This window comes from Ceratotherium simum, chromosome 13, assembly GCF_057802395.1.
Source record: "Ceratotherium simum simum isolate JZ-2026a chromosome 13, ASM5780239v1, whole genome shotgun sequence".
NCBI lineage: Eukaryota > Metazoa > Chordata > Mammalia > Perissodactyla > Rhinocerotidae > Ceratotherium > Ceratotherium simum.
In genome coordinates, this window is record NC_141912.1 from 11,186,460 (window position 1) to 11,243,610 (window position 57,151).

General features: G+C 38.8%; 1 protein-coding gene and 1 non-coding gene across 5 annotated transcripts; one reads left to right on the top strand and one right to left on the bottom strand.

Annotated features, from left to right (window-relative positions):
- The first annotated feature begins 6,504 nt into the window (after positions 1-6,504).
- LOC101404466 (52 kDa repressor of the inhibitor of the protein kinase-like) lies at positions 6,505-48,710 on the top strand. 4 transcript variants are annotated; one of them, XR_015553954.1, is made up of 4 exons: positions 6,505-6,630; positions 33,212-33,328; positions 35,503-35,655; positions 45,105-48,710. XR_015553954.1 is itself a non-coding variant. In XM_087438003.1 (3 exons), the coding sequence occupies exons 1-3, from the start codon at positions 6,521-6,523 to the stop codon at positions 45,214-45,216; spliced, it is 375 nt and encodes a 124-aa protein (XP_087294129.1). In that variant the 5' UTR covers positions 6,505-6,520; the 3' UTR covers positions 45,217-48,710. The 4 variants fall into 4 exon arrangements, 2 of the variants coding, with proteins under 2 accessions (XP_087294129.1, XP_087294128.1); XM_087438003.1 differs by lacking the exon at positions 33,212-33,328; XM_087438002.1 differs by lacking the exon at positions 33,212-33,328 and having other exon boundaries at positions 46,233-48,710.
- Positions 35,500-35,663, bottom strand: LOC147915369 (U1 spliceosomal RNA). The gene has a single exon (XR_015554189.1). It is a non-coding gene; the product is annotated as a U1 spliceosomal RNA (small nuclear RNA).
- Positions 48,711-57,151: the final 8,441 nt, after the last annotated feature.

Below are 57,151 nucleotides of genomic sequence, written 5' to 3' on the forward strand. Positions count from 1 at the left end.
AAGGAGGATGGAGGCAATGTTAAGAAGTTTGTTGGGTTATAGGAGATATTTTTTCTTTCTTAATTTTTCTATGTTGTTGTTTTACAATATTTTTGTAATTCCTTTACTCACTTTTATATTGGAGGATGAAGTTCATTTTTCAGAGCGATGTGAAGGGTTAGTCTTAGAAAAGAGTAGACATCTCTTCTAAAATAGGAAGAAAGATGCTAAGAATATCTACAGCTATAGATGATTATCGAAGCAGAGGGAAGGGAATTTAGGAAGCTCGTTCCAGATGGTCTTTGTGAAGCTTTTCCTGCCTTTCTAAGTGGAATTGATGATTCCTCCCCTGTGCTCTCTTGGCCCTGTACATCTGTCCTTTAATTCACCTACATGGTTCAACTGCCCTTATTTTTTTTCTTTTTTTTTTTTTTTTTTTAATTTTTTGTTTATTGCAGTAACATTGGTTTATAACATTGTAAAAATTTCAGGTGTACATCATTGTACTTCTATTTCTGCATGGACTACATCATGTTCACCACCAAAATACTAATTACAACCCATCACCACACACATGTACCGAATTATCCCTTTCACCCTCCTCCCTCCCCCCTTCCCCTCTGGTAACCACCAATCCAATCTCTGTCCCTATGTGTTTGTTTATTGTTGTTATTATCTACTACTTAATGAAGGAAATCATACGGTATTTGACCTTCTCCCTCTGACTTATTTCACTTTGCATTATACCCTCAATGTCCATCCATGTTGTCACAAATGGCTGGATTTCGTCGTTTCTTATGGCTGAGTAGTATTCCATTGTGTATATATACCACAGCTTCTTTATCCATTCGTCCCTTGATGGGCACTTAGGTTGCTTCAAGTCTTGGCTATCGTGAATAAGGCTGCAATGAACACAGGGGTGCATGTACCTTTGCAAATTGGTGTTTTCAAGTTCTTTGGATAAATACCCAACAGTGGAATAGCTGGATCATATGGTAGTTCTATCGTTGATTTTTTGAGGAATCTCCATACTGTTTTCCATAGTGGCTGCACCAGTTTGCACTCCCACCAGCAGTGTATGAGAGTTCCCTTCTCTCCACAACCTCTCCAACACATGTTGTTTCCTGTCTTGTTAATTATAGCCATTCTGACAGGCGTGAGGTGATATCTCATTGTAGTTTTGATTTGCATTTCCTGATAGTTAGTGATTTTGAACATCTTTTCATGTGTCTGTTGGCCATCTGTATATCTTCTTTGGAGAAATGTCTGTTCAGGTCTTTTGCCCATTTTTTAATTGGGTTGGTAGTTTTTGTTGTTGAGATGCATGAGTTCTTTATATATTTTGGAGATTAAGCCCTTATCAGATGTATGGTTTGCAAATATCTTCTCCCAATTGTTAGGTTGTCTTTTCGTTTTGTTGATGGTTTCCTTTGCTGTGCAGAAGCTTTTTAGTTTGATGTAGTCCCATTTGTTTATTTTTTCTATTGTTTCTCTTGCCTGGTCAGATGTGGTGTTTGAAAAGATGTTGCTAAGACTGATGTGGAAGAGCGTACTGCCTATGTTTTCTTCTAGAACTTTCACAGTTTCAGGTCTTACATTCAAGTCTTTAATCCATTTGGAGTTAATTTTTGTGTATGGTGTAAGGTAAGGGTCTACTTTCATTTTTGCATGTGCCTATCCAGTTTTCCCAACAGCATTTGTTGAAGAGCCTTTCTTTTCCCCATTGTATGTTCTTGGCTCCTTTGTCAAAGATTAGCTGTCCATAGATGTGTGGGTTTATTTCTGGGCTTTCGATTCTATTCCATTGATCTGTGTGTCTGTTTTTGTGCCAGTACCATGCTGTTTTGGTTACTATAGCTTTGTAGTATATTTTGAAATCAGGGAGTGTGATACCTCCAGCTTTGTTCTTTTTCTCAGGATTCCTTTATCTATTCGGGTCTTTTGTTGTTCCATATAAATTTTAGGATTCTTTGTTCTATTTCTGTGAAAAATGTTGTTGGAACTTTGATAGGGATTGCATTGAATCTATAGATGGCTTTAGGAAGTATGGACATCTTAACTATGTTAATTCTTCCAATCCAAGAGCACGGAATATCTTTCCATTTCTTTGTGTCCTCTTCAATTTCTTTCAGCAATGTTTTATAGTTTTCGGTGTACAGATCTTTCACCTCTTTGGTTAAGTTTATTCCTAGGTATTTTATTCTTTTTGTTGCAATTGTAAATGGGATGGTATTCTTAATTTCTCTTTCTGCTACTTCGTTGTTAGTGTACAGAAATGCAACTGATTTTTGTATGTTGATTTTGTATCCTGCAACTTTACCATAGTCGTTTATTACTTCTAAAAGTTTTCTGGTGGATTCTTTAGGGTTTTCTATATATAAAATCATGTCATCTGCAAATAGTGACAGTTTCACTTCTTCCTTTCCAATTTGGATCCCTTTTATTTCTTTCTCTTGCCTGATTGCTCTGGCTAGGACTTCCAATACTATGTTAAATAGGAGTGGTGACAGTGGGCATCCTTGTCTGGTTCCTGTTCTTAGAGGGATAGCTTTCAGTTTTTCACCATTGAGGATGATATTAGCTGTGGGTTTCTCATATATGGTCTTTATTATGTTGAGGTACTTTCCTTCTATACCCATTTTATTCAGAGTTTTTATCATAAATGGATGCTGGATCTTGTCAAATGCTTTCTCTGCATCTATTGAGATGATCATGTGATTTTTATTCTTCATTTTATTAATGTGGTGTATTACGTTGATTGATTTGCGAATGTTAAACCATCCCTGCATACCTGGAATAAATCCCACTTGATCATGGTGTATAATCTTTTTACCGTATTGTTGTATGCAATTTGCTAGTATTTTGTTGAGGATTTTTGCATCGATGTTCATCAGTGATATTGGCCTGTAATTTTCTTTTTTGTGTTGTCCTTGTCTGGTTTTGGTATCAGGGTAATGTCAGCTTCAGAGAATGAGTTAGGAGCTTCCCCCTCCTCAATTGTTTGGAAGAGTTTGAGAAGGATAGGTATTAACTCTTCTTTGAATGTTTGGTAGAATTCACCAGGAAGCCATCTGGTCCTGGACTTTTATTTTTGGGGAGGTTTTTGATTACTGTTTCGATCTCCTTACTGGTGATTGGTCTATTCAAATTCTCTACTTCTTCTTGATCCAGTTTTGGAAGGTTGTATGATTCTAAGAATTTATCCATTTCTTCCAGATTGTCGAATTGGTTGGCATATAGTTTTTCATAGTATTCTCTTATAATCTTTTGTATTTCTGAGGTGTCTGTTGTAACCTCTCCTCTTTCATTTCTGATTTTACTTATTTGTGCCTTCTCTCTTTTTTTCTTGGTGAGTCTAGCTAAAGGTTTGTCAATTTTGTTTATCTTTTCAAAGAACCAGCTCTTGGTTTTATTAATTTTTCTATTGTTTTTCTGTTCTCTATTTCATTTATTTCTGCTCTGTTTTTTATTATTTCCCTTCTTCTACTGATTTTGGGCTTTGTTTGTTCTTCTTTTTCCAGTTCCTTTAGGTGCATTGTTAGATTGTTTATTTGAGATTTTTCTTGTTTGTTGAGATAGGCCTGTATTGCTATAAACTTCCCTCTTAGAACCGCTTTTGCTGTATCCCATAAATTCTGGCATGTCGTATTTTCATTTTCATTTGTCTCCAGGTATTTTTTGATTTCTTCTTTGATTTCTTCGTTAACCCAATCGTTGTTCAGTAGCATTTTGTTTAATCTCCATGTATTTGTGGCTTTTCTGATTTTCTTCCTATAGTTGATTTCTAGTTTCATACCACTGTGGTCAGAAAAGATGGTTGGTATTATTTCAATCTTCTTAAATTTATGGAGACTTGTTTTGTGGCCTAATATGTGATCAATCCTGGAGAATGTTCCATGTGCATTTGAAAAGAACGTGTATTCTTCGGTTTTTGGATGGAATGCTCTGTATATATCTACTAGGTCCATCTGTTCTAGTGTGTCGTTTAAGGCCAATGTTTCCTTATTGATCTTCTGTTTGGATGATCTATCCGTTGGTGTAAGTGGAGTGTTAAAGTCCCTACTATTATTGTGTTACTGTCTATTTCTGTTTTTATGTCTGTTAATAATTGCTTTATATATTTAGGTGCACCTACATTGGAGTGCGTAGATATTTACAAGTGTTATATCCTCTTGTTGGATTGTTCCCTTGATCATTATGTAATGCCCTTCTTTGTCTCGTTTTACAGTTTTTGTTTTAAAGTCTATTTTGTCTGATATGAGTACTGCTACCCCTGCTTTCTTTTCATTGCCATTTGCGTGGAGTATCTTTTTCCATCCCTTCACTTTCAGTTTGTGAGTGTCTTTAGGTCTGAAGTGTGTCTCTTGTATGCAGCATATATATGGGTCTTGTTTTTTTATCCAGTCAGCCACCCTATGCCTTTTAATTGGAGCATTTAGTCCATTGACGTTTAAAGTAGCTATTGATAAGTATGTACTTACTGCCATTTTTTACTTTTTTTTTTTTTTTCCCTCAGTGTTTTAGTAGTCCTTCTCTGTTCCTTACTTCTTCTATACAGAATTGATGGTCACTTTAGTTTGACCTCTGTCTGAAAGCTGTACTCTTTAACTACCCTCCTCCCTCCTTTTGTTTTTGATATCATATCCAACTTCTTTTTTGTGCATTTGTATCCATTACGTTCTAATCGTGGAAATAGATAATTTTTCCTATTTGTGGTCTTCTCTTTTCCCCTTAAATCAGTCCCTTTAACATTTCTTGTAACACTGGTTTCTTGGTGACAAACTCTTTTAATTTTTGCTTGTCTGGGAAATTTTTGATCTCTCCTTCCATTTTGAACGATAACCTTGCTGCGTAGAGTATTCTTGGCTGTAAGTTTTTTCCTTTTAGCACTTTAAATATATCGTGCCATTCTCTTCTAGCCTGTAAGGTTTCTGCTGAGAAGTCAGCTGATAGCCTTATGGGGTTTCCTTTGTATGTAACTTGACATTCTCTTGTGGCTTTTAGGATTCTCTCTTTATCTTTAATTCTGGACATTTTGATTATGATGTGTCTTGGTGTGGGCCTCTTTGGGTTTATCTTGTTTGGGGCTCTCTGTGCCTCCTGTACCTGGATGTCTGTTTCCTTCCTTAGGTTAGGGAAGTTTTCATCTATTATTTCTTGAAATAGATTCTCTGCCCCCTTGTCTCGCTTCTTCTCCTTCCGGGACACCTATAACACGGATGTTAGTGCGCTTGATGTTGTCCCAGAGGTCCCTTAGACTGTCCTCACTCTTTTTAATTCTTTTCTCTTTTACCTGTTCACCTTGGGTAATTTCTTCTAGTCTTTCTTCCAGCTCACAGATCCGTTCTTCTGTATCCTCTACTCTGCTTTTGAGTCCCTCTAATGAATTTTTCATTTCCAGTATTGTATTCTTCATTTCTGATTGGTTCTTTTTATATCTTCCATTTCTTTGTTGACATTCTCACTGAGTTCATCTATTCTTCTCCCCAGATCAGTTAGCATCCTTAACACTCTTAGTTTGAACTCTCTGTCGGGTAGGTTGCTCATTTCTGTTTCACTTAGTTCCTTTTCTGGGGTTTTGTCCTGTTCCCTTACTTGGAATGTATTCTTTTGCCTCCTCATTTTGCCTCTTTCCCTGTGCTTGTGTCTATGTATTAGGTAGGTCAGCTACGTCTCCTGCTCTTGGATAGGTGACCGTATGTAAGTGATGGCTTAGGAGGCTTCCAGTGTGCTTCCCTCAGTTCTCAATGTTCCAGGGTGGCCCCTATGTGGGCTACGTGTGTGCTTCTATTGTGGCCTGTTAGCTCTCCCTATAGGCGCCCAGGGAGGCTGAGTTATGCTCCTGGCCAGCTGTTGTAATGCTCAGCTGCTTGTAGTTGTTGTGGGCCCTTCAGTCTCTTTATCAGGTGTGAGGAGCCCCAGCACAGTTGGCTGCAAGTTCTAATACCACATCTGTGTTGCAGTATTTCTTTTAAGTGAGTAGGCCCCCAGCGTGGCAGGTTGTTAGGCTCAGGGCCTTAGAATTGCTGTAAACCTCTAGCCTATTAGGTCTCTTGTCAGCTCTCTGAGGATTGCAGCTGGGTGGGGCTGGCCTCAGGCACAGGAGCACCCAATTGTTTCAGGCTTTGGAAGGTGGGGCAAACCTCCTATGTGGGTCTTTGAGAAGCACAAGTCTTCTGCAGCTGACAAGCCCTGCCGCCCACAGGTCCACACACACAGTCAACACAGTCCTGCCCCGTGTGAGCGCCCGACCTCCCCAAGCGGACCCAGTCTCTCCACGGCGGGAGCCCCACACACTCCGCCACCACCCCACACTCTCCACCCGCTCCTTGTGCACACCCTGCCCCGCTCAAGTCAGCTCAGTTGCCAGGCTGCAGAAAATCCAGTCACCAATCTATGCAGGCCCACACGTTGCCTGAGGGTTTGTTGTTAGGTGGGGCCAGTCTCTAGGGTGGGCTGCCTGCCCTGGCTGAGCTGGATTAAATCGGTGCTCTAGCGGGTGGAGCAGACCCTGGGCTAGCAGGTCTCAGGGAAAACTCCAATGGCGTCTGTGTCAGCACGCTCACACCAGGCCACAACAATGGCCGCCGCCAATGTCCCAGTCCCTGGAGAGGTCTCACCCCTCACCGAGATGCACTCAGGGCCTATTAGGTGAGTCTCTTGTCACCAAAGCAGTGTGCACCTTTCTTTCTGGTGATTTTAGGATGCTTTCTGGAACGGGTGAGTTTGTGCGCGGGCCCTTTAAGAGCCAGTTTTAGTTTCTTTGTGAACCGGGTTTTCTGGGGGTGCTACCCAATGCTTTAGTAGCAGCAAAGTCAGATATTATGCCGCTGGTCTCGATTGTGCTGGGTCCACACAATGCCCACAGCGGGGGCGCTCCCGGCTCAGGGCCCCGCGCCTCCAGGGAGGTTGCGTACCTGTGAGCTGCTCCCGGCGGCCATGAAGCTGGCGGCTTGTGAAGGCGGCGTTTTTCCTCTCCGGAAGGGAGTCTCTGCCTCTTCCACCCCAGTTAGGATTGTCCGTTGTTGCAGGAGTTCCTCTTATCCAGTTTTCAGCTCTGTCTCAGGGGTAATTTTTCCACGAGTAGTTGTAAATTGGCTGTGTCCATGGGAGGAGGTGAGTTCAGAGTCTGCCTACGCCGCCATCTTGACTCCCTCTCCTCTGCCCTTATTTGTTTTCATGTCGACCTCCCTGTACCCAGCTATGAGCCCATCCAGGGCAGAGGTCACGCCTTATTTGTCTTTATATTCCAAAAACTTAGCACAATTCCCACTTCATAGCAGGTGCTCGATAAATTCTTGTTGAAAATACAGACTTTTCTTGGAGAAAGAAGAAATTAGATCATCCTCTGAGAGTGAAAGGGTAAGGCTTGAGAAAATAATTTAAGTGTTGAGACAACTGTGGTGGAGAATGGGAAGGTGGCTGGCTAAGGATTCATATAAGGATAGTGGGGTAAAAATCTGCACTAGAGGAGACTGGGATGTTCTGTCACATTAGTTTAAGAGCAACATTAGCAGCAATAAGGTAATTGATACAGGCAGACCCTTATAGAAAAACATCCAAGTTGAAGCTTTCAAAGAGATGTGACAGTTACAAGCCCTCCCTCAGCCTAAGAGATATTCCTCAGTGTGTCAAAGAACGTGATGTATGTGCTGTGGCTGCTTCCCAGTCACCCGGCTCAGGAATAGTCAGAACTCTCCCTCTGCCAGGAGAAGGTCACGGTCCAAGATTACAGGTAAACCAAAGGTCGGAGACCTAGGGCTCTCAAGGATGCCAACTGGCTTCACCGTATCGGGTGATTTCTCACATTCCCTCAGCCAAGTCTCCTGTTTTGTAACAGTTCAGTCAAGGGTTTTACTGGAGTAGACAAGCATGAAATGAATTTTCCAGAGAAGTTTCCGAAGTGGGGGAAAGTTCATGGCTCAGAAGCACTGGTGGGTAATGAAATGAGACTGCGAGCTTCTGTTTTTCTTTATAAAGAGCATTTTCCAGGTTTTAAAATCTGAATCTAAAACTTGAGCTGCATTGTCGACGCTCAGCCCATCTTATTCTTTATCCCTCATGTTGCAAGTTTATTTTAGGCTGCTTCTAAGTTGCCCAAGTGGGTTATGCAGGTTTCACTCCGCACCGGGATTTCGCTTGCAACACGCACCTGCTTGCCTCTCTTTGCTCTTAAGATGCTGGTCTGTGATTCCTCTGCAGCCCAGGGTCGCAGCTCCCCAAGGGAACTCATGGAGAGCCAACTTAGTGAAGGGTGCTTGCCTTCACCAGCTGATAATCACTCATTATCAGTCTTTATTAGACTGTTGCTTATTATCAGGAACTCATCATTCATTTATCTAAAACCAAATTCTTAGATATAACGATGAAAAAACAAAACTAAAACAAACCTGGCAATCACTTTCTGCTTTTGGGGTTCCCTACTTAGCACTTGTCTTTGATATACAGACATGCACAAACCAATGTTAGGGGGACTTAGGGGGAAAAATGAAATAAAAGTAGAAATATAGCTTTATAAAACAAACAAATGAACCCACTTTGATTCATCGTAATCTACCACCCATCCAATCTGCTGGTTCTTAACCCTGGTTCCACAGTCTGACCTTGAGTAAGTTATTTAATAATCACTGATACTTGATTCTCTCTAAATTGGAATAGTAATACCTATTTGGAAGGGTCGTTTTGAGAATTAAGTAAAGTCATGTATGTAAAGGATAGAGCACACAACACTTGATAAATGTCTGTTTCTGCTCCCTTCAAACTGCCTCTTGGAATTGCTCTTTATCTCTACTACAATTACCACCATCAGAGTGCAGATCTTTAATTTATTACATTTTACATCTTTATTGCAGAAATGGCATCAGGGTGTGATGCCAAGCTTACCTCCTTGCAAGCCACCTTGCCTGATGCCATCAAGTGTTTCCCTTCCTAAAACATCACTTCCTTCATGTCACCCTTGCTTGTGGTTTCCAGTAGCTTCTTCCTGCTGACTCGCACTGCAGCCTGGAGTTCAAAACCCACAGCAGCTTCATTCCACTCATTTCTTATGACTACACTAAATGTTCCCTTGTTTCAGTCAGGGTACTCTTTGAAACTTTTTCATAGGGATAGGGAAGTCTAACCTATTTTTCCCAACTTTTTTTTGTTTTTGTGCATCTGTCTTTTCACATTCTTTCCTCAATGCTCACATCTTTCTCTCTCTATCAAAATCCAATGCAACCAACAAGATTTAGCTGAAGTCCAACCCCTTCCATAAAGTGATTCCCAACTTCTCCAGTCTGCTGACCTTTAGCCTCTCACTGAACTCTGATTTCCCTTGTAGGTCTCGTCATGGTTTTGTACTTTTCATGACTGAAACACAATGCAAAGTATGGAAACCCAGAGTAAATGGTAAATAAATACTGACCATTATTTTCATGATTGCACAGTCCAAGAGACTGAGTTCAAGCCATTAAACTAACTCAGGCATGGCACCTCTTCAACAACCTCTGCCTTCCTTTCTCTTGCCCTTCCTTCCTCCCTCTTTTTCTTCTTTCCTTCCAATAAAAAAGTATTTTACATTGAATCTTTCATCTTGATCTGTAAAGTTCTATATTTAATTTATCGTCTTTCCTAATACATTCTAGAGGTACTTCTTTTCTACTTTCTAGAGTGTTAATGTGATATCTTAACCTGACCTTCAGCTTTGCAGGCATTTCCTCAAGTCAGGATTTAGGATTGTTGAGTTGTATGTTTGAAGCAGCACACCTGTTCATTGCAACTTTGTTTTATTTTTTACTTTAGAATTACACACAAAAAATTTTAAATGGTACAGTGTGCCACAAAACACAGATGGTTTAGTATCCATTTATATTATGAGCTCATAGCATTACATCAGTGTTTTATAGACACAATTACACATTGTAGGATATTGTTGCAATAAATTCCGTATCAGCATCTTTATTTAGTAATTCTTGAGAAAAGAGTTAGCATCACATAGTCTTGGGACCAATGTATTTGAAATAAACAAAAATGTTAATTTTGTAGCATTTCTGGAATTTCAATGATTGAAAAGTTCATACAAGCAACAGCTTCCAAAGCTATGACCACATTCTAAATTCAGATAAAATAAAATTCACAAAAGGGACAGAAAATAGAAAAGATTAATTTTGTGTGTGTGTGTGTGAGGAAGATCAGCCCTGAGCTGACATCCACATCAATCCTCCTCTTTTTTCGCTGAGGAAGACTGGCCCTGGGCTAACATCTGTGCCCATCTTCCTCCACTTTATATAGGACACCGCCACAGCATGGCCTGACAAGCGGTGCATCGGTGCGCGCCCAGGATCCGAACCTGGGCTGCCAGGAATGGAGCACGCGCACTTAACCGCTACATCAGGGGGCCGGCCCCAGAAAAGATTAAATTTTGCTAGTGAAAGTCTGATTGTGCTTATAACTTAATTTTTGATAATTCACCATCAATAAGGGATATACTGCTTAAAGGCTAAGACTTAGAAGCTAAGATATCTCTCTAATCTGCTAAAAGTTCTACGTCCTCTTTGAATGCAAGTTGAAAATGAAACATGTTCCTTACTCTAATGGTCAGATACTTTAACAAGGAGTAGATTGGCAGGCAATCAGGGAGAAACAAATGGCTTAAATAATCTAAAAACTGATTCATTCATTCAATAAATACTTATTGTACATCTATTGTGTTCAGGATTATTCTAGACAGCAGTGATGCAGCTATTAACAAGACAGAGCAAGTCTCCACTCTCATGGAGCTCACATTCCTGTGGGAGAGGAAAAACAAATGAGAAAACAAACAAGCCTGTAATTACAACCTGTAGTAAGGACTTTAATGGGAATGAACTGGCATGGTGATGAGAGGGAGGACTTCCTTGGAACAGAGTCATTAGGGAGGTTTGAGCTAAGGGACTAACAGTAACTATAAATTAAGACCTGACAAATAATAAGGAACGAGTTATGCAAAGGGATAAAGGGAAAAGCATATACAGGAATCCTGAGGTGGAAAGCATCACGACATATTGGAGGAGCAAAAAGACAGCCAACACAGCTGAGATAGAAGAAATGAAGGAGAAAATGGTCTAAAGTGACAATGAGTTAGATAGGGACCAAGTCAACAGGACTCTTGTAAATTGGGAAAAAGCAGTGCATTTTATTCTAAGTGCTTTTGGAAAAGAAGTACCTGGATGATTTTAAGCATGGAAATGACATGATCTGATGTATATTTTTAAAACATGTCTCTGGTTGCTGTGTGGGTATGGATTGGGGAGTGGGGAGTGGAAGCAGGGAGACATTCGGAGCCAATTGCAGTCATCCAGGCAGGTGATGAGGGTGGTTTAGATTAGCATGATAGTGATGAAGATGGGGCGAGGTGGATGGATTTGAGGTATATTTTGAAGATAGAGCCACCAGACTCACTGATGGATTAGAAAAGAGAAATCAAGGCTTGAGCTCCTGGATGGGTATTGATGCCATTATGTAAGATTGGAAACCCTTAGATAATGGGAGAGGAACAGGTTTGAGGGTAGGAGAAAATTAACTTCATATTTGAGATACCTATTAGTGATCCACATGGAGATAATGAATGCAAAGTTGAATATCCAAGTCTGGAGCTCAGAGAGAGGTCAGGAATGAAAAGGAGAATCTGGGAGTCATGGCAGGTCATGACGTGTCAAGACTTAGCATAGGATTATTTCCCTAGGGAGACAACATAGGTAGGGAAGAGAGCCTCGAACTATGCCCTGGGGGCCCTCCAATGTATTAGAGATTAAGCTGAAAAGGAGAAGACGTAAAGAACTGCCAGAGAGGTATGAGGAAAACCAGGTAAATACAGACTAAAAGAAGTCGGAGTTCTAATAAAGGAAGCGGTCGGATGTGTTAAAAGATGCTGAAGGGTTGAGGAAGAAGAGGACCTTGAGAAGAGTCTTGGATTTGGCAACATGGAAGTTACTCGGGATGCAGACAAGAATATCTTAGAAAGAATCCTAGGGAGTGAACAAGCGGACCATAAATGCCTGTTAAAAATTTTGCTAGAAAAGGAAGGAGAGAAATAAGGCAGCAGTTGAAGGGGATGGGGGCCAAAGGAGGGTTTTTGTTTGGTTTTAAGATAAAGACAGTGCAGCGATTAGTATGCTGAAGGGAATGATCTAGTAGGCTGCAAGCCTGACGATGTAGGAAGGAGGGTACTTATGGAAGTGAAGCCATTGCTCAGTGAAGGAGTTGATTTGCTCCCCAAGTGAACGCAGGCACAATCACACCTAGGAAACGTCCAGGCTTGACGCTTGTATTCTAAGACACATCTTTTGACTCTGTAACCAAAATATGAAATCTGACTAAAACGGCTACAATTTGTTTTCTATAATTCCTTAAATTACAGAGCAGGGGTATGAAGAAAGGTCTTTAACACTCATATTCACAACCGCATAGCTTCAGTTTCTCTTCTCTTACTTATTATTTGTAGCAGCTGTTAATCAGACAAGAATCTAAAAGGTGCTAACGTGTTTTCAAATCTTAATCCAGCTTAAAGGTGGAAGCACATTCCCCAGACCTCAGATCTCCTCCCACCTTGGGAAATGTCTAAAAGTAAAAGAACTTTATTCTTTCACGTGAAATGGCCCTAAGTTTAGAGAATGACTAAATATGGACTTAGCTGAGGAAACAGAGAGACACACACAAAAGAAAAAGTCAATAAAATGCAGGGTAGAAGGGATAAATTTTTAGAACAATTACTGAAAAATTTCTGACAAATTAATAGTGTAATTTTACAACCATATTCCACCCCACAAATAAGAGCGAGACTTGGATCTGGGAAGGTCCCACTGAGCCATCAGGACAATCAATGACAGGAAATGTATTGCACGGGGCCTAAAGGGCATATAGGAAATTGTACATTTACGCTGCAGTATGGACCTGGTGAATATGAAAATAGGCACTCTAAGCATAATTAGGAAGTTCAAATGGATCAAAGGTTAGACACTGCTACAAAAAAAATAAGTGGTTAAATAGTCACACTGTTAAGTTTCCATTTCCATTTCTGATCTCTCTCCAGCCTTCCACCACCACCAGAATACCTCTGTTCTCAATCTTATGATCTGAACCCCATTTTCTAACCACCAAGTTCCCAAAGACCAATGCATGGGGTGAGGGTGGTAGGCTAGGTAGATCAGAATTTAAAGACAGCTTCAAATTTCTAATCTTGGGCAAGTAACTTCAGTTTAGCGGCTAGTAAAATAAAGCGGTTAATTAGATAACCTCTGGTTAACCAAATGGATAACCTTCTTATCCATTTGTTAAGATTTATCATCCTATGGTTCTTCAGTGGTGACCTTGTAGATGTCAAGTTCGTTGATTTAAAATGAACTATTGAATTCCATGTTAATGCATCATTGCATTTAATCAGGAAGTTTTACACATTTCAAATGAGAGCTTAAGATGAATATGTTGTTTCAACCGAAAAGTTCAATAATACTCAGGTAGGAAAGGGGGCAAATTCTAAGACCTACATATAATCGATTTTTAAACTAGATAACACATTTAAACTAGATAACACAACTTTAATATAAAATGAGTTTATTCCTTCTCTCTTAGCTTTTTTTTTCTTTGTCTATCTTTGTCATTCATATACAGATAGACATCACTTAAAAAGGAATAAAGGGAGCCAGCCCTGATGGCCTGGTGGTTAAAGTCCGGCGCGCTCCGCTTTGGAGGCCCAGGTTTGGTTCCCAGGCGCAGAACCACACCACTCATCTGTCAGTAGCCGTGCTGTGGCAGCCGTTCACATAGAAGTACTAGAAGAACTTACAACTATAGACACAACTATGTACTGGGGCTTTGGGTGGGGGAAGAAAAAGGAGGAAGATTAGTGTAGGGTGACTATTCCCCTGGGGAAAAAAAAAGGAATAAAGGAAGTAAAAAAGGAAGGAGGGATGGAGAAGGAAGGAAGGAAAAAAGAAGAGAAGGAGAGAGGGAAGACAGAGAGGGAGGGAGGAAGCCTTTTCTCAACAGTAACACAAAGCATATTAGTTCGCCCAGCAAGTTTGAAATCCCAAAAATTTTAGTCACCTTTAGCAAGATGCTCTCTTTGTAAAAACTATTAATCAGTATTCTGCATGTGGTTACCTGAGATGAAACTGATACTGATTGTCATCTTAGTTTCAAGGGTACTAAAAGTTTGCCTGGTCAACCACAGAGTAAGAAGCAGTAGCCAGGCCATGGGACCCTGAAGTGAGAGGCATCTGTATTAAATAGCTTAGCATGTTGGCACCTGAAAACTTCCTAGATTTAAGGGCCTTTCAGAATCAGTACTCCTTCCTCTTTGCTTCTAAAAGATTATCTTTCTCAGAGGCCAGGATAAAGTTCTAGCAACATCAACAAATATGTCACCTAAAAGTCTAGCTTCACAACTTATTATTTTGCTGGGTATATGGTATTCCAGTAACTACGGCTGTGTAATAAGTTACCCCAAAACTTAGTGGCATAAAGCAATCAGTTGTTATGCTCATGGATTCTGTTGGACAAGAAAGTGTCCAGAAAAAGTGGGGATAGCTTCTCTCTGCTCCATGGTGTCTGGACGTCAGTTGGAATAACCTGAAGGCTTGTTCATGCACCTTATCTGGAGGTTGATGCTGACTGATGGCCGTGAATTTAGCTGGAGTTGTTGGCTCAAACACCCACGTGTGGCCTCTCCCTGTGGCCTGAGTCCTGAAATGTGTTTTACAACATGGTGGCTAGGTTCCAAAGGTGAGTGTCCTGGGAGAGAGAGGGAGGGAAAGAGAGTGGGGTGAGGGAGGGGAAGGAGAGAGAAAACCACAGCAGAAGCTGTATGTCTTTTATGATCTTGTCTTGGAAGTCACTCATCTTTGCTTCCAGGGCATTCTTTTCATTAGTAGCCAGTCACTAAACTTTGTCCATATTCAAGGGAAGGGAACATAGACCCTCCTCTCAATGGAGAAGTGTCAGCATGAACATTATAAGCAGAGCATGTGGGATGGGATATATTTTTGTGGCTATCTTTGGAAAATACAATCTGCCAAATGTGGGTAAATCCATACCGTACTGCCTCCTTATCTACAGGGAATACATTCCAAGACCCCCAGTGGATGCCTAAAACCTCAGACAGTACCGAACCCTATATATACTATGTTTTTTCCTATACATACATACCTATGATGAAGTTTAATTTATAAATTAGGCATAGTAAGAGATGAACAACAATAACTAATAATAAAATAGAACAATTATAACACTATACTGTAATAAAGTTATGTGATTGTGATCTCTCTCTCTCTCAAAATGTCTTATTGTACTGTACTCATCCTTCTTGTGATGATGTGAGATGATACAATGCCTACGTGATGAGATGAAGTGATGTAAATGACGTAGGCATTGTGACGTAGTGTTAGGCTACTACTGACCTTCTGACGCTAAGTCAGAGAAAGCATCATGGGCTTCTGGGCTGTAGTTAACTGCAGGTAACTGAAACCGTGGAAAGCGAAACCGAGGGTAATGGGGAACTACTGTATTTAAACTAGTTGATGGACTCGTTCCAAGGTGCATCTAAATAGGTTTACTCTTTTTTCTGCCTCATGTGGTGAAAGATGTCTCATTTTTTCTGTTTCCCAGGGACAAAGGGACAGATTCTTGAGATCTGACAGAGCCTGAGCCTCGAGTTAGCACTTCACCTCTTACATTGGAATTTTCTATGTGAAGAATCTGCCCTGAAATTGTAGTAAACTTGAGCAGATTGTTTGACCATGAGGTTATACTGATTCAGAAAGACCAAGAAACCATGATGGAGATGAATGTTTTTGTCAAATGTTTAAAAAATATTTTTATTATTCTAGGATATTTGCACAGTTCTCAGTACCCTGGAAATCTGAGGAACAAATTATTGCTCAAACAAAACTAAATTTCAGAAGACAGCAAAGAATAGTGTCAAGGTTTAATTAATGCGATAATGTTATGGGTTGAATTGTGTCCCCCCAAAAAGTTACTTGAAGTCCTATCCCCGGTACCTCAGAATGTGACCTTATTTGGAAATAAAGGTGTTGCAGTTATAATTAGTTAAGATGAGGTCATACTGGAGTAGGGTGGCCCCAATTTGACTGGTGTCTTTATAAAGACACAAAAGGAATGTGGCCATGTGAAGATACAGACACGGGGGAACGTCACGTGTAGAGAGAGGCAGAGATCGGAGTGACGCATGTACAAGTCAACAAACACCTGGGGCTATCAGAGCTAAGAGGCAAGGAAGGATCCTCCCCTAAAGGCTTTGGGGGAAGCATGGCCCTGCCAACACCTTGATCTTAGACTTTCGGCCTCCAGAACTATGGGACAATAAATTCTGTTTTAAGCCACCCAGCTTGTGTACTTTGTTACAATGGCCCTAGAACACTAATACAGATAGAAAGTAAATCTCTGTTTCTTCTCACAATAAAAAAGATTAATATATTTCTAGCTCCCTTGGGGTCTGGACTTTTAAAAGATATTTCCTATATCTATGAGAGTTATGATATTGTCATTTAACGTTTGGCTTCCTACTTCTGGGCAGGCCTTTGTACGTTCTTCCATTGGAATGCATATTAAGGTCCTCCCAGCCACCTTATTTGCATTGCATTAGGGGAACCAATACCATTGGTTTTTCCTTCATGAAATCATCGGCAATCTTTCCAGCAGGAAGTAGTCCCTCTCTTCCCTAAACTTCCATAGCGCCCTATCTGTGCCTCACGTGGCACTTTTTACTTGTCCTCAAGTGTATATGGTTATTTATAGTAGTGACATCTTCCCTATCAGGTAAAACACTGGATGGAAGAGTTAAGGCTTTTAGATCTTAGTATTTCCCATTGCACTTAACACAGTGCCTTGTAGTTAGTAAATGTTGAATAGGTATTTAAATATTGGTTGAAAAGTTCCATGAGATTTTATGAGATGAAGGTGTCTGGCCCAGAGAAAAACTTACAAGTGTGTTTGGATTGGAAGGTACTATGCTGCTCTTTACTACCATAGTCATTGCTTTATGTGAACTCTGGGCACTGCCAACACTGCGCTCTATGTGAGGGGAGCCTGTAGACCTTTGTAATGATATGTCCCCTTTTCCTACTCAGGGCTTTCATTGCAACAGGGTTATATCTTTCGCTACACACTCTCAAAGTATGAGGCCCAAGAGCGTAGCATAACCGAATGATTAAAAGCATGGACTCTGGTGTCAGACACCCTGGGTTCTACAGTGCTCCACTCAGCTCTCCCTTCAAAAGAGCCTGCTACAGGGGACATGGTCCCAGCAGCTGCTCTGGATCCCCCGGAGCATTCCTGTCAGACCACACTTCCCTTAGACTCCTCCTAGCCAGTGACTGAGCAACATGGGAGTACTAAACGAGGCAATTTATGCCCCATGAAGTGTTCTTCTGACTTTGACCCAGGGACTCCCCATCCATTGGCCTGGTTGAGACTTTCTCAGATCTCAGTAGTCTGAGGCTTCTCCTTCACTGTCCTTCCTTCCTTCTCTCCTTTCACAGATATCACACCTACATCTCAATTAGCAGTCTTTCCCTGCTCCCTTCTCCTGCTTCTCCCCCCTTTATCCTTCATAGATGTTTCTCCCAATAAATCACATGCACATCTAATCTCACCTTGGTGTTTGCTTCTCAGAGGATCCAAATGGATACAAGTTCAAATCCTTGCTCTTTTGTTTATAACCTCAAGGTGTGACTTTGGGTAAATAATTAAATTCTTTTTTTTTTTTTTTTTTTTTGCTTCAGTTGCATCATTTGCAAAAATAGGGAAAGCATAGCACCTATTTTGTATGGCTATTGTGAGGATTAAATTAATTCCTCTGTGTAAAGCACTTAGAACAGTACCCATACAGCAAACACTGTGTAAGTGTGAGCTGTCGTGAATTCCTCAGTGCCTGACGCTGAATAGGCATTTGATCAATGTTGGATGAATGGTAAATCCCTGTTAGAAGCAAACACTATTACCATTTCAATTATCAATGGAAAGTATTTCTGACTCTGTGTTGTGTGAATAACATTAATCTCCACGCCCCTTGATTGGTATTGCTACATTCTTAGTCTCCAGACTGACCTGTGGAACAGCATTCTGAAACTATTCTCAGATAATTTCCTGAGTTCCTAAGCATTCCAATATCATTAAAAAAAAAAAACCGCTCAAAGAAATTATGTTAAAGTCAAATCCTTTGTTTCTTCCTATATCCACTGGTTCTTCCTTACTCTTTGGTGAAAAAGAAGAATTACTCTTGTCCTGTTTATGACAGTTAGGAAAAATATGTCTCCACTCATTCTCTTTTTCTCCAGACTAAACATTCCCAGGGCTCCTAATGCTTTCTTTTTGATCTTCATTTCCAAACTATTTATCACTTGTGCTCTCTTTCCCTGAACGTTCTCCAGAGTTCCAAACAGTTGAGCCACACATTGAAGAAACTTCTCCAAAGAAGTTTAAGTAATTGCAAATAGAAGCAACAAGAACTTTGCCTGTCTTCCCCGAAAGGCCTGTGATTAACAAAATCCAAGGAAGATAGTTTCTTCCTTTAATTTATAACTTCACTTTATTGGGGAGAAAGCAGTAGATTAATAAGAAATTAAGTGAAGGGACCTGTTTTTGCATCTGGATATAGTTAATAGAGTCTCTATTTTTAATTGGGACAAAATGCATTTGTTTATCATTGTTAAACAGCTAATTTGAAAGGCCTAATATTGATTAATTCACATATCGTTTGCTGGCAACCACATAACTAAGAAACTTTTTCAGGGGCCAGAACTTAAATTAAAATGTACTCTAAAGGTTTATTTAAAAAAAACACAAAACTACTTAAAACTAGTATTTTGTTCCATAATGCACCCTTTTTGGCAGTTAAACTATTTTATAGTGCCAACATAAAAGCCTTGATTAGAATGTTTTGTTTGGGATCCTGTTTTTAAGTGAGCACTACCTTTTGTATTACTTACTGGTCCTTATGAATCAGGCCTGTTTTTATTTCTTCTCCATTTGCTGAAAGTGAATGTAACGGTTTCCTCAGCCACCGGAGTTCTGATCTGGAGCATTCACAAGAAGAACAATCACAAATAGTCCGTGTGGACTGGATCGGTAGTCCCAGCTGTGTATGCTGGTGTTTGTGACAGGCAGTCTAGGTCACAAGCCCCCAGGTTCACAGCACAGTGCTTGGCACTGTGTCAATCACGCCAATCAGTAGAAACAAGTAGGGAAGCTTGAATTTCACCTACAGAATGGTGGAGAAAACGATGAGTTTTCTGAGATAGGCCAAAATAGCTCCAGGCATCCCTCTTTTCTTTTTGACATCAGGATTATCCAGGGATACTTCCCAACAGACTAAGCTCAGTTAGCCATGCTTCATTCAGATTCAAAAGCTTTGCCTTATCTCTAAATAAAATAAATGAGAGACAGGCACTCAAAGAGGGAAATCAGAGATTTCGAACACCCTGGGATATGACAACAACAAGAGTGTAGCAGGGGACAAGAAGGCTACACGACAATGAGTCTTAAGTCTCCCTAAAACTGGGAGCTTTGCTTTTAACAGAGCTGTGCTTTTAAAAGCCTGACATCTGAAACCAACAGAGGATTGAGAGAGAAAATTAGTTGGGCCTTCTGAGGCCCTGGTGTTAAGAAAAAACTAAAGGTACACATGCTCAGAAAAAAACAACAGAAACTAAAATTAAAATAAAATTTAATTACAAGTCACTTAAACTCCCCCACAATGAATCCCGCAGCTGTCCCAGACTTCTCTCATCAAGGGAGTTTCTGGAAGACAATCAACAAATCAGAGATGTAAACACCAAGGAAAGAATAAGATTTCCTTAAGTTTAGGCCCATTAGTTCAACATGGTTTCACATATTTAAAAATCATGTTGAAGTCATTTTGGAATGTTTACAACCAATCATTTTTCCCAGTTAGGAGCAAGGTAGGAATGGGGATAAGAATGCAAAACAACAAAAAGTCATCAACAAGGTAGCCCAAGAGTCATAGGATTTTATAAGAAGCTGTTAAATCAGAGAATCGTTTTCCCATCCATTCCTTTCATATGATGGAATGTGAACGACTCTGTGTCATTGCTCTTCCCTCATCCTTCTCTCTCCTTTCTGAAAACCCACACAAGTCAAAGTCAAGGGTGTGGTAGGTGTGAAGTGCCTCTGGGCTGAGAATGAGGATCCCTGGGGTCTGGACCTAGCGCTCATACAAGCTTCGTGACTCTGGACCTCAGATTTTTCAGGAACAAAGTAAAAGAGTTAGACTAGATTGTTTCTGTATTAATTTGCTAGGGCTGCCATAACAAAGTACCACAGACTGGGGGGCTGAAACAATAGGAACTTATACTCCCACAGTTCTGGAGGGTAGAAGTCTGAGATCAAGGTGTGGGCAGGGTTGGTTTCTTCTGAAGCCTCTCTCCTTGGCTTGTACGTGACCATCTTCTCCCTGTGTCCTCACATGTTCATGCCTCTGTGAGTGTTGATGTCCTAATCTCCTCTACTTATAAGGACACCAGTCAGATTGGACTAGGGCTGACCCATATGGCTTCATTTTACTTAATTACTGCTTTAGAGGTTCTATCCCCAAATGCAGCCACATTCTGAGGTCCTGGGTGCTTCTGACTTCAACATACAAATGTGAGAGGGACACAATTCAGCCTATAACAGTCTCCAAGGTAACTTTCAATTCCAGAGTTTTCTGATTTCTTTTCTCTCTAGTACTGACTTTTCATTAAGTTATCTTCCCTATTCTAATGTGGAGAGATTGAGCCTGCTGTTTTTATAAAAGACTGCAAGGACCTGAGGTTGTATTTTAAAGGCTGTCTGTAGTTTTAGAGCCTTTAAGTTAAAGCTACTCCATAGGGCAGGGGGCACTATTCCAGGCAGTAGATGGGTAAGCCTGAATTTTCTGTACTTTTCTAAAGATGGGACCATTGAGCCTGTGGCCGTTGGAGACTCTTCTTTAAGGACCTGGCACCATGAGAATTTTCTATAATTACTTTTTTCAAGGATGCCAACACTTCCACCTTACTCAGCCTTCAAGACTTACCATGTGTTGGTTATTTCAGATTGCAAGAAACAGAATTGTACTTGGGTTCTTTTAAATCATTTGTTGACTTGTTTCATTTTTTCATAAGCCTACAAGGGAAAGTGAGGAAGACAGGATCTCAGCCACCTCTCTCCCCTCAGCAAGACTTTGTGGAGAATGAAACATTAAGACACTATGAAGCTCCAAGGTCCTAGTCACCTTGTTTCTTTAGAGAAGATATTCATTGTTCTCTGCTCTAAGTGACTTCAGGTGACAAGAGATCTGCCCTTTCTGTCTCTACCTCTACTGCTCCCACTGCTACCTGAGCCTCCCTCTGGTGTTTTTGAGTTCTACCTCCTTGACCCAGAGGATGAGTAGCTCAGCCAATCAGCAGCAGTACACACTGCTCTATTGGACAAAGCTCTTCTACCAGGCCACCTACCGGCCATTGGTTAGCTTAGTGATGGCTGACTCCCATCAGCTGACTGTCTCTGATCCTGTCAACCTGACAATGAGACCACACGGTTCTAAGTAAGGTGACTGATGGCCAAGGACTTCCTTTGAAAGAATATGGGGTGTTCTAGGTACTCTAAGATTTCACAAACGTGGAAAACAGAGCTAGCAGGCACCTCGGTAAGTATTCCCAGTATATCTCACCTCTTTCCTTCCATTCACCAAGAAACTCAAGAGTGATTTATATTCATCGTCTTCACTCTCACCTTCATTTCTTATTAGCCTAATCCCTGAAATCCTTGCAGCCTCGCTTCTGAGCCCATTCTTTCTCTTAACTCTGACTGAAATTACCTCCCAACTTAAGTATCCATTTGTCATTTTCTGCTCAAACTCTCTGCTGCATTTAAAACCACTGGTTCACCACTCTACTTGCAAAGCCCCTTGATGCGGCTCCTGTGACTGAATTACCCAGGGGGTGGGGAGTGGACAGTAAGCTGTAGGGAGAGCCTTGGAGTCAGTGGACCTGGATATGAATCCTGATTCTTCCCACTACTCAACATCTATGTAGCATTGTGCATGTTAATTCTATTCAGTTCAATACATTCATTTTTGTGTACCTATTATATTTGTGATGATTGAGTAATGGGGAAGAAATCCAGATAACACCAGCGTTTGGACTTAGATGTGTGAGAAAATAGATGTGCAGATACTCAAACCTTACCTCTTATACCGAATTACATGCCAAGATCTATTGATTCCACCTCCATAATATCTCCCATGTTTATTCCTCTTCACTTCTATTATCCTGGTAGAACTCCCCACCTTTGACCTGGCTTAGTGGTTAACAAATTGAGTTCTGAGCAGCTCTTGGAAATCCCAGGGAGATTCTTCAGGGACTTCTGTAGGTAGGAAGGCAAGAAGGTGATATGTCCCCTCACAGGGTCCATTCCTGCCTCCTCATTATAACAAGATCAGTTCGACTTTTATCTGTTTTATGTATTTTTTGTATTTGAAGAAAATACTTTCTATTTTTTTTAAATGGCCATGTATTGATTCTGTCTCATAATTAGTCTCTCTCTCTTCAGAGCACCTCCCTTATAATCCACTTTATAGCTAGCTTTCAGATCATTTCCTATGCTTTGTGTTGCCCTATTCCTCATTTTACTTCACAATTTGGGAGGAAAAGTCTATGAGGCCCCAATGCCATACTCAGACAGTCTCTCCAGCTTTATAGCCAGCTTTCAGATCATTTAAAGTGAAGCACACTTCTGATCATGCCATTTTCCATTGCCTGGAAATGCTCTGCTAGATATGGTAGCCATTAGCCATATATGACTATTTAAATTAATTTAAACTAAATTAAAAATTCAGTTCTTAGTTGCACTAGCCATATTTCAAGCACTTCATAACCACATACATCTAGTGGCTGCCATATTGCACAGCTCATATTTGGAACATTTCCGTCATTGCAGAAATTTCTCTTGGAGAGAGCTGGTCTAGATCACTAGATAAAAATTTCTGACTTTGACTTAAGACTTAAATCTATCGTTTCTAGGCCTTTATGCTGCTGTTTTCCTTCATGTAATACTCTTATTAGACTGAACTGCTCTCAAACATACCTACTCACTTCCTGCCGTCATGCCCCAGCTGACCCAGCCCCATGTAGAGTCTCCTTCACTCCATCACTGCACGCCCAAATCCTATTCCCCATTTAGGGTTCTCCTCCATGAAGTCCTTTTAAGTTTCCCAACTCAAAGTAATTCCCTCTTCCTGTGAACTCTCATAGGATTTTAAATGACACACTCTCATGTCATCTACCACCATTTTTTCTAGAATTATGACTATCTGTGCATATGTTTCAGCCTTTGACTTGGTAGGGCTTCCTTCAGAAGCTGACTCTGAGACAAAGATTCAAATGTGAGTAGTTTAGTTGAGAGGGGACCCCAGGAATCCACAGTAGGGGAGGGGGTTGGTGAGACTGAAAGAGGAAAGAAATCAATAAAGGATGCACCAGCAATTCAGTTACTACCGTGGAGAACTGGAGCTCAGTCCCATTGGGGGACAATGTCAGTACAGTTATCCCAACCTAGGTCGAGAATGCTGGGGTACAAATTCACCAATGCCTTGTCCATTATTTATTTGAGGCTACTTCCAGGGAAAGTAATTCTTGGGTATTTCCGGCTTGTTCTACATTCAGGCCAAGCATACATGTCCAGAAAACAACAGAAAAAGTTGCAGATGCTCACAGTAAGAAGGCTCTCTCGTGCAGCAGTGCATGCTGAGGTGGTATGAGCAGGCCACCAACTGCCTGTGCTACAGCACCAGCAACCTGGAAGGTAGGGCCCTGCGGGCAGAGGCCACCAGTCATTACAGGTGCCTTCCTCAGTCACCTACCATAGGATCAATAAACAGTTGTTTGACAAGTGAATACATTACCCCAAGGGTATTAGGCACTAGAGAAGAATTCTTAGTGGAACCTGGTGGTTTGGATACCTGTAATCACTCACTGGTAACCCGGAAAATCTCTGAATAGACTGATACTTGGGGGTTTTCTGTTGGCTTTGACATTCAGTACTTATGAACCAAACATTGTAGAGTGAGAATTTGCTCAGCCAACCTCTAAAGGAGCTCTGGGATTGCTTCAGAAGCTTTCCTGGGCAAAGGAGGTTGAGTCTACAGAGGAAAACTCAGTGGAGCATCTACTGAAGCACTTGCCTTTAACCCTGATGATGCTTTGTCACAGCTGTCAGAGGAGCCAGACTTCTCCATTTCAGCAATGACTGGGCAGGGTCTGTCCTCTGTATCAGTCAGGAGAGGGAAGGGAGCAACATACGAGTTGGGAATCTAGGAGCAAAGTGTGTGTGTGTGTATGTATGTGTGTGGTGTATCATGTGTGTATGTATGTGTGTGGTGTAAGTGTTGTGTGTGTGTGTATGTGTGCTGTGTGTGATATGTGTACATATATGTGTGGGCTGTGTGTGCACTGAGAGTCATTAAGGGCACATGTTGCAGCCTCCAGCATGGCTGAGGGCAGGCTGCCCCCCTGCACCACACTGAGCCCCATAGCAGAGCTGCTACAACGCAGGCTCCCTCATGCCCACGGTCTACTTTGCTGCTCACTCTCCCCAATGAAGAACCATGCAGAGTACAGAGCTTCCATGTCAGCAATGCTCATGGAGCCTCCTTTAAGCACACTGTTAGTAGCCAGAATAGTGCCCTTAAAGCAAACATGTTATATGGCTCTGACCTCATGCTGTCATTTGCCATTTCTGCAAATTGCATATTTAAACAAGAATGAACGTTCAGTCTCCCTCTTCGTTTATTACAGTTTAACTCTTACCAATTCTGTCATATTTTAATGGGAAAAATAGCTTTCAGGACAACTCATGCCCATGACCAGATCTTTGGATTCATGAGGCATGGCTGTGATTTCTCAGAAAGATGATGGAAAATGGGGATTAGAGTCGGGAACTAGCCCAGCCTTGCCCAGGAGAGTGGGACACAACAAAGGCAGGGCTGCTCACAGTGGAAGTTTCAGGAGGAAAACAAGAAACACTATGAGACTGCTCTCTTCTGTGTCCAAGGGCATCTTCCAGTGATGAAAGGCTCACCGATGACATTGGGGGCCCACGTTAAGCAGTCAGGTGTCCTGAGAGGAGGGGAAAATTGCAATAGGAAATTCTAGTGAACAGTGTATGGAAGGCCAGGCAAGGTGAACCTAGTGTACTGGGTCGCAGCCACCAGGCCAGTTCAGTGTCCCAGGAGGAGCCTGGTGAGAGGTGGGACCAGACAGATGACCAGGTGGAAGCTCAGGCAAGTGTCAAAGCTGAGGGAAGCCCAGACTGTGACTCCGCGTGGAAGCCCCGAGGTGGCATCATAGCCTGTAGACTGTACTTTCCAGAATGCTCATTCTCCAGTCCCAGCTTGACACTCACTTGCAGAAGTGATGCAACCACGCCCGGGCCCCAGGATCCTCATCTCTAAGATGAAGACGGTGCAAGTGCCCATCTCAAGGGCTGAGGTGGGGATGAATGGGGTGCCCAGATCAGCAAGTCCCAGAGGAGGACAGCTATTACATGGATGCAGGATCTCAGAAGATACCTCAGGGATACTTCATCTCAGGCCAAATTTGCAGTAAGGGCGTGTAAGGACGTAACAAAGCAGCCAAGAATCAGGGTCATTGCTCACTCACCGAATCCTGAGTTACACACTGGATTTGTGGGTTTGAGGTTTGCAGTTGCTTAAACAACCCAGGGGTGGTCTGGGATCTAGCACAGGCTGGGCTTGCTGGTATGGGCGCCCGTGGGCCCCGGGCATGGGGAGGGAAAGGCGGTATGGGGAGAGACTGTCTGCGTATGGGATTGGGGCCTCATAGACTTTTCCTCCCAAGTTGTGAAGTAAAATGGGAAATAGGGCAGCATGAAGTATAGGAAACATGAAAGTGGCCTGCTCAGAATAACTTGAGACACTGTAACCACACCATTTCCAAATACCCCTGCCACCCCACCTCGCAGAGTTCCTGCCTGGGATCCCAACTGCTGGATCTCTTGATTAGGCAACCAAGAAAGGAACTTTCTCTCTGGACGATGGCTACTAAAATGCACCTGCTCAGCCCCGTGGCGCAAGCGGTTAAGTGCATGCGCTCCGCTTCTGCAGCCCAGGGTTCGCAGGTTCGGATCCTGGGAGCGCACAAACGCACCATTTGTCAGGCCATGCTGTGGCAGCGTCCCATATAAAGTAGAGGAAGATGGGCATGGATGTGGGCTCAGGGCCAGTCTTCCTCAGCAAATAGAGGAGGATTGGCATCAGATGTTAGCTCAGGGCTGATCTTCCTCACACACACACACACAAAATGCACCTGCTACCAGGAGGCAGAGGGATTCAGGGGTGCTGGAGTGGGTAGGATACTTCACTCTGCTCTATCCCTTTATGGCCATATTGGTCTATAAAGACATGGAGACGGTTCCTGCTGAGACAGCACGTGAAATAGACAGGCTTCCTGCTTTTAAATAAAATAGCTTGAATTTTCCTGTTTAGGATAGAATGGCTTTAGTACTCGGTCAGCATTCATGTGTGATCTAGCAAACCTCCCCCTGTATCTCCTCATAATTACAAGCACTGATGACAGATTCTTTTAGGAAATGCCACCATGTTTGGTTTTTCCTCCTCCTGCTGCTGTCAGCATCTGAACTTTCAAGAGCAGGGGGGAAATACCAAACGTATCCTCCTCCAGCAGATCCAATCTTCTCACACCATTAGAATTGGAAAGGGCTATTTGGGCAGGTCTAGCAAAAAGTGAGAAACCCAAGCCACAGTGAAGCAAAGTTTGGTTAGGGTTTTTTTTTTTTTTCGTGAGGGAGATCAGCCCTGAGCGAACATCTGCCAATCCTCCTCTTTTTGCTGGGGAAGACTGGCCCTGGGCTAACATCCGTGCCCATCTTCCTCCACTTTATATGGCACACCCCCACAGCATGGCTTGACAAGCGGTGCATCAGTGCACGCCCAGGGTTGCGAACCGTCGAACTCTGGGCCACTGCAGCAGAGCACGCGCACTGAACCACTTGCGCCACTGGGCCGGCCTGGTTAGGGTTTTAAAGGGAAAAGGGAAAGAATGTAAGAAAGGGGGTCAGGCAAGGAAAGGATGATTGCAGTGCCCTTGGGGAAACTATCTACCTCCAGGCGGTCAATGTTCCATCCAGTTCATTAGCACTCTCTGTTGTGTCAAAAAATTACTCATCTGAAGGAATGATTTTGCAAGGCCCCTTTTTGCAAAACTACAGGAGAAGGGCATAGTTTAGGGAGCAGAGTGAAAGTCAAGATGTGCAGCAAGAGATGAGACTGGCCCGCCCTGGAGGACATTCTAATTTGCGGGTGGAGGGGGAGCGCTGTGAAATATGCTACTTTGTTAGAGAGGGGGGCAGAGACCTGAATTCACGGGCCTTGTAGCTGGGCTCTGCTTTGCCCGCCCCTTCCCAATCTCAGCCAGCTGTCTCCACCCCAGGGGGCCTTCATACTGGAAAACTCCATCCAGTGACTCCATCCATTGGAAACAAGCCCATTTGCAAAAGTTCTACCCTGCTGAAAAATTCGAAATCCTGCCTTAGTCCATTTCAGATTAAACCATTGCAGAAAAAGGCAACTATTTGCAGTCCCTAACCTATGACGCCAAGGTGCCAAAGCGCTCTTACCCATTGTAAAGTCCCACGTGTCCAGGCGTATCAACAGGGTGTGCTCATGCTGGGGTTTTATTTGCCTGAGGAGGGAAAGGCTTATGAGAAGGAAGTCATCCCAGGTAGAAGTGTATAGATTCAGGCCACAGAACATGGTCTTTCATCATTTTTGGAGAGGCTGGGAGGTGTGAGCGGCTGCTCATACCAACGGATGCCTGACCAGCCCCTCAAAGACTTGAGAAAGAGCCCTTGAAGACGAGCTTGAGAAGGCGGCCTAGGAATGGAGGATAACAGCTATAGGGGCACAGGCTGTTTCTCCTACGTCAGCATAGTCCAGTCACTGTACTGACAGGCTACTGAGGGCACGGAATGGAGTAGCAGCCACCGGTGGGAAGTGGTAAGGGTGATCTGCCTCCCCACTGTCAGTATCAGTGACCTGAGGACCCAGCCGAGCAGCCTCTAACGAGTGCAGTGGGTGTCACCACGGCTACTTCACATCTACAAGGCAGTGTTGGGGGCCAAGAGGGCTTCTTAGGAGCGTGTGCAGGAAACTCCCCGGGAATTTCCAGAACTAGCTGGGAGGGATTGGAGATGCTCTGCGGCTGTCATAGTCCATAATTTGTGGTTCAGCCAAAGAGGACAGGATTTGCTATTACTGGTGTGTTCCCATAGAAAAGTATGTTACATATACATCCTGTGAGCACAAAATGATGAGACATTGCCATGAATTAGATTGGACAACCAATCTCATCATTTATAGACACCTGTTAGGTAGGAAGATCATTCTGCTGACTTGACTATACATTTGTGTTCAGTTTAGTTTTGTTTTAATCCCCAGCATGAGTTGGGATTTGAGTTGATCAAATTTACTTTGTCCCTCAGTTCTCCTTGTGGTTGATCAGCAAGATGGTAGGTCAGCTAGAGTTAGGGTTGAGTCAAAGTCACAGGACACTCTCAAGAATCAGCTCCTCAGAGTTCAATTCTCCCCCATCCCAGTCCTCTGTTGATTTATGCTCTGCTGGGCTGCAGAGTCCTGACCTCAGAGTGTAATGCTCTAATCAGATAAGCTGACACAAAACCTTCTTTATTCTCAAGACCACTGCTCCATTGAAGCCCCAGCTACACTCCAGCCATCTCAGGGTACGGCCAGCCTGCACGAGATACATTGAGACCGGCAGACTGTCATCTCAAGTGCAGGTTGCCAACCTTCTCAGGCTACTATGAATGATTATGGGTAAAGTCTGCTTTGAATCTGTTGGAAAGGGGGGAGACTTACAATGTGTTTGGTTCAGGCAATTCATTTTAAGGGATTTGTCCACCAAATTTACTGCAATCATAATCACAGCCCATTTTCACAGTTACTAGGCTATCAAATTCTGTGTATACAAAATAAAGAACTGGAAAAAAAGGAAACTTTAAAATTTGTAAGTTAAAGTGGCGGCACAAATGTTATTTGGGACACGGTAAAATCATATTCAGAATGATCCTCTGGCCACCAGAAGCGACCTGTAACGTCGAGACTGCTTTCACCATGTTTCTAGATATGGCAAATACTAGGTGCAACATTGTTTAAAAATCATAGGCTTGCAGCTCCCTTCTCCTTTTCAGGGATTAAAGAAAATATGCCCTGCTCTGTCACTGTTCAAACGGAATAAAAGGGGGGAGGAAGGGTTTTCTTGTCTTCTGTCTGCACATCCAGTCGGGGGCAGCGTTATTCATCAAAATAAGCTTTCTTGTTTTTTAGAACGTGTTTATGGAGGTTCTCTTAACACATCTTTCTTACGCGTGCGAGAGTATGGATTCTTAAGCCTATTTCCATTTTGTTAAATTCACCTTCTGAAAGGGAGAGTGAAAAATTAGGGGCTGGCTCTCCCTGGTGGCATGATTAGAAAACTGCACCTGCATGTAAGAGGGCCCTCCGTCCGCGGAGAGAGTGCCCTCTGGTGCACAGAGAGAGTAAAACTACGAGTTAAATACCAATTACTAATTAAATACTTATTAAAAATATTAAAACCACAAAGTACTAAAACTACAGAAAAAAATTAATGTCCTTACTATGAGCCAATCATTGTGCTAAGGACTATGTGAGTACTGTTGTTTTAGTTGTCTGAGCTGTAGAACAAATTGTCCCCAAACATAATGGCATAAAACAAAAATCGTGTATTATCTCCCACAGCTTCTGTGAGCCAGGAATTCAGGGGCAGCTCAGGTGGATGGTTCTGACTGGAGGTTGCAGTCAGACAGTAGCTGGGGCATCTCAAAGCCTTGTTAGCTCACATGTCTGGTGGCTGAGCAGGAAATACTGGAAGAGCAGGGGTAGGAACATGCGGTACCTCTCCCTGTTTCTGTGTGGTCCTCCTGTGGTATACTCCAGTATAGCCAGACTTCTTTCATGTTGGCTCAGGGCTTCCAAGGCGGTGTCCCACAAAAGAGAGCCAGGAGGAAGATGTCCTGCTATTTAGGACCTAGCTTCAGAAGTCATGCAGTGTCACTTCTGCTGTGTGTTATCGAGAGAGTCAGTTACAGAGGTCCCCCCAGGTTCAAAGACAGGGAACATAACCCCCGCCTGGGATGGAATATATATTTGTGTGGCTATCTCTGTAAAAATACAATCAATCACAATTGTTTTATTTCATTCTCCCCAAAGCTATATGAGGTTGCTACTATGATTATTCCAATTTTACAGTTAAGGGAATGAGGTCAAGAGACATTAAAAATTTGCTTCATATGTCCTTTCAATATCATACTAGAACAGTGTCTAATAAGTCATCTGAAGTGTTATCTGTACATGGTTTCCAGTCTCAGCACTATTGACATTTTGGGCCAGGTAATTATTTGTTGTCAGATGTATTCTGTGCAGCATCTCTGGCCTCTACCCATCAGATGCTGCTAGCATCCCTACCTTCCTTCAGTTGTCATAACTGAAAATGTCTCCAGACATAGTCAAATATCTCGGGGGGAGGAGGGGGCAAATTTGCCCCCAGTTGAGAACCACTGTTTTAGGGGAAGGTGACTGATTATTTACTATTGATTAAGGCCGGACTCCATAAAGTTAATGTTAACTTGTAGAAGATCTATATGTTGTCATTTATTTCTATCTGGTAGAAAACAAAAATCCTATAGATTATAGTTGTATTGTTTTACAGGGCATTGGTCACTTTCAATCTAACTTGCAATCTAGATTCTTTTTATCCACTAACTAGATATAATAGTTTTCCTCTCCTTCTTTGAACTATCATTGTCATCATGCTGGTTTCCTCAGTAATTAGTTAAGTAAATCTTTGCCACATGCACACATATATCAGCTTCTTGGTAGAAAGCAGAGAGTGAATTCTTTTCAAAAGGTAGGTATGGTAGGCATGGAGAAGTGCTACTCAGATCTCCCTACAAGAAAGACCTTGCAATAGCCAAAGGAATGCTGAGAAAGAAGAACAAAGCTGGAGGCATCATACTCCCTGATTTCAAACTCTATTACAAAGCTATGGTAATCAGAACAGTATGATACAGGCATAAAAACAGACACATAGATCAATGGGTCAGAATAGAGAGCCCAGAAATAAACCCATGCATATGTGATCACTTAACTTACAACAAAGGAGCCAAGAATGTACAATGAGGAAAGGACAGTCTCTTCAATAAATGATGTTGAGAAAACTGGACAGCCACATGCAAAAGAATGAAAGTGGACCATCTCACACCATACACAAAAATCAATTCAAAATGGATTAAAGACTTGAACATAAGACCTCATAAAACTCCTAGAAGAAAACATAGGCAGTAAGCTCCTTGACTTCAATCTTGAAGATGATTTTATGGATTTGACACCAAAAGCAAAGGTAACCAAAGCAAAACTAAGCAAGTGGGACTACATCAATCTAAAAAGCTTCTGCACAGCAAAGGAAACCACCAACAGAATGAAAAGGCAACCTAGAAAATGGGAGGAAATACTTGCAAATCATATATTTGATAAGGGGTTAATATCCAAAATATATAAAGAACTCATACAACTCAATAGCAAAAAACCAGACAATCTAATTTAAAAAATGGGCAGAGAAGCTGAATAGACATTTTTCCAAAGAAGACGTACAGATGGCCAACAGGTACATGAAAAGGTCCTCAACGTCACTAATCATCAGGGAAATGCAAATTAAAAACCACGATGAGATATCACCTGGTATCTGTTAGAATGGCTATTATCAAAAAGACAAGAAATAACAAGCATTGGCGAGGATGTGGAGAAAAGGGATCTCCTGTGCCCTTTTGGTGGGAACGTAAATTGTTGCAGCAACTGTGGAAAACAGCATGGAGGTTCCTCAAAAAATTAAAAATAGAACTACCAGGGGCCGGCCCATTGGCATAGCAGTTAAGTTCACACACTCTGCTTCGGTGGCACAGGGTTCACAGGTTCAGATCCCAGGCGCAGACTAATGCACCACTTGTCAAGCCATACTGTGGTGGCGTCCCATATAAAGTAAAGGAAGATGGGTGCAGATGTTAGCCCAGGACCAATCTTCCTCAGCAAAAAGAGGAGGATTGACAACGGATGTTAGTTCAGGGCTAATCTTCCTCACCAAAAAAAAAAAAAAATAGAACTACCATATAATCTAGCAATTCTACTTTTGAGTGTTTATCCAAAGAAAATGAAAACACTAACTTGAAAAGATGTATGCACCCCCATGTTCACTGAAACATTATTTACAATAGCCAAGATATGGAAACAACCTGAGTGCCCATCAATGGAGGAATGTATAAAGAAAATGTGGTACATATATACAGTGGAATATTATTCAGCCATAAAAAAGAAAATCCTGTCATTTGCTACAACATGGATGGACATTGAGGGCATTATGCTAAGTGAAATAAGTCAGATAGACGAATAATTTACAATTTCACTTATATGTGTAGTCTAAAAAAATTAAAATAAAAACAAAAACCCGAGCTCATACATACAGAGAACAGATTGATGGTTGCCAGAGGTGGGGATGGGGGTGCAAAATAGGTGAAGAGGGTCAAAAGGTACAAACTTTCAGTTATAAAATAAACGAGTGATGTGGGTGTAATGTACAGCATGGTGAATATAGTTAATAATACTGTATTGCATATTTGAGAGTTGCTAAGAGAATAAATCTTAAAAGATCTCATCACAAGAAAAAAAACTTTGTAACTATCTGTGGTGATGGATGTTAACTAGACTTATCATGCTGATCATTTTGCAATATATACAAATATCGAATCATTATGTTATATACCTGAAACTAATGCAATGTGATATGTCAATTATACCTCGATTAAAAAAAGGAAAAAAAAGAATGAACTTGCAGATGAGCTGTGAGCAGTAGGCCCTAGTGGCACATTGTCATGACCTCCGCATGTGTAAAAGCATGATATGCATGACTTATTGTAGAAGAATAACCCTTCTGGGAACAACATTGGGAAAAATCCATAAAATGCTGACTTTCTAGTACTGTCATTTTAATAAAATAAGTGCTAACATTTATTGTGCACTTACTATATGCTAGGCACTGTAATAAGCACATGGTGTTACATGATCTCATTATGTAGTTATTATTATTATCAGCCTTTTATAGACGAGCAAATGGAGTGCAACACGGCTAAGGAAACTGCTGAAATTCACAAAGCAAGAAAGTGGAAGAGATGGGACTTGAACTAGATCTAACTGAATCCACAGCTGCAGGTGTCTGCTCATTTATTACATCAATGTTTTTTGGTTTTCAACATAGAGATTTTGCACATGTTTTATTATATTGATAGCTAAATATTTCATTTTGGATGCTATTGTAAAGACATTGGTTTTATAATTCTATTTTGCAGTTGTTCATTGCTAGCAAGTAGAAATACAATTGATTTTTGTATATTGACTTTGTATCTTGCAAACTTGCTAAACTAAATTAATATTTTATATGATTTTTTAAATAGATTCTCTGTGATTTTCTACATAGACAACCTGTCATTTGCAAGTAGAGGCAATTTTATTTCTTTCTTCCCAGTCTCTGTATCACTTATTTATTCTTCTTTCTTTATTACAGTAACTAAGACCTCTAGTATGATGATGATTAGGAGTGGTGAGAGCAAATATCTTGCATTTTTCCAATGTTAGAAAGAAAGTTTTCAATACTTGACTACAAAATATAAGAGCTTTAGGTTTGTTGTAGATGCACGATAACTAATTGGGGAATTTTTTCTTATTCATAGATTGGTGAACATTTTATCTTTTTTAAATCATGCATGGATGTTAAATTTTGTCAGATAATTTTTCTGTATCTATTGAGATCATATATATTTTTTTCCTCTTTAGTCTGTTGATATATTGAATTACATTGATTGATTTTCTAATGTTGAACCAACATTGTATTCCCAAGATAAACCCCACTTGGCTGCCACGTATTATCCTTTTCATATATCGGAGGAGTTGATTTTTAAATACGTATTCTTTAGAATTTTGAAGCTATAGTCATGAGGGATATTGGTCTGTAGTTTTGTTTTTTTTTTTTTCTTCTTGTAATATGTTGTCTGATTTTGGTATCAGGGTAAAGATGGCCTGATAAAGAGATGAGAAGTGTTTCCTTGTCTTCTATTTTCTGGAAGAGTTTGTATAGAATTTGGGTTATTTCTTCCTTAATTGGGTAGAATTTGCCAATGATCCATTTGGACCTGGAATTTTCTTTGTGGGAAAAATTGTATTACAAATTCAATTTATTTAACAGATATAGGATTAGGTTACATATTTCTTTTTTGTTTGTTTACAAGTACTAATATAACCTTTAGGTTACATATTTCTTCTTGAAGGAACCTTGGTAGTTTGAGTCTTTTAAGAAATTTGTCTATTTCATCTAAGTTATCAAATGTATTTGCACAAAGTTATTCATAGTATCCCCTTATTATCCTTTGTAAAATGTCTGTGGGGTCTGTACTGTTGTCCCTCATTTATTTCTGATACTGGAAATTTGTGTTTTCTCTCTTTTTATTCTAATCAGTCTGGCTAAAGTTTTAACTTTTTTATTGATCTTCTCAAAAAGCCAGCTTTTGCTTTCATTGATTTTTCTCTATTGTTTTCCTGTTTTCTATTTTATTTATTCTTGCTCTCCTGTTTATTATTTCCTTTATTTTACTTACTATGGCTATAATTTAGGGTGGAAATTGAGGTCATTGAAGTGAGACCTTTCTTCTTTTCTAATGTAGTTGTCCAGTGCTATAAAAATTTCTTCCTAAGCACCTTTTTAGCTGCATCCCACAAGTGTTGATATGTTGTTTTTCATTTTACTTTAAAACATTTTCCAATTTATATTTTGACTTTTTCTTTGATCTACTTGTTATTTAAAGCTATGTTATCTAGCAGTTTTTGCTTTGTGTATTTTGAAGTTCTGTTAGTTGCAAACACATTTATGCTTTTTATGTCTCACATTTTCTTATGAATTTACCCCTTTAGCCTTATGTAATGTCCATCCTTTATCCTTGGTAATGTGTTTTGTTCTTAAGTCTCCTTGTCTGATATTAATATAGCATTCTGGATTTTTTCAATTATTGTTTGTATTTATCTTTTCCATCCCTTTTTTTTGCTGAGGAAGATTCGCCTTGAGCTAACACCCATTGCCAATCTTCCTCTATTTTGTATGTGCGTCGCGACCACAGCATGGCTGAGGAGTGGTGTAGGTCTGCACCGGGATCCAAACCCATGAACCTGGGCTGCCAAAGTGGAGCATGCTGAACTTTAGCACTATGCCATGGGGCTGGCCCCATCCATCCTTTTGCTTTTAACATATTTTTGCTTTTATATTTATAGTTGGTTTATTTTGTAGATAGCATATAGTTAGGTCTTGCTTTATTCATTCTATCAATTTTTTATCTCAGGGGAGAGCATGAATGCAGACCCCCTCCTGCATCAATTACGCAGTCAAGGTTCCCACATGTGGGAATATTGCAGGGGTCAGCACATCAGAAGTGCAATGGACAAGCCTCACCCCGGGAAAACCACCTTTTTGATCAAGGTGTCTCTCCTGTCAGGTAAGTCTTAGTCTTGCTCTTAAAAAAACCAGTCTGGGGGCCGGCCCAGTGGCACAAGTGGTTAAGTGCGCACGCTCAGCTGCAGCGGCCTGGGGTTCACTGGTTCGGATCCCGGGCACACAGACGCACTGCTTGGCAAGCCGTGTTGTGGTGGCGTCCCATATAAAAAGTAGAGGAAGATGGGCATGGATGTTAGCCCAGGGCCAGTCTTCCTCAGCAAAAAAAGGGGAGGATTGGCAGATGTTAGCACAGGGCTGATCTCCTCACACACACACACACACACACACACACACACACACACAAACAGTCTGACAATCTCTGCATTTTAATTGGAATATTTAGACCATTAATGAGTTATTGATAATGTTGAATTTATATCTACCATCTTACTATTTGTTTTATATTCATTCTGTATGGTCTTTTTTCCCTTTTTCCTTCTTTTTTCTCCTGTTTTTGCATTAACAGAGTATTTTTATGATTCCATTTTACCTCCGTTATTGCTTATTTTTTATATCTCTTTTATAACTTTTTAATGGTTACTCTAGATTTGATAATATATATCTTTAATTATTCACAGTCTGCCATCAAATAATATAACACTTCTATCTCTCTCTCTTTCTCCATATATATATTTATATAAATATTGTTTAATCTGGCACCATTTGGCTCAGTCAAGTTAACGTATAAAATTAACCATCACATCTTACTTTTTAGTATTTCTATCATCTTTATTTCTTTGGGTACAACTAAGTTTCTAGTATCATAGTCCTTCTGATAAAAAGTACTTCCTTAACTTTTCTTTTTAGCACAGGCCTGCCAGTAATGAATTCTCTCAGCTTTTGGTTGTTCAAAACAATATTTGACTTAATTTTTGAAAGATATAGAATTCTGGGTTCATAGGTCTTTTTTCTTTTACTACTTTAAAAATGTAACTCTATTGTCTTCTGAGTTGCATAGATTTTAATGAGAAATCTGCTGTAATTTCTATGGACTGCCTTTAAGATTTTCTCTTTATCTTTATTTTCCAGCAGTTTGAATATTATCTGTCTAGGTGGATTTCTTTTTTCCACATTTATGGATCTTGGGATTCCCTGTACTTCTTGAATATGCATTTTGAAGTCTTTCATTATTTTTGTTAGCTCTTCAAATATTTTGTCTGCCCCATTCTTTCTTCTTCCTTCTACGTATATGGCATCTACCTTCTCTTCCTCTCGTGCTCTGACCCAGCTGTGACAGCGCTTGCATCCTCAGAAGGGCCTGTCTTTCTTTAAATTTCAGACTTCTAAGCTGTCCTACAACCTTAGTTCTCTGATGGGTTCAAAAAGACATAATTTTACAGTTTATCTGTCATTTTCTTGTTATTATGGTAGAAGTGATGTTTCCTTTTCAGTTTTCTCTATCTTAAGGATAAATGAAACTTACCATAATTTTTTATTTTTCTATAATTTAAAATTTAGATAAAAGTTGCACAAATAGTAAGAGAAACTCCCATATAACCTTTACCCAGATTCAGCAATTATTTATATTTGCCTCATTTGCTTTGTTATTCTCTCTCTTTCTTTATATATCTATATCCATATTTATGTATCTTATGAATTATTTCAGAATTGGTTGAAGTCATTGTATCTTTTAGCCTAAATACTTTAATGATTATTTTGTGGGGACTTTTCCTTATAAACAATAGCATATTTATCAATATTAGCAAGCTTAACATTAAGAATATATTTCAACCACAGTCTATATCCAAATTTTTTCAAATTCCTCAATAATGTTCTTTTTAGCTCTTTATTTTTTGGTCCAGGGTGTAATCATGCACTTGGTTGTCATATCACTTTAGTTTCATTTAATCTGGAACAGTTACCTAGTCTTTCTTGATCTTGACATATTTGAAGAATAAAGTTCAGTTTTTATGTAGAATTTCTTTCAGTGTAGGTTTGTCTCATGACTGAATTCAGGTTATGGGATTTTGGCAGGGATATCACAGAAATGGTGTTGTGTCATTCTCAGTGTGTCCTGTTAGAAGGCACATGATGACAGTTTGTCCCAATAATGGTGACGTTAGCATAATCACTTAGTTAAGGTGGTGTTTACCAGGTTTCTGCATTGTAAAGTTCCTCTATTTCCTCTTTGTAATTAATAAATTATTTGTGGGAAGATTTTTGGAGGGTATGCAAATATCCTGTTCCTCATCAATTTTTTTCACTTACACTTTTAGCATCCATTGATGATTTTCTAAATCCATCATTCATTCTACCTTTATTTATTGACATGCTATTTTAAGGAGGAGAGTTCTCATCTCTCTCAATTCTTTAATTAATTAATTAATGTATTTATTTATATCAGTATTGATTCATGGATATTGTTTTCTTCAGTGGGTTATAATTCATTACTGTCATTATATTTTTTGATGCTCAGATTACATATTTGGCCAGCAGGAGCCCTTTTAAGCTGGCTTCTGTGTCCTTTTTACATGACCCCTCATTGTTTGAATATTTTCTTACTTTCCAGAATAAGATAATGCTCCAGGCTTATCTTTGATTTTCTCTGCTGCAGCTCTACAATCAGCCATTTTCCCAGAAGTTCTTGTTTCTTTTAATGGGGAATGATATTTAGAAACTAAGATCTTGGTGCTACATGTGCTTATTGCTACTAGTGTGTTATTGCTAGGCCCTCTTAGTGGACAGTGCTAGAAAACATGTGTCTATGTGTATACATAGACATCCATGTATCTATTTATATGTAATATGTATATGTATAATTACACAGAGAGATATATACACACATGCATATATATAGACACATGTCAATAGTTATTTTTATTTCATTATTAATATAGTATAATATATTAATTAATTAATATATTAATTTATTAATATAGTATAATATATTTATATAGTTATTAATATCTATTAAAAATGATTTGATACTGATATTTTTCTATTGCAGTCAAACACCATAAGGTAGATTCCCATTTTACCATTTCCATATGGAACTCCCTTCTTAACAGTGAGAAACCTGACTCTCATTCTTTAATTATTGTGTGTGTGTGTGTGTGTGTGTGTGTATATATATATGAGTACATAGAAAGACTTCTCAGAATTGCCAACTCATAGTCTTGTGAAAAATAATCCTATTAACTAGAGCTCAATATCCCTTTATAGTTTTTAGGTAAAATTTACATACATTGAAATGTATAAATCATAAGTGTTCAATTTAATGAGCTTTAAAAATTTACACACTTCTAACATCACACTTATATTTATCCTTGTTGAAGACTGCCTTGGCTAGCCTCCACATGCAACCTGAACCTCTCTCTATTACAAAACTCACTGCAATTATTTCTCTGTAGACTATGTTCACTAGACTATGAACTCATTAAAGAAAGAGACTATGCCTCTTCATTTTTGGGTCTCCAGTTTCACATAATATCTGATATATAACAAGTTACCAATAAATGTTTGCTAAATAAGTAAAATGCCATTGGAACAAATCTACAGCTTTAAAGAGGGAAGCTGTATAATTTTAAAGCTAAGATCTGCTAACTACTGCTACTAAATCACCAGCTAAGAAAGTTATGATAAGAATTGTCAAGACATGAAAGGAAAAAGAAGGCAGTGGTTGGAATGCTAATAAATCATTATGTTCTTATAACTCTTTACAAAGACGTGAAACTCTTTTAATCATTCATGTAGCCTTTGAAGTTGGTGGGTGGTATGAATTACTACCACTATGTTTATGTATTAAGACCTTCAGTTTTAGCAACAAATGTAAAAGTAAATATAGGTTACCCATCCAAAACTTAATGGATAAGGACATTTTTGTAGTTCCTAGTTGATATTCTGACACCTGAGATTTATTATTTTCAGTTGTCTAAAAGTAGAGCATAATCAAGTCTGTTGCCAGACAGCTATTACTTCAATACCACTAACTATCTTGGCAAAGGAAAAGGCTACATGAATCTCAATTTCATTATGCAGTTGCTTTGGAGTCATGTCTGAAGTTGCTCTTCTTTTTCTTAAAAAAAAATAAAGAAAATATATATACTCTTTTGAATATGATTAACTAAGTAAATGTTTCTAATTCCTGTGAGAAACTACTACAGAATGGTTTGTGAAAGGGACCCTGGAAAGAAATCACAACACCTGGATTCTGGCTATGGATCATCCACTTGTCTACTTGAAACCTTAGGTAATTCTTAATACTTTCAGATATATGATGGCAATAAAGCTTCTTCATATGGTTATTATAAAGCCTAAATAAGACAATAATAATGATAGATTATATTTATTAGGAGCTTACCATGTGCAAGGCAGTCCTATTTATTTATTTAATTCTCACAAAACCCCCTGAAGTTTATCAGTATACTTTTTGAAAGATGAAAAACTGGAGTTTACAGAAGTTAAGTAACTTGCTCAAGGTCACACATTTAGTAAACTGGTAGAGCAAGGATTCAAATCCAGATCTCTCTAATACTAAAGTATGATTGTAATTGTACTTCTTCCCAAACATATGTAAAGTGCCTAACAGAATGTCTGAAGCATGTTAAATAATCAACATGTGCTAGTTCCTTTCACTTCTTCCTCTACACTCTCTAGGGCATCTCAAATATACTAACAAATTTAACAACCACCTAAAGTGTATTACGTCATCAAATCTATGTTTCCAATTCAAACCTCCCTTCTCTAAGCTCAAGAACTATACATCCAACTTCCTGAGTGTCTGATAGGCATCTCAACTTCAATAAGGCCTTAACCAAACATTATTATCATGTTAAATGTGTTCTATCTATGGTCCTTATATCAGCAAATGGCACTGCCATTCATCCAGACATCTAAAATAGATATATGAGAGTCAGGAGTTTTCTTGTAGTTCCCTTATCTGTTTCGAGTCTTCATGGCTTAATGATATGCTATTTATACTCCCTAGGATGACTGATAAAATCTTTCTAATCATTAAAAACTCAGCTTAAAAATCATCTCCCTTTTGGAGAAGGTCAAATACCGTATGATCTCACTCATTAAGTGGTAGATAATAACAACAACAAAAAAATACATAGAGACAGATTGGACTGGTGGTTACCAGAGGGGAAGAGAGGAGAGAAGAGGGTGAAAGGGATAATTAGGTACGTGTGTGTGGTGATGGATTGTAATTAGTATTTGGGTGGTGAACATGAGATCGTGATGTAATCCATGCAGAAATAAAAGTATAATGATGTACACCTGAAATTTATACAATGTTATAAACCAATGTTACTGCAATAAACAACAACAACAAAAAAAACAAACAACAAAAAAAATCATCTCCCCATTGGATCTTTGTAATATCAACTAAGTAGCATCACCGCTGTTCAGCTGCCATACCATGTATATAACTCTATTCTTATACTTTATCATACTATATTTTAGTGATAAATTTTTATGTTTTTCTTTTCTACTACACCAACACAGTCCATTAGAAATTTTTGGATAACGGAAATATTCTATATTTGTTCTAGTAACTACTGTAATGGACACTGTAGCACTAGACTCTGAGCTCTGTGAGGGCAAAGACTATATCATATTCATTTATAATATGCAATACCTAGAATATAGCAGATCTTCAATAAATATGTGGAGAATAAACAAATAAATAAATCAATGAATAAATAAAATATTTTACCATGGTAGAGTAGGGGAAAATCTACTTACCACAAACACCAGGCAACTGCAACATGGAGGTACTGGGGAAACTAATTAATAAACTCTGATTTCTCAGCAAATAAAAAGTTGATGCAAATAGGTTTCCAGTAACGGAGAAGGAGCTTCTATCAGGTCAATCCACTCTCAGATAACAATTATAAACTCTATCTAAAATATAAAATACGATAATCTGAAGGCACTCCAGAGGAACTAAAAGAAACTGGAAGTAAATCTACATTTGAAAGAAGTAAATGGCACAAGGTAATTTTCCTGTCTTGATACAACTTTTTGTTTGAGGCTAGACTCTATTGCAGCATGCTGGGTGGCTAAAATTCCAATAGAAACCCATAGTCTTATTGGCTGGGAGAGCCATAGGACAGAGTTTGTAGAGATTATGCAGCTGGAAAGTAAGGAGGGAAATCCTGGAAAAGTGAAAGCCATAGGCAGGGTGGGGAGAGGGGGATTCTGTATATGAAGTTGACCAAAATCTCTAGTTGACCTCTGAACTAGATATGCATGGGGTAAACTCCAAATAGGCCAATTAAGTCTAAAAGAACTGAGCTGAATTTTCAGCTGCTCCACTGCAGGGAAAATAGAGTTGGAGTTTGAGTTGAAGTCAAATTACTTGCCTGCTTAAAAATACAAACAAGCAAGCAATGAAAACATACTCTTCAGAGAGACATAACAATCTAATGTCTCTACCATTTATCATTCACAATGTCCAAGTCATTCAAAATTACTAGACCTATGAAGAAGAAAAAAAATGTGATCTAAACTCAAGACAAAAGATAATAAGTGGAGACTGAAGTTGAGATGACCCAGATGTTAGAATTAGCAGATAAGGAAGCTAAAACAGCTATTATAAGCATCTTAAGGATTTAAAGGAAAATGTGTAATAATGAATGAACAAATAGAAAATCCTAGCAGGGAAATTGAAATCACAGAAGAGAACCAAATGAAAGTTCTAAAAATGGAAAATACAGTGTTTGAATTAAAAATTCACAGAGTGACTTGAATAGCAGATTTAAATGAAAAGAGTCAGTCAATTTGAAGATAGATCAATAGAAAATATCTAAGTTGAAAAATCAAAAGAAAAGATAGGATTGGAAAAAATGAAGAGTTTCAGTAAGCTATAAGGGCACTGTGGAAAGGTCTAACATATGGGTACTTGTCGTCTCAGAATAAAACAAGAGAGAAAAAAATGTTTGAGGAAATATGGTGATAACTTCCCCAAATTTGGTGAAAGGCATAAATTTACACATGTAACAAATCCAGTGAACCCCAAGTGGGAAAAATACAAAGAAAACCACCACTAGCCACATCAGAGTCAAACTCCTGAAAACTAGAGTTAAAAATACTCTTGAAAGCAGCTACAAGTTAATTTATCACATGCAGTGGAATGATATGAATTAACAATGATTTCTTGTCAGAAACAGTGGACACAAGAAGACAGCAAAATGACATCTCTAAAATGCTGAAGGAAGAAAAAAGTCAACTCAGTGTAATGAAAATGACCTTCAAGAAAGAAAGCAAACTAAAGATATTTTCAGATAGATAAAAACTAAGAGAATTTTTATCAGTAAACTTGTAGTATAAAAAAATGCAAAAGAAGTTCTTCGGATAAGACGAACTGGTGCTAAAGGGACATTCAAATCTTCAGAACAGAATGAAGTATCAAAAATGATAAATATGTGGCTATTATAAAAGATTGTTTTCTTCCTCCTAATGTTTCAGAAATATGCACGCCTGTTTAAAGCTAAAATTATAATATTTTATGGTGGGATTTATAAAATTTGTAGATAAAATACATATGACAACTAAAAAATAAAGGAAGGAGTTTAAAAATTTATATTTTTTGAAAGGTTATTATACTTTATATGAAGTGGGCCAATATTAAATTTAAGTCGACTGTGAAAAATTCAGGATGTATATTGTGATCCCTAGAGCAACCATTTGAAACAATGCAAAATGATATAACTAAAAAGCCAAAACCCTTTAAAAGGGAATTCTCAATTAAATCAAAAGAAATTAAGAAAGTAGAAACAGAGAATCAAAAAACAAACACAAAAAACAGATGAGACCAACAGAAAACAACTAGTAAAATTATTGGTCTCAATATCTCAACCATATCAATAACTGGATTAAATGTAAATGAACTAAACCCTCCAGCTACAAGTCAGAAATTCTCAGAATAGACAAAAGAGCAAGACCCAACATAGTCTCTCTACAAGAGATGAACTTTAAATATAAAAATACAGATACGTTGAAAGTAAATTGTAGTAAAAGATAAATCATGCAAACAGTAAATCTAAGAAGGGTGGAGTAGCTAAATTAACATGAGATATAATAGATACCAAGACAGAGTTATTACCAGATATAGAGACATATAAGAACAATAAAAAGATAAATTTACAAAAATACACAAGAATCATACATGTATGTGCCTAAAAAAAGAGATTCAAAATACATTAGATGAAAAAATAACATAATTAAAAAGAGAAAGAGACAAATCCACAGTGATAGTTGGAGTTTTCTCTCAGCAATTGATAGAACAAATAGACAAAAGATCTGAATAACACTATCAACCTTCTTTACCCAGCTGACATTTATAGATCACTGCACCTAACAAGTGCAGAATAAACATTCTTTTCAAGTGCACGTGGCATGTCACCCAAGATAAACCACACATCGGGCCATAAAACAAGTCTTAATATATTTAAAAGGATTGAAATAATACAGACTGTGTTTTCTGACCACAATAGAAATCAATAACAATAAGGTATATAGGAGGGATAAAACTCAAATATTTGGAAGTTAAACAACACATTTGTCAATAATTCATGTGTTAAAGAAAAAAATCACAAGATACGTTAGAAAATATTTCAAACTGAATTGCAATGAAAATATAGCATATCAAAATTGGTGGGATACAGCTAAAGCAGTGCTTAGAGGGAAACTTATACCTTTTATATGCCTAGAAAAGGAAAGGATAAAGGTATAAAACCAATGACCTAAGGTTCTACAGTAAGACCTAAATAAAGAGGAGCAAAGTAAATCCAAAGTAAGTAGAAAGAAGGAAATAATAAAGTGAATAAATAAATGAAATATAAAACAGATAAATGGTAGAGAAAATTAACACATAAAAGTTTTTTATTTGAAAGAATAACAAAGTTGATAAGCCCTAGATAGACTGAGACAAATTACCAATATCAGGAATAAATGTGTGAATATACTATAGATGCTATAGATATTATGAAAAACTTTATGTTAATAAATTCAAAAACTTAGATGAATGGATACATTTCCTGAACAATACAATTTACCAAAACAGACACAAGACGAAATAGTAAATTTGACTAGCCCTATATCTATTAAAGAAATTGAATTTGTTATTGAAATCTTCGCTCAAACACAGCACCAGGGGTAGGTGGTTTCACTGGTGAACTCTGTTAAACATTTAGGTAAGAAAAGATATCAATTTTACACAAATGCTTTCCAAAACAGTGGAGGAGGAAACACTTCACAACATGTTTTATGAGGCCAGCATGACTCTGATACTAAATCTGACAGAGATATTTCAAAGAAAGAAAATTAAAACACTACTCCTGTCAGATTGGCTACCTAGTTTGGTCTCCTTTTCCTACTACCTGCCCTGAATTTGTAGGAGAGAAGGGGGAACAGGCTGGCTGGCTGGTGGGCTACAATATCAAACTTTTGCACAAGCCCCAACTTAACATGGAAGATAATGCAATCCAATCTGACTTTCTTCAGGTTTCTGCACGATCTGGACAGAAGGAAGAAGTGGGTGAAGAAATGTAGGACAGCTGACTTAGAAGATAAAACACCTGATCAGCTAAGTAAACATTATTGCCAAACACCTTGAGAACTCTATGATTTGTAGAACTAGTACTTATAAGAGGATTCTGTGAGATTATGCTATGCCAGCAATAGTTGATTTTATCAGTCATCTGAACAATCCACATGGTAGACATTGAAAATGAACAAAATGGTTGAGTGATGATGAAATCAGAACACAAACAGAAAAAAAATGATGAAACTTCTGAACAGAAACAAACACATAAAGAAACAACAGCAACACTCGGAACTCCAGTGCAGAGAAAGAAGGCAAAGAACAAGATGAAGACTTTTTATGCTTAAACTTTGAAGAGAATGAAAACGAAGATTACCTGATCTTTATTTGTGGTTTGATTCTTACAAAGCACACATCTGGATTAACATGAAGCTGACAAAATCTCAAAAGATCTCTTTTCCCCTGATAATCTTCAAGCATTGCTGGAGTGCAGAGTATATTCTGGTGCGGCTGTTTTAAGAAAGTGCTTTGAGATAATAGCAGTCAACACATCAATCCGTTTGAAAACACAGCAGAAATAGGTGCTAGAAACCTGCAAGAGCTCCATTGGGAAGGAACAGGGAAGTGAGGAACTCATCTCTTCTCCATTATCACTGATAATATGGCGGACACAGCAGGGGAAGAGTAATCACCAGTACTGGTGAGGTTCACTGATAGATCTCAAGACCAGAAGGAGGAATATGGGCTTTCTACCTTCTGAAGCTGATGCAGAAATTTTGGCTGTGAAATTTCACACTGCTGCGAAGTGAGGAAGGAACATGGAGCACTGTTGTGGTCTGGCTTAGATCATGTCTAGTGCACTTTCTCCCCCAGTGCAAGTCATGGTAACTAGACTTTTAGGGAGATAACTCCAAGATATCTACACACTCTATTTTTCCTCTGCCTTAAATATGTAGTCAAAAGCAGTGTCTATTGTGGGAGTATCTGTTGCTTTGGGAGCAATTAAAGATAATTAACGATGTTTGTTCTTTTTTCTGTCAATCACAACTGCTTTAGAACTCAACAATATAATTTCTGTCCTCTTTCAGAATAATGAAGGAAAAAAAGGCAAATGAACTGAAGGCAATTTGCCATTCTCAATGTACAGACAGGTATGATGCTTTTGAAATTTTTGTGGAACTCCTACAAATGTTTTATGTTTAGGTGGTATAAATATTGATACAAATGTTAGATAGAATAACTTTATAGCTGATTGAATTTTTGTTCTCTGTAGTGCATTTTGTTGTAATTAGTATCATTGTTGTTCATAAAAATGTCCTGTTTTTAAAAAGAGCCTTTGGAAAAAGTCTCCAGGGCCACACCTCTGAAGTCTTCTTTTTGGCCTGCAGCTTGACTGCGAAGTTGCATTATGTGAAGAGATGGAAAATATTTATGTTTATCATAAATTTTGATTTGAGAAAGCCATGAATTTGGCACCAAACTTGATATTTAAATAAAATTTCCTGAGAAATTCCTCGGGGCTCAGCAACATAATCTAGAATCTCAACTAACCTTTGAGCATTACTATAGAGAAATACTTAGTGTTCCAACAATGGGGCCCATTTTTTAGGATTTTAGGGATATTATCTTAGAATAGCACCTCACAGTTCTTAAATATTTGTCTCTGGTAACCTCAGTCATAGAATAGCTCACACTCAACACCATGCCAACATGTACCAAAGTGACTTATCCAATCTTGATACACTCTCTGCCAACCTTCGTTGTTGAAGGTTGTTGAAGCCAAAACACACAGGAAAAGACATAGAGCTTCCATCCACCATGTACAAAGCCCGCATCTGTCTCACTTCAAGTTTTTTCTTAATGTGTGTGCATTGCTGAAGGCCCTGTATATTCTTCCTTGATGAAGTTTGAGAATGAGAGCAATGAAATTAGATGAAAACGTCTTAAGCAAAACTAAGAAATACTTCAACAGACCAGAGGTCAAATAACTTAACTTCGCTTAACATAAATCTTGATATAAACTACGATCTTAATTTAATGGTAGACATATATATCAAACTATATATTTAAGCCGAGCTTCCTTCAAGTACTTAAAAATGCCACTGAAAATACCTAAGAGAAGTTTGAAAAGAGGTTTTATCCCTACATTTGATATTTGGAGGAAAAGCTGTAAGGTATATATAGGCCACTTAATCACTGAATATTTGCTTATGGACCTTCCATTGAAAGCACTAAACATTGATAAACTACCTGTTAAATGGCCAATGTTTGAACTTTCATTCTTTGAAGACCTCTTTTTCCAGAAGACAGCGTTGAAAAAATATTTCATTTGTGTGTGATTTCTGTTTGTGGCACTCTGGGGGTATTTTAGTTAAGTAATTTTGAACTTAACATTATTATTACTATGAATCTAATTACCAGGTATTAGTTTCCAGTTCTTTGAAGAAGTAAATGTTGGGGAGGCATGGGGAGAAGGACTATATTTTGTAAAATATTACAATAAAGCTCAGGACTGACCAGTGACTAGCAGGTGTTTTAATAAGTTGTTAAAAATATCTAATGGGCAGTTAAGGAAATTACCAACAAGTAAAAGAAACTGAGCCCACCAAGCAGAGATTTCAGTGTAGATTTTGTCTCCATTAAGTGAGTGTAAAGAGGAAATTCAAGTTTGAACGGAGAGCAATCCACTGTTGTTCATCTGGTTGTTGTTTACATCCATTTGTTGAATTTATACCTTAACTGAGTCATAAGCTTTCTAGCAAGTGTATATTGAGCACTTCTGTTTCATGATCGACACAGAAGCAAAGGCCAAGGATGCTGACCATCTATTTGATTGTTTTCTCTCCATGACCATATCCACTGCCATGTCTTGATTTATAAGAATTACTTGGGAAAAATAGAAATTTTGTTGTTTATATAGGAATAATACAGAACTTATTGCTGTTATTTTTGGTGAGAAACGTAAATTTTGTACAATGTATTTTAATCTAAATAAAATGTGAACTTAATTATTTTTAAAAGAAATTACAAAAAACATCCTTTATAACCATAGATGCAAAACTCCTTAACAAAATAGCTGCAAATTAAATCCAGCAATATATTAAAAGAATGATACATTATGACAAAATAGAGTTTATCCCAGGAATACAAGGTTAGTTTCACATTCAAAAGTCAATCAATATTACTCAACATATTGACAGATTAAAGGAATGAAACCATAAAATCTTCTCAGTAGATGCATAAAAAGCATTGACAAATTTAAAAACTCATTCATGATACCAAAAAAATATCTAAGTAGGCTAGAAATAGAAGGGAACTTCCTCCACCTGATAAAGGGTATTGATGAAAATCTTACAGTTAATATAATGTTCAATGGTGAGAGACAATTTTCCGTCTAAAATTGCACACAGGGCAAAGATTTTCCCTCTTAATGTTGTAATGGAAGACCTAGCCAGTGGAATAGGGGAAAAAAAAAATGAAATAAAGAGCATAATGTGTGTTTGTGTAGAAAATTCTAGGGAACCTATAAGCAACTACTGGAACAAACAAACAAATTTTAAAATGTTGCAAGATACATAGTCAATATTATAAAATCGATTGCTTGTTTATATTTTATTGGCTTGCTGCTAATAAAATTTAAAAATTCCATTTATAATAGCAATTAGAAAACATAAAATACTTAGAAAGAAATTAGGTAAAAACATGCAAGATCTCTCCACTAAAAATTACAAAACATTGCTGAGAGAAATTAAGGAAAACCTAAATACATAGACGTGTATATCATGTTCATGGATTAGAAGACTCAAGTAAATTTGAAAAAGAAGAACAAAGTTGGAGGATTTACACTACCTGCATACAAAATTTACTAAAGCTATATTAATTAAGACAGGTGATACAGGCATAAGGACTGACAAACATGAATGGAACTGAATAGAGTGCCTAGATGTAGACTCACATTCAGAAAATCAATTAATTTTCGACAAAGGCACCAAAGCAATACATTGGGGGCAAGGGAAATCTTTTAAACCAAGGGTACTGGAATAATTGGATATTCAACCGAGAAATGTTTATCCAAAGGAACCTGGTGTTCTTCAGCATTGCTTTTGTCCAATACACTAATCTGATGTGTAGTCCTTTTCTATCTACACATTAGTAATATAGTATCAGCTAATCAAATCACTGTTTCCACTATTACGGTAATATTCCTACTGCAGGGGTATTTTTTTTCTTTTTATAAAAATAAACTTTTTAAGTTATAAAAGCAACAATTTTTCTTTACGGCAGCTCCAATGTTAAAGAATAAAGTAAAAAAAAATTACCCATAATCACACAACCCAGAAATCACCAAAATTGATGTTTTTTTGGGGGGGGTTCTTTCTAATCTTCTATGTATGATGTCATAAAATTTATATAATGCAATTTTTAACCTAATATTTTACATGTAATTTTCTTTTTTCAAGACTCCTTGAGATTTTATTTTTGTTTGCATGTAATGTGACAATATTAGCTTTCATTTCAACATATTTTCATGAAATTGTAATTTCATTTCCTGAAGACATAAATTTTAACTGCAAGTTATATCCAAATTGCACTTCCAATAGACATCTATTTCTGAAGTATCTGCCAAACTCATAATGACTCTTCTTCTATGGTAATTTCCCATTTTGCAATTCCTTATCCAAAATGTAACTTTATGGCTGAATAAACATGACTCAGGAAAGTAATCATGGAACAAATTTTATTTTAAATTTAAATTGTTAGTTCAAATTTACTTTGTATGTTTACTTCCTCTCTTGCCCCTGATGAAATTTAGGGAAGGTCACAAAACTGAGCATTTCAAAATTATATTTAAGTATCCAGTTACAAGAGAAACCAAACAAACAGTCTCTAGGCAGCCAAATTTACAGAGATAATCTGTTGCAAGACCACAATCGACTGTTGACGTCTTGGCAACCTGAACCAAATGGGCCAGTTATGCTCACACCCAGGAATTTCAAAATTAAGTCCAGTGTGAAGCTTGCCTCTTCATGTGGCCTGTAATCATAGCCTACTTTGTGGCCTGAAGACCAGAAAAACGCAGTCTCCAGAGAGGAGGATGCCGGGAGGAAATGCGAAAAGGAGAAACAGGTATGGACCAAGAGCACTTCCTGGATTCTGTCAGCTGTTAGTTGCTGGTTTCACTTCCTTCCAGAACTCCAGTTGTATTCCTGGCTTTGGTTCTGTGAAACCCCTCATTCACTGTAATTCCCATTGTTTTTTTTTCTGTCAAATTGAGTTTCTGTTCAAGAGGCCCAAATAATACAAAAATGAATATGGCGTGTGGAAGGTTTTCGCCCATAAACAGCCAACCCTATTCATGATCAGTATATCATTTGGCTTCACCCATGGAAGAGGGCCATTCTCTGATCTATTCCCTCAATCTAAGGGTCCATGTTAGCTTTAAACTCATAGTGCTCCCTGCTCACTCACTAAGGCGCTGAATGTGAAGTTACCCAGATCATTTCCACTCTTTTGAAGATTCAATGTCAAACTTGTATGTATATTTTCCTGAATTGAGAGAGTACGTTGTCAGAATATTCACAAAATTTCATATTCAGTGACTCCTTCAGACTAGTTTTTAATTATAATCCCTTTGTGTTGTTCTTAGAAAGACAATCAAGTTTTATTTGCTTTATTATTATTTCCAATGTGGTCAATAATTTTAAGACTGTGAGAAAGAAGCGCTTGAGTTTTTTTGGCTTCTGAATGTCAATGAGTTCTGTTTTTAGAAATTTGCCTTGAGTGAAGCATAAATTTACATGACATATTTTTAGGCAAAAAGAATGACATTCACTCACATTGCTAAATAAAAATTTTCCTGTATTACAAATATAATTTTTATTGGTTAGTGTAGCTCTAAGGATATGTCTAGAAAACCAAAGATGGCAGAGAATTAGCACACCTCTAAAATGTCCTAATAATTAATTTTTCCTCACATGATTTAGAAAATTGTCTTTACAGTTCATATTGCAGGCTCTGTTTTAGAAACTTGGTTTTCCTGCACTATCAAACTATTGTGAAACTTTCTTAAATTAAGTGAATCAGGCAAAAATTATTCAATAAATATTCAACATTGTGCTAGGTAATAGAAGTTTTACAGAAAAAAATGAAATGTCACTTTTGACCTCCTTGGCCTTGTAAAGTAGTTGGGAAGAGATATAAAGCAACAGTAATAAAATAAGAGAGTGCAGAGTGATGTGTATGCTGATTTTTAGAAGTTCTGAGATGGGGCAGAGAGAAATGGAAAAAAAGTAAACACAGAAGCTAAGAACAGAGGACACAGAGAGAGAGTACTTCTTACGTTTCTGACAACTTTTCTGTCATTCTCTTCTTGGGGCTTCACTGAATGAACTGAAGCTGAAATGGTGAGAGAGAACTTCCTAGAGGGGTGGGATGTGATTTGGGGCCTGAAGGAAGAGAGAGGATTTGAAAGGACAAATGGCTAAGTAGATAACACAAACCATAGTATGGAGATGAGAATACACTCAGTTTTGTAAAGAAGCAATTAATCTTACTAGAGTATAAGTGCACGTTAGTAGCCACGGGAAATAATACTGAGTGAGCATAGTGGATGAAAAGAAGTCAGAGGAATTTAAATGTGAAGAACATAGGGAATCGGGTTGAAATTGGATATAAATAATCGGATGAAAACTGGGTTTGAGGAGATTAGTTGGGCAAGGTTATGAAAGATGCATTGGAAGGGTGGAGACAGGAACCTGGCAAGCTAACTGGGGCATTGCTGTAGTAATCCATCCATGAGGCTATGAGGGCATGGACTGGGGCAATGTCATTGCAAAGGGGGAGGACCAATAAGAGCTTTTTAAGAAAGAAAAATATCTAATTTTGAGCAAGCTGATTTAGAGATGTTGGTAGAACTTCAAGTCTAAAATGAGTTGGGAGGTATGGGGCTGGATCTTAGAAAAGAAGACAGCATGGAGAAATATACTGACATAGATTTAGTAGTCAACAGCATAGAAGTTACAGCTGAAGCCAAGAGAATGAGGGAGATTTCTGAAAGAAGGAATGTGAAGGGAAGAACAGAGAAATTCAAGTTGGGAAGCACCCATATTTAGGGTGCCATTGTAAGAGGGAATATGTGGCATGAGATGTAAGTGAGACTTGGACAGTGTTGCCAGAGAATTAAGGGAGCAGAGTGGTTAGAAGGAGGATGTTGTTACCCATGCCAGAAGAAGCTGAATGATCAAGAAGATGAGGACCGATTCAGGAGTCAAGATGGCGGCGTAGGCAGACTCTGAACTCACCTCCTCCCATGGACACAGCCAATTTACAACTACTCGTGGAAAAATTACCCCTGAGACAGAACTGAAAACTGGATAAGAGGAACTCCTGCAACAACGGACAATCCTAACTGGGGTAGAAGAGGCAGAGACTCCCTTCCAGAGAGGAAAAACGCCGCCTTCACAAGCCGCCAGCTTCACGGCAGCCGGGAGCAGCTCACAGGGCTTGTCAGCTGCAGAAGACTTGTGCTTCTCAAAGACCCACATAGGAGGTTTGCCCCACCTTCCAAAGCCTGAAACAATTGGGTGCTCCTGTGCCTCAGGCCAGCCCCACCCAGCTGCAATCCTCAGAGAGCTGACAAGAGACCTAATAGGCTAGAGGCTTACAGCAATTGTAAGACCCTGAGCCTAACAACCTGCCACACTGGGGGCCTACTCAGTTAAAAGAAATACTGCCACATAAATTTGGTATTAGAGCTTACAGCCAACTGTACTGGGGCTCCCCACACCTGATAAAGAGACTGAAGGGCCCACAACAACTACAAGCAGCTGAGCATTACAACAGCTGGCCAGGAGCATAACTCGGTCTCCCTGGGTGCCTACAGGGAGAGCTAACAGGCCACAATAGAAGGACACACGTAGCCCACATAGGGGTCACCCCTGGAACATTGAGAACTGAGGGAAGCACACTGGAAGCCTCCTAAGGCATCACTTGCATAAGGTCAACTATCCAAGAGCAGGAGACGTAGCTGACCTACCTAATACGTAGACACAAGCACAGGGAAAGAGGCAAAATGAGGAGGCAAAAGAATACATTCCAAGTAAGGGAACAGGACAAAACCCCAGAAAAGGAACTAAGTGAAACAGAAATGAGCAACCTACCCGACAGAGAGTTCAAACTAAGAGTGTTAAGGATGCTCACTGATCTGGGGAGAAGAATAGATGAACTCAGTGAGAATGTCAACAAAGAAATGGAAGATATAAAAAAGAACCAATCAGAAATGACGAATACAATACTGGAAATGAAAAATTCATTAGAGGGACTCAAAAGCAGAGTAGAGGATACAGAAGAACAGATCTGTGAGCTGGAAGAAAGACTAGAAGAAATTACCCAAGGTGAACAGGTAAAAGAGAAAAGAATTAAAAAGAGTGAGGACAGTCTAAGGGACCTCTGGGACAACATCAAGCACACTAACATCCGTGTTATAGGTGTCCCGGAAGGAGAAGAGCGAGACAAGGGGGCAGAGAATCTATTTCAAGAAATAATAGATGAAAACTTCCCTAACCTAAGGAAGGAAACAGACATCCAGGTACAGGAAGCACAGAGAGCCCCAAACAAGATAAACCCAAAGAGGCCCACACCAAGACACATCATAATCAAAATGTCCAGAATTAAAGATAAAGAGAGAATCCTAAAAGCCGCAAGAGAATGTCAAGTTACATACAAAGGAAACCCCATAAGGCTATCAGCTGACTTCTCAGCAGAAACCTTACAGGCTAGAAGAGAATGGCACGATATATTTAAAGTGCTAAAAGGAAAAAACTTACAGCCAAGAATACTCTACCCAGCAAGGTTATCATTCAAAATGGAAGGAGAGATCAAAATTTTCCCAGATAAGCAAAAATTAAAGGAGTTTGTCACCAAGAAACCAATGCTACAAGAAATGTTAAAGGGACTGATTTAAGGGGAAAAGAGAAGACCACAAATAGGAAAAATTATCTATTTCCATGATAAGAGGGAAATGGATACAAATGCACAAAAAAGAGGTTAGATATGATATCAAAAACATAAAAGGAGGAAGGAGGGGAGTTAAAGAGTACAGCTTTCAGACAGAGGTCAAACTAAAGTGACCATCAATTCTGTATAGAAGAAGAAAGGAACAGAGAAGGACTACTAAAACACTGAGAAAAAAAAAAAGTTAAAAAATGGCAATAAGTACATACTTATCAATAGTTACTTTAAACGTCAATGGACTAAATGCTCCAATTAAAAGGCATAGGGTGGCTGACTGGATAAAAAAACAAGACCCATATATATGCTGCATACAAGAGACACACTTCAGACCTAAAGACACGCACAAACTGAAAGTGAAGGGATGGAAAAAGATACTCCACGCAAATGGCAAGGAAAAGAAAGCTGGGGTAGCAGTACTCATATCAGACAAAATAGACTTTAAAACAAAAACTGTAAAAAGAGACAAAGAAGGGCATTACATAATGATCAAGGGAACAATCCAACAAGAGGATATAACACTTGTAAATACCTACGCACCCAATGTAGGTGCACCTAAATATATAAAGCAATTATTAACAGACATAAAAAGAGAAATAGACAGTAACACAATAATAGTAGGGGACATTAACACTCCACTTACACCAACGGATAGATCATCCAAACAGAAGATCAATAAGGAAACATTGGCCTTAAATGATACACTAGAACAGGTGGACCTAGTAGATATATACAGAGCATTCCATCCAAAAACCGAACAATACACGTTCTTTTCAAATGCACATGGAACATTCTCCAGGATTGATCACATATTAGGCCACAAAACAAGTCTCCATAAATTTAAGAAGATTGAAATAATACCAAGCATCTTTTCTGACCACAACAGTATGAAACTAGAAATCAACTATAAGAAGAAAATCAGAAAAGCCACAAATACATGGAGATTAAACAAAATGCTACTGAACAACGATTGGGTTAACGAAGAAATCAAAGAAGAAATCAAAAAATACCTGGAGACAAATGAAAATGAAAATATGACATGCCAGAATTTATGGGATACAGCAAAAGCAGTTCTAAGAGGGAAGTTTATAGCGATACAGGCCTATCTCAACAAACAAGAAAAATCTCAAATAAACAATCTAACAATGCACCTAAAGGAACTAGAAAAAGAAGAACAAACAAAGCCCAAAATCAGTAGAAGAAGGGAAATAATAAAAATCAGAGCAGAAATAAATGAAATAGAGACCAAAAAAACAATAGAAAAAATTAATAAAACCAAGAGCTTGTTCTTTGAAAAGATCAACAAAATTGACAAACCTTTAGCTAGACTCACCAAGTAAAAAAGAGAGAAGGCACAAATAAGTAAAGTCAGAAATGAAAGAGGAGAGGTTACAACAGACACCTCAGAAATACAAAAGATAATAAGAGAATACTATGAAAAGCTATATGCCAACCAATTCGACAATCTGGAAGAAATGGATAAATTCTTAGAATCATACAACCTTCCAAAACTGGATCAAGAAGAAGTAGAGAATTTGAATAGACCAATCACCAGTAAGGAGATCGAAACAGTAATCAAAAACCTCCCCAAAAATAAAAGTCCAGGACCAGATGGCTTCCCTGGTGAATTCTACCAAGGATTCAAAGGAGACTTAATACCTATCCTTCTCAAACTCTTCCAAAAAATTGAGGAGGGGGGGAAGCTTCCTAACTCATTCTACGAAGCCAACATTACCCTGATACCAAAACCAGACAAGGACAACACAAAAAAACAAAATTACAGGCCAATATCACTGATGAACATCGATGCGAAAATCCTCAACAAAATACTAGCAAATCACATACAACAATACGTTAAAAAGATTATACACCATGATCAAGTGGGATTTATTCCAGGTAGGTATGCAGGGATGGTTTAATATTCACAAATCAATCAACATAATACACCACATTAATAAAATGAAGAACAAAAATCACATGATCATCTCAATAGATGCAGAGAAAGCATTTGACAAGATACAGCATCCATTTATGATAAAAACTCTGAATAAAATGGGTATAGAAGGAAAGTACCTCAACATCACAAAGGCCATTTATGACAAACCCACAGCTAATATCATCCTCAATGGTGAAAAACTGAAAGCCATCCCTCTAAGAACAGGAACCAGACAAGGATGCCCACTGTCACCACTCCTATTTAACATAGTATTGGAAGTCCTAGCCAGAGCAATCAGGCAAGAGAAAGAAATAAAAGGGATCCAAATTGGAAAGGAAGAAGTGAAACTGTCACTATTTGCAGATGACATGATTTTATATATAGAAAACCCTAAAGAATCCACCAGAAAACTTTTAGAAGTAATAAACGAATATGGTAAAGTTGCAGGATACAAAATCAACATACAAAAATCAGTTGCATTTCTATACACTAACAACAACGTAGTAGAAAGAGAAATTAAGAATACAATCCCATTTACAATTGCAACAAAAACAATAAAATACCTAGGAATAAACTTAAGCAAAGAGGTGAAAGAGCTGTACACCGAAAACTATAAAACATTTCTGAAAGAAATTGAAGAAGACACAAAGAAATGGAAAGATATTCCGTGCTCTTGGATTGGAAGAATTAACATAGCTAAGATGTCCATACTTCCTAAAGCCATCTATAGATTCAATGCAATCCCTATCAAAGTTCCAACAACATTTTTCACAGAAATAGAACAAAGAATCCTAAAATTTATATGGAACAACAAAAGACCCGAATAGCTAAAGGAATCCTGAGAAAAAGAACAAAGCTGGAGGTATCACACTCCCTGATTTCAAAATATACTACAAAGCTATAGTAACCAAAACAGCATGGTACTGGCACAAAAACAGACACACAGATCAATGGAATAGAATCGAAAGCCCAGAAATAAACCCACACATCTATGGACAGCTAATCTTTGACAAAGGAGCCAAGAACATACAATGGGGAAAAGAAAGTCTCTTCAACAAATGG

Coding starts and splice junctions, on each gene's coding strand:
- LOC101404466 (XM_087438002.1), top strand. CDS start 6,521: ATGGCGTCTGTGTCAGCACGCTCACACCAGGCCACAACAATGGCCGCC. Junction 6,631..35,502: donor ATGCACTCAGGGCCTATTAG/GTGAGTCTCTTG, acceptor TTTTTATCTCAG/GGGAGAGCATGAATGCAGAC. Junction 35,656..46,232: donor CAAGGTGTCTCTCCTGTCAG/GTAAGTCTTAGT, acceptor GTCCTCTTTCAG/AATAATGAAGGAAAAAAAGG.